Source organism: Oncorhynchus tshawytscha, linkage group LG11, assembly GCF_018296145.1.
Source record: "Oncorhynchus tshawytscha isolate Ot180627B linkage group LG11, Otsh_v2.0, whole genome shotgun sequence".
NCBI lineage: Eukaryota > Metazoa > Chordata > Actinopteri > Salmoniformes > Salmonidae > Oncorhynchus > Oncorhynchus tshawytscha.
This window is the reverse complement of record NC_056439.1, coordinates 48443990-48516078: the sequence shown is the minus strand read 5'-3', so window position 1 is coordinate 48516078 and position 72089 is coordinate 48443990. Positions and strand designations below refer to the sequence as shown.

Here is a 72089-nt window from a genome sequence, read left to right as displayed (position 1 = left end):
TCACACACACACACACACACACACACACACACACACACACACACAGCATGCACACACAACACACACATAGATACAATAACTCTCTCACACACACACACACACACACACACACACACACACACACACACACACACACACACACACACACACACACACACACACACACACACATATACAAGCACTTTCTCTCACACACACACACACACACACACACACACACTCCATTGCAGAGGCCCACACACTAGTATGCACACACAAAACACAAATATATACAAGCACACTCTCACACACACACACACACACACACACACACTAGAATGTCAGCACACTAATATGCATTTTGTTTGACTCAAAAAGAGCGATACAATTATCAATTTGTCATGGCCACTGAGGCCATCTTGAGGAAGGAAGGGTCTTGTGTACTGGTGTTGACAGAGAATATGTTGTGAACTGGTGTTGACAGAGAATATATTGTATACTGGTGTTGACAGAGAATATATTGTATACTGGTGTTGACAGAGAATATATTGTATACTGGTGTTGACAGAGAATATATTGTATACTGGTGTTGACAGAGAATATATTGTATACTGGTGTTGACAGAGAATATATTGTATACTGGTGTTGACAGAGAATATATTGTATACTGGTGTTGACAGAGAATATATTGTATACTGGTGTTGACAGAGAATATATTGTATACTGGTGTTGACAGAGAATATATTGTATACTGGTGTTGACAGAGAATATATTGTACTGGTGTTGACAGAGAATATATTGTACTGGTGTTGACAGAGAATATATTGTATACTGGTGTTGACAGAGAATATATTGTATACTGGTGTTGACAGAGAATATATTGTATACTGGTGTTGACAGAGAATATATTGTATACTGGTGTTGACAGAGAATATATTGTACTGGTGTTAAGCGAGAAGGGTCTTGTGTACTGGTGTTGAGAGAGAAAACAGTGATGCCACCCAAAGCTCAAAGCACCAACCTAACACTAATGTTGTTCCAGACTGTGTTTACAATGGTCTAGGCTTTCAATGGGGCCACAGACTTGTGCTTTTTAACTGCAGGAGACCTCACACCGCTTGTTGGTGGTTGCGGCACCTCCGACCTGCTTGCTATTTACATGATTTAATTATCACTGTCAGTTGAAAACGCTCCACTTTCTACTTCCGTCTTCTCCACTTCCTCTTTGCTTGTTGTTCAGAATGCAGTGCCAAAGAGTGGTTGTAGGGGTGTTACATTTCATCACTATTAAAACCAAGTAAAAACATACATTCTACGACTAAAATAAAAACATAATTCAAAACCAGAAATAAGAACAACACTCTGCATTTCATATTCACAATTAAGTCCAATTAAGTCCAATGAGGTTCTGTGCAGGAATGAGGGACAGTTTAGACACTGATATTTGGAGAGAAAAAATGTATATACAGGGTACATGATGACCCATCATGATTATTGCTATGTCCAACATCCTGATGGACGGAAGGAGATTCTAAATGAATTTGACCACATCCATGTCTGGACAAAGAGCCATGTGGAAACCCCAATCTGTTATTCATTTAACTAGGCAAGTCAGTTAAGAACAAATTCTTATTTACAATGACGGCCTACCCCCGGCCAAACCCGGACAACGCTGGGCCAATTGTGCGGCGACTATGGGACTCCCAATCACGCCCGGTTGTGATACAGCCTGGATTCAAACCAGGGACTGTAGTGACAATTTTTGCACTGAGATGCAGTGCCTTAGACTGCTGTGCCACTCAGGAGCCCTATTAAGAGTCATTTTCAAGAATATGACACAAAATTAAAGGCCTGAAAGTCATCCTAACCGATTGCTAAACAGATTATCAAATTGTTATTTGTAAAGCTAAATAAGAAAGGGAAAGGAAAGGAAGGGGGATACCTAGGGGGATACCTAGTCAGCTGTAAAGGGGGATACCTAGGGGGATACCTAGTCAGCTGTAAAGGGGGATACCTAGTCAGCTGGGATACCTAGTCAGCTGTAAAGGGGGGATACCTAGTCAGCTGTAAAGGGGGATACCTAGTCAGCTGTAAAGGGGGATACCTAGTCAGCTGTAAAGGGGGATACCTAGTCAGCTGTAAAGGGGGATACCTAGTCAGCTGTAAAGGGGGATACCTAGTCAGCTGTAAAGTCAGCTGGGGGATACCTAGTCAGCTGTAAAGGGGGATACCTAGTCAGCTGTAAAAGGGGGATACCTAGTCAGCTGTAAAGGGGGATACCTAGTCAGCTGTAAAGGGGGTCAGCTGTAAAGGGGGATACCTAGTCAGCTGTAAAGGGGGATACCTAGTCAGCTGTAAAGGGGGATACCTAGTCAGCTGTAAAGGGGGATACCTAGTCAGCTGTAAAGGGGGATACCTAGTCAGCTGTAAAGGGGGATACCTAGTCAGCTGTAAGTCAGCTGTAAGGGGGAGGGGGATACCTAGTCAGCTGTAAAGCTGGGGGATACCTAGTCAGCTGTAAAGGGGGATACCTAGTCAGCTGTAAAGGGGGATACCTAGTCAGCTGTAAAGGGGGATACCTAGTCAGCTGTAAAGGGGGATACCTAGTCAGCTGTAAAGGGGGATACCTAGTCAGCTGTAAAGGGGGATACCTAGTCAGCTGTAAAGGGGGATACCTAGTCAGCTGTAAAGGGGGATACCTAGTCAGCTGTAAAGGGGGATACCTAGTCAGCTGTAAAGGGGGATACCTAGTCAGCTGTAAAGGGGGATACCTAGTCAGCTGTAAAGGGGGATACCTAGTCAGCTGTAAAGGGGGATACCTAGTCAGCTGTAAGGGGGATACCTAGTCAGCTGTAAAGGGGGATACCTAGTCAGCTGTAAAGGGGGATACCTAGTCAGCTGTAAAGGGGATACCTAGTCAGCTGTAAAGGGGGATACCTAGTCAGCTGTAAAGGGGGATACCTAGTCAGCTGTAAAGGGGGATACCTAGTCAGCTGTAAAGGGGGATACCTAGTCAGCTGTACCTAGTCAGCTGTAAAGGGGGATACCTAGTCAGCTGTAAAGGGGGGATAAGTCAGCTGTAAAGGGGGATACCTAGTCAGCTGTAAAGGGGGATACCTAGTCAGCTGTAAAGGGGGATACCTAGTCAGCTGTAAAGGGGGATACCTAAGCTGTAAAGGGGGATACCTAGTCAGCTGTAAAGGGGGATACCTAGTCAGCTGTAAAGGGGGATACCTAGTCAGCTGTAAAGGGGGATACCTAGTCAGCTGTAAAGGGGGATACCTAGTCAGCTGTAAAGGGGGGATACCTAGTCAGCTGTAAAGGGGGAACCTAGTCAGGGGGATACCTAGTCAGCTGTAAAGGGGGATACCTAGTCAGCTGTAAAAGGGGGATACCTAGTCAGCTGTAAAGTCAGCTGTAAAGGGGGATACCTAGTCAGCTGTAAAGGGGGATACCTAGTCAGCTGGGGATAAGTCAGCTGGGGATACCTAGTCAGCTGTAAAGGGGGATACCTAGTCAGCTGTAAAGGGGGATACCTAGTCAGCTGTAAAGGGGGATACCTAGTCAGCTGTAAAGGGGGATACCTAGTCAGCTGTAAAGGGGGATACCTAGTCAGCTGTAAAGGGGGATACCTAGTCAGCTGTAAAGGGGGATACCTAGTCAGCTGTAAAGGGGGGGATACCTAGTCAGCTGTAAGTCAGCTGTAAAGGGGGATACCTAGTCAGCTGTAAAGGGGGATACCTAGTCAGCTGTAAAGGGGGATAGTCCTAGGGGGTCAGCTGTAAAGGGGGATACCTAGTCAGCTGTAAAGGGGGATACCTAGTCAGCTGTAAAGGGGGATACCTAGTCAGCTGTAAAGGGGGATACCTAGTCAGCTGTAAAGGGGGATACCTAGTCAGATACCTGTCAAAGGGGGATACCTAGTCAGCTGTAAAGGGGGATACCTAGTCAGCTGTAAAGGGGGATACCTAGTCAGCTGTAAAGGGGGATACCTAGTCAGCTGTAAAGGGGGATACCTAGTCAGCTGTAAAGGGGGATACCTAGTCTAGTCAGCTGTAAAGGGGGATACCTAGTCAGCTGATACCTAGTCAGCTGTAAAAGGGGATACCTAGTCAGCTGTAAAGGGGGATACCTAGTCAGCTGTAAAGGGGATACCTAGTCAGCTGTAAAGGGGGATACCTAGTCAGCTGTAAAGGGGGATACCTAGTCAGCTGTAAAGGGGGATACCTAGTCAGCTGTAAAGGGGGATACCTAGTCAGCTGTAAAGGGGGATACCTAGTCAGCTGTAAAGGGGGATACCTAGTCAGCTGTAAAGGGGGATACCTAGTCAGCTGTAAAGGGGGATACCTAGTCAGCTGTAAAGGGGGATACCTAGTCAGCTGTACCTAGTCAGCTGTAAAGGGGGATACCTAGTCAGCTGTAAAGGGGGATACCTAGTCAGCTGTAAAGGGGGATACCTAGTCAGCTGTAAAGGGGGATACCTAGTCAGCTGTAAAGGGGGATACCTAGTCAGCTGTAAAGGGGGATACCTAGTCAGCTGTAAAGGGGGATACCTAGTCAGCTGGGGATACCTAGTCAGCTGTGGGGAACCTAGTCAGCTGTAAAGGGGGATACCTAGTCAGCTGTAAAGGGGGATACCTAGTCAGCTGTAAAGGGGGATACCTAGTCAGCTGTAAAGGGGGATACTAGTCAGCTGTAGGGGGTCAGTCAGCTGTAAAGGGGGATACCTAGTCAGCTGTAAAGGGGGATACCTAGGGGATACCTAGTCAGCTGTAAAGGGGGATACCTAGTCAGCTGTAAAGGGGGATACCTAGTCAGCTGTAAAGGGGGATACCTAGTCAGCTGTAAAGGGGGATACCTAGTCAGCTGTAAAGGGGGATACCTAGTCAGCTGTAAAGGGGGATACCTAGTCAGCTGTAAAGGGGGATACCTAGTCAGCTGTAAAGGGGATACCTAGTCAGCTGTAAAGGGGGATACCTAGTCAGCTGTAAAGGGGGATACCTAGTCAGCTGTAAAGGGGGATACCTAGTCAGCTGTAAAGGGGGATACCTAGTCAGCTGTAAAGGGGGGGGATACCTAGTCAGCTGTAAAGGGGGATACCTAGTCAGCTGTAAAGGGGATACCTAGTCAGCTGTAAAGGGGGATACCTAGTCAGCTGTAAAGGGGGATACCTAGTCAGCTGTAAAGGGGATACCTAGTCAGCTGTAAAGGGGGATACCTAGTCAGCTGTAAAGGGGGATACCTAGTCAGCTGTAAAGGGGGATACCTAGTCAGCTGTAAAGGGGGGGGATACCTAGTCAGCTGTAAAGGGGGATACCTAGTCAGCTGTAAAGGGGGATACCTAGTCAGCTGTAAAGGGGGTCAGTCAGCTGTAAAGGGGGATACCTAGTCAGCTGTAAAGGGGGATACCTAGTCAGCTGTAAAGGGGGATACCTAGTCAGCTGTAAAGGGGGATACCTAGTCAGCTGTAAAGGGGGATACCTAGTCAGCTGTAAAGGGGGATACCTAGTCAGCTGATAAGTCAGCTGTAAAGGGGGATACCTAGTCAGCTGTAAAGGGGGATACCTAGTCAGCTGTAAAGGGGATACCTAGTCAGCTGTAAAGGGGGATACCTAGTCAGCTGTAAAGGGGGATACCTAGTCAGCTGTAAAGGGGGATACCTAGTCAGCTGTAAAGGGGGATACCTAGTCAGCTGTAAAGGGGGATACCTAGTCAGCTGTAAAGGGGGATACCTAGTCAGCTGTAAAGGGGATACCTCAGTCAGCTGTAAAGGGGGATACCTAGTCAGCTGTAAAGGGGGATACCTAGTCTAAAGGGGGATACCTAGTCAGCTGTAAAGGGGGATACCTAGTCAGCTGTAAAGGGGGATACCTAGTCAGCTGTAAAGGGGGATACCTAGTCAGCTGTAAAGGGGGATACCTAGTCAGCTGTAAAGGGGGATACCTAGTCAGCTGTAAAGGGGGATACCTAGCTCACCTAGTCAGCTGTAAAGGGGGATACCTAGTCAGCTGTAAAGGGGGATACCTAGTCAGCTGTAAAGGGGGATACCTAGTCAGCTGTAAAGGGGGATACCTAGTCAGCTGCTGTAAAGGGGGGATACCTAGTCAGCTGTAAAGGGGGATACCTAGTCAGCTGTAAAGGGGGATACCTAGTCAGCTGTAAAGGGGGATACCTAGTCAGCTGTAAAGGGGGATACCTAGGGGGATACCTAGTCAGCTGTAAAGGGGGATACCTAGTCAGCTGTAAAGGGGGATACCTAGTCAGCTGTAAAGGGGATACCTAGTCAGCTGTAAAGGGGGATACCTAGTCAGCTGTAAAGGGGGATACCTAGTCAGCTGTAAAGCTGGGGGGATACCTAGTCAGCTGTAAAGGGGGATACCTAGTCAGGGGGATACCTAGTCAGCTGTAAAGGGGGATACCTAGTCAGCTGTAAAGGGGGATACCTAGTCAGCTGTAAAGGGGGATACCTAGTCAGCTGTAAAGGGGGATACCTAGTCAGCTGTAAAGGGGGATACCTGTCAGCTGTAAAGGGGGATACCTAGTCAGCTGTAAAGGGGGATACCTAGTCAGCTGTAAAGGGGGATACCTAGTCAGCTGTAAAGGGGGATACCTAGTCAGCTGATACCTAGTCAGCTGGGGGATACCTAGTCAGCTGTAAAGGGGGATACCTAGTCAGCTGTAAAGGGGGATACCTAGTCAGCTGTAAAGGGGGATACCTAGTCAGCTGTAAAGGGGGATACCTAGTCAGCTGTAAAGGGGGATACCTAGTCAGCTGTAAAGGGGGATACCTAGTCAGCTGTAAAGGGGGATACCTAGTCAGCTGTAAAGGGGGATACCTAGTCAGCTGTAAAGGGGGATACCTAGTCAGCTGTAAAGGGGGATACCTCAGCTGTAAAGGGGATACCTAGTCAGCTGTAAAGGGGGGGATACCTAGTCAGCTGTAAAGGGGGATACCTAGTCAGCTGTAAAGGGGGATACCTAGTCAGCTGTAAAGGGGGATACCTAGTCAGCTGTAAAGGGGGATACCTAGTCAGCTGTAAAGGGGGATACCTAGTCAGCTGGGGATACCTAGTCAGCTGTAAAGGGGGATACCTAGTCAGCTGATACCTAGTCAGCTGTATCCTGGGGGATACCTAGTCAGCTGTAAAGGGGGATACCTAGTCAGCTGTAAAGGGGGATACCTAGTCAGCTGTAAAGGGGGGATACCTAGTCAGCTGTGTACCTAGTCAGCTGTAAAGGGGGATACCTAGTCAGCTGTAAAGGGGGATACCTAGTCAGCTGTAAAGGGGGATACCTAGTCAGCTGTAAAGGGGGATACCTAGTCAGCTGCCCTCTGAAGGGGGATAAGTCAGGGGGATACCTAGTCAGCTGTATGTATCCTGTTGTTCAGCTGTTAACCCAAGGGGGGATACCTAGTCAGCTGTAAAGTTAACCTAGCCCTCTGGGATACCTAGTCAGCTGTAAGGGGTTACCTAGTCAGCTGTAAGGGGGATACCTAGTCAGCTGATAAAGCTGTTAAAAGGGGGATACCTAGTCAGCTGTAATCCTGTTGTTCACCTGTTAACCCAAGGGGGATACCTAGTCAGCTGATAGCCCCTGATAGTCAGGGGGATACCTAGTCAGCTGTAAAGGGGGATACCTAGTCAGCTGTAAAGGGGGATACCTAGTCAGCTGTACCCAAGCCCTCTGATATGTACCTGTTGTTCACCAGTTAACCCAAGCCCTCTGGGGATACCTAGTCAATTGTACAATTGAATGCCTTCAACTGAAATGTGTCTTCTGCAATTAACCCAAGCCCTCTGATATGTATCCTGTTGTTCACCAGTTAACCCAAGCCCTCTGATATGTATCCTGTTGTTCACCAGTTAACCCAAGCCCTCTGATATGTGTCCTGTTGTTCACCAGTTAACCCAAGCCCTCTGATATGTATCCTGTTGTTCACCAGTTAACCCAAGCCCTCTGATATGTATCCTGTTGTTCACCAGTTAACCCAAGCCCTCTGATATGTATCCTGTTGTTCACCAGTTAACCCAAGCCATCTGATATGTATCCTGTTGTTCACCAGTTAACCCAAGCCCTCTGATATGTATCCTGTTGTTCACCAGTTAACCCAAGCCCTCTGATATGTATCCTGTTGTTCACCAGTTAACCCAAGCCCTCTGATATGTATCCTGTTGTTCACCAGTTAACCCAAGCCCTCTGATATGTATCCTGTTGTTCACCAATTAACCCAAGCCCTCTGATATGTATCCTGTTGTTCACCAGTTAACCCAAGCCCTCTGATATGTATCCTGTTGTTCACCAGCCCTCTTAATCCCCAAGCCCTCTGATATGTATCCTGTTGTTCACCAGTTAACCCAAGCCCTCTGATATGTATCCTGTTGTTCACCAGTTAACCCAAGCCCTCTGATATGTATCCTGTTGTTCACCAATTAACCCAAGCCCTCTGATATGTATCCTGTTGTTCACCAGTTAACCCAAGCCCTCTGATATGTATCCTGTTGTTCACCAGTTAACCCAAGCCCTCTGATATGTATCCTGTTGTTCACCAGTTAACCCAAGCCCTCTGATATGTATCCTGTTGTTCACCAGTTAACCCAAGCCCTCTGATATGTATCCTGTTGTTCACCAATTAACCCAAGCCCTCTGATATGTATCCTGTTGTTCAACCTGATATGTATCCTGTTGTTCACCAGTTAACCCAAGCCCTCTGATATGTATCCTGTTGTTCACCAGTTAACCCAAGCCCTCTGATATGTATCCTGTTGTTCACCAGTTAACCCAAGCCCTCTGATATGTATCCTGTTGTTCACCAGTTAACCCAAGCCCTCTGATATGTATCCTGTTGTTCACCAGTTAACCCAAGCCCTCTGATATGTATCCTGTTGTTCACCAGTTAACCCAAGCCCTCTGATATGTATCCTGTTGTTCACCAGTTAACCCAAGCCCTCTGATATGTATCCTGTTGTTCACCAGTTAACCCAAGCCCTCTGATATGTATCCTGTTGTTCACCAGTTAACCCAAGCCCTCTGATATGTATCCTGTTGTTCAGCCCCTGATATGTATCCTGTTGTTAACCCAAGCCCTCTGATATGTATCCTGTTGTTCACCAGTTAACCCAAGCCCTCTGATATGTATCCTGTTGTTCACCAGTTAACCCAAGCCCTCTGATATGTATCCTGTTGTTCACCAGTTAACCCAAGCCCTCTGATATGTATCCTGTTGTTCACCAGTTAACCCAAGCCCTCTGATATGTATCCTGTTGTTCACCAGTTAACCCAAGCCCTCTGATATGTATCCTGTTGTTCACCAGTTAACCCAAGCCCTCTGATATGTATCCTGTTGTTCACCAGTTAACCCAAGCCCTCTGATATGTATCCTGTTGTTCACCAGTTAACCCAAGCCCTGATATGTATCCTGTTGTTCACCAGTTAACCCAAGCCCTCTGATATCCTGTTGTTCACCAGTTAACCCAAGCCCTCTGATATGTATCCTGTTGTTCACCAGTTAACCCAAGCCCTCTGATATGTATCCTGTTGTTTAACCAAGCCCTCTTAACCTCTGATAATCCTGTTGTTCCCAGTTAACCCAAGCCCTCTGATATGTATCCTGTTGTTCACCAGTTAACCCAAGCCCTCTGATATGTATCCTGTTGTTCACCAGTTAACCCAAGCCCTCTGATATGTATCCTGTTGTTCACCAGTTAACCCAAGCCCTCTGATATGTATCCTGTTGTTCACCAGTTAACCCAAGCCCTCTGATATGTATCCTGTTGTTCACCAGTTAACCCAAGCCCTCTGATATGTAGCCCCTGTTGTTCACCAGTTAACCCAAGCCCTCTGATATGTATCCTGTTGTTCAGTTAACCAAGCCCTTAATCCTGTTGTTCCAAGCCCTCTGATATGTATCCTGTTGTTCACCAGTTAACCCAAGCCCTCTGATATGTATCCTGTTGTTCACCAGTTAACCCAAGCCCTCTGATATGTATCCTGTTGTTCACCAGTTAACCCAAGCCCTCTGATATGTATCCTGTTGTTCACCATCCTGTTGTTAACCCAAGCCCTCTGATATGTATCCTGTTGTTCACCAGTTAACCCAAGCCCTCTGATATGTATCCTGTTGTTCACCAGTTAACCCAAGCCCTCTGATATGTATCCTGTTGTTCACCAGTTAACCCAAGCCCTCTGATATGTATCCTGTTGTTCACCAATTAACCCAAGCCCTCTGATATGTATCCTGTTGTTCACCAATTAACCCAAGCCCTCTGATATGTATCCTGTTGTTCACCAGTTAACCCAAGCCCTCTGATATGTATCCTGTTGTTCACCAATTAACCCAAGCCCTCTGATATGTATCCTGTTGTTCCAAGCCCTCTGATATGTATCCAGTTAACCCAAGCCCTCTGATATGTATCCTGTTGTTCACCTGATATGTAACCCAAGCCCTCTGATATGTATCCTGTTGTTCACCAGTTAACCCAAGCCCTCTGATATGTATCCTGTTGTTCACCAGTTAACCCAAGCCCTCTGATATGTATCCTGTTGTTCACCAGTTAACCCAAGCCCTCTGATATGTATCCTGTTGTTCACCAGTTAACCCAAGCCCTCTGATATGTATCCTGTTGTTCACCAATTAACCCAAGCCCTCAGCAAGACCAGCCTTCTGAATGCTCCCACAGCAGCAAGACCAACCTCCTGAATGCTCCCACAGCAGCAAGACCAACCTCCTGAATGCTCCCACAGCAGCAAGACCAACCTCATGAATGCTCCCACAGCAGCAAGACCAACCTCCTGAATGCTCCCACAGCAGCAAGACCAACCTCATGAATGCTCGCACAGCAGTAAGACCAACCTTCTGAATGCTCCCACAGCAGCAAGACCAACCTCCTGAATGCTCCCACAGCAGCAAGACCAACTTCATGAATGCTCATGCTCCCACAGCAGCAAGACCAACCTCCTGAATTCTCCCACAGCAGCAAGACCAACCTCATGAATGCTCCCACAGCAGCAAGACCAACCTCCTGAATTATCCCACAGCAGTAAGACCAACCTCATGAATGCTCCCACAGCAGCAAGACCAACCTCCTGAATTCTCCCACAGCAGCAAGACCAACCTTCTGAATGCTCCCACAGCAGCAAGACCAACCTCATGAATGCTCCCACAGCAGCAAGACCAACCTCCTGAATGCTCGCACAGCAGCAAGACCAACCTCCTGAATTCTCCCACAGCAGCAAGACCAACCTCCTGAATGCTCCCAGAGCAGCAAGACCAACCTCATGAATGCTCCCACAGCAGCAAGACCAACCTCCTGAATGCTCCCACAGCATTGCAGGAATGTTTAGGTAGTTATGTAATTCTATGCTGCTGTTCTGATTTAAATGCCATGCTGCCCTCCCTAGATTATTGTTGCAAACTATAGAGTAGCATATTTAAATGATTAGATGTGAAGTATGAGATTTATTAATCCCGGAATGTTGTCTTATTGTCATGCGCGGTTCCACGTCAGTGACAACAGTGAACATTATGCAATATGGTTTCAAATGAATCAGCGCCATGGGCAAGGAATGTCTTGAGCTGTGGACTCACTCAGATAGCACATTTCATGGAGTCTATTTTTCATATCTTAAAGGATCCCAGATCGTAAAATAACACTGTACGGGCCAAATCCTAGCTTGAGGTCTGTGTACACGTTTAATTTGGACTTTCACGAAAATCAAAGGGGATCTGGAGTAAGGGTTCAGACCTGAGAGAGATCCTGCTATAAGTGCTCTTATGGGGATTTTAAAACAAATGTGGCTTCTGCTTTTAATGGTCTGTGAAGATATCCTGTGTGGCAGTAGGTGTGAAACTCTCAACAGCTGAATCATATTCAACCAATAAAAACAAACCAGACCTCTTCACAACAATGCTTAAGATCTACATTGTTGAATAAGACTCCGTAAAAATGCTTCATTACTTCATTGACGTACAGAGTATGCATGCCCTTGTTAATGGCTCTGGGGGAATTTCTTATGTTCTGACAGTTAACAATCTCTCCTAAGAGTTGTTGTCCATGAATTTACTCCAATTATGGGAGGGATGGCAGGGATAGTGGAAAATAATAAAGCACAATATATTAAAATAAAAATATATATTTGATATATATATATATATATATATATATATATATATATACGTCTCGTAATGGGGGATTCTAAAGGGATGCATACAATTACATTATTGGAAGCCACAATCTATCTGTAGTATTAAAGCTGATCTACCCCGTTACAAAAATCTTTTAAAAAAATATAGATTTTAAAAATCACTACAGGCTGGTGTTCAGTATGTGTGTTCTTATTGACCAAGGTCTTGTAGAGAAACCCCCCCCCCCTTTCAAAACCTTTCCAAATGTTTTTCATCGATTGAACAGGACCCAGGTCTCCAGCAGACCTGTCCGTTGGTTTTCCCACACTGTCACGTCCACACCCCTTTTACATCGCTGGGCAACCAGCCAGTTGGACACTTGTGATGCCAAGCAAACCTACGCAGGTCAATTCCAGCTATGGAGGTGAATCGAGCCTGGGGAATTGTAGAATTCTAAAGAAATAAATCACAGAGTATTTCTCTAACTGCGTTATTGAAATCAGATTTTTTTTTTTGCGCAGCCAGAGTTCTCTGGCCCAGGAAGCTGTGTTATACATAACATAGCTCATGGCCACACACCTTTTCACTTACTTTTCCTCCTATCCACTGTTTTCTCTCTCGCTCTCTGCGTCTTTTGACAGAGAACAGGCCGATCCAAGCTTTCAACAAGGTGGAGAGTTGGTGCAGGAGAAGAGGATCTAAACCCGGCAGTTTATTATCATTTGGTCATTAAATCTGAAGTAATTATTGTGTCATTCAAGCTGTTTAGCAAAGGAACACATGCGTACAGTATAGAGCACGTCTTGTCATCCCACTTTCGTAATCAATTCCATGTGGCTACAATCATACAGTGATATATGAGTGTACAAAACATGCTCTTTCCATGACAAAGACTGTGCAGGTGAATCGATGGTGAAAGCTATGATCCCTTATTGATGTCCCTTGTTAAATCCACTTCAATCAGTGTAGATGAAGGGGAGGAGACAAGTTAAAGAAGGACTTTTAAGTCTTGAGACAAGTGAGACATGGGTTGTGTATGTGTGCCATTCAGAGGGTGAACGGGCAAAACAAAATATTATAAGAACTTTTGAACGGGTTATGGCAGTAGGTGCCAGGCGCACCGGTTTGTGTCAAGAACTGCAACGCTGCTGGGTCTTTCACGCTCAACAGTTTCCCGTGTGTATCAAGGATTGTCCACCACCCATAGGAAATCAAGCCAACTTGATACAACTGTGGGATAGATTGTAGTCCACATGGGCCAGCATCCCTGTGGAACGCTTTTTACAACTTTTAGAGTCCATGGCCTGGCAAATTGAGGAGGGAAACTCAGTACTAGGAAGGTGTATCTAATGTATTTTAGCTTACCTGAGGATTTGTCTTGATGTATGCTTGTTGCCTACAACTTTGCCTTGAACCACAGTCCAAACCTACCGATAACCTTTGAAAGATTGATTCGTAGATACATATTATAAGGCATGTTGTAACGCAGCTTGAAGACATTATAAAGTCTTATACATGCGTGTAACAAGATATACCTGCAAGTCTTATAATTGGAAAAATATATATTTATGGTCCACGTTACAGCACTGATGAATCAACTACATTTTAACCTCAAAACAGTGGGGAGTCTTGGAATAATATGGCTGTCAAAGATCCTATCACGAGTTGACAAAGTGTCGTTAAGTCTTAGAAGGACGAGGGCAGGAGAGCGGAGCCACAAACATTGCCCTGACCGAACCGAAAGGACCTTGTTTACAGAGCCGTGTAGCAACCAAAACACACAAACACACCCTGCAGTGATTGGGGTCTCCCCCTGTTGGGGGTGGGGGGGGGGGCTTGCTCTAAAGTTGCAAAGAAGGGGCTTGACAGATCTTTATGTGTTTGAGTGAGGAGGGTATGGTGACGTGTCCCTTGGGATTGTGGCTTATGACAAAAGTGTTGGACCTTGACGAGGTGCAGGATTTCTGTGGGGCTTGTTTCTCTCATGAGCAGAGTGGAGAAAAACATCATGTCATCGATCAATTAACTATTTTGAGTAGCTGTGTAATGTACTTCTGATCAAACTATTACTATCATATGAAAAGAGTGTGTGTGTGTGTGTGGGGGGGGGGGGCATATGAGTTCATCTAAAAAGCAAGAAGGAGAGATTGTGAACAGACAATATAGACTAGGGCACTGTTTGGTGGGTCAATACAGAGAGCACAACATGATAAATACGTTGCTGCAGCAACAGTACTTTTCTAAATGTACTGCTGTTCCCCCCCTCCTTTAGTGACCTACATCTCACCAGTTCCCCAAGTGCCAAGTTTGTTTGCACGTGTAATGCAATAGATTTGTGAACCCTGATCTGTGTAGTTATATCCACTTTACAGAACAAGGAGACTTTTTAAATGCACCCGACTGTTCAGTCCTGAACTTACCGTACACAAGCAAAGTAGAATCCCAGATGTTCATTGACCAACATACACTATCGACAATGATGAGGAAGCATGTTCAATTTGGGAAAATTGCATCAACCTGTTCAGCCACCCTGTGCGATGACAGAATTAATTGTTTCAGGTTCCCATGTAGTTCACAGACATAAACGAGGGGCCTTTTAATCATGGCACGTGATGTCATGATACCAGGTCATGTTCGCCACCTCCTCGGCGTGTTTCTGTTCCTTGTATGTTACATGAAGGGAGCGATGTGCCACAAGGATCTGGATTCACATCAGGTTTAGTTTGCTCTACTCACACATGAACCATCAACAAGCGCAGACGTTGGGAGCATGTTGTGAAAGTTCATTATCAGAAGATTAGTTGCATTTGGGAGAAATATTTATTTGGTTGTAAGTCGGTTATTTTTTTACTTCCCTGCAGATATTCCTGGCATCGAGTAACTTCCTGTACTCTTAACATTATTAAACAAACATGTCTGCATTGCATTTGCCCCCATGCCAATTCTTAACCCTGCTGCTGGTCTGGTTTCATGCATTAAGTAGCCCCAGAGGATTTGAATAGCTTGTGGGGCTCAGTGGAAAGTCTTAAATATAACAATTTTGTGGGCAGTTTTTGCCTCACAATTGCAGCTGCACCTGTTTAAGGGGCTATAAACCAAATCAATAAGATATTGTCCATTTCCCTAACATTTGGATTGGAACCGAATGTGATGCATCTGTAGTGGTGCGTCAATTCAAAGCTGTTTGTTTCTCATACATATGTATTGATTGATTAAAGATGCCCTTTTGCTTTTGGCCTTGTGATCCAAAAAGGGTTCCCCGGGAATGAACTTATCACTATAAGAGAAACACCTCATCACGGCCCCCCAAAAACCTCAGGACGTTTGGTCAATTGGACCTTGTAAAAAAAACAAAAGATTTTGTGATTAAATTTTGTTTTATTTTACCAGGCAAGTCAGTTAAGAACAAATTCTTGTTTTCAATGACAGCCTAGGAACAGTGGGGTTAACTGCAAGTTCAGGGGGCAGAACGACAGATTTGTACCTTGTCAGCTCAGGGATTTGAACTTGCAACCTTTCGATTAATAGTCCAACGCTCTAACCACTAGGCTACCCTGCCGCCCCAAGATACAGATTTATATCATATATTACGCACATATGAACCATATAGTTAAAATCAGAGATTAATTTCTAGTTCACTATTAGAAACAAAAATACCACAATGTACCTTTACGATACCAGCTGTTCTTAAAGATAATGATCAAAGTCAGAGCCATAGACTGTATAATGAATAACTGGATGTAGTCAGAGATATAAATGAAAGATTCTTTAGCAAATTCAGAGGGTATCAACAACTGGGACTGGAACCTGGGTCCAGCGACTGACAACCAAACGCCTGAGCTGGTACACCAAGACATCTCTTGACAAGGTCGCTAGGGGTTGTGTGAAGGTCACTACACTACCCCCCCCCAGGGGGAATGTGTTCCCAAGCTTCTCTACACCAAGTCCCTCACGGGTATATGCGTCTCCAATGACCTCGAGGGTATACACGTCTCCAATGACCTCACGGGTATACGCGTCTCCAATGACCTCACGGGTATACACGTCTCCAATGACCTCACGGGTATACACGTCTCCAATGGCCTCACGGTATACGTCTCCAATGTCTCCAATGACCTCACGGGTATACGCGTCTCCAATGACCTCACGGGTATACACGTCTCCAATGACCTCACGGGTATACACGTCTCCAATGACCTCACGGGTATACGCGTCTCCAATGACCTCACGGGTATACACGTCTCCAATGACCTCACGGGTATACACGTCTCCAATGACCTCACGGGTATACACGTCTCCAATGACCTCACGGGTATACGCGTCTCCAATGACCTCACGGGTATACACGTCTCCAATGACCTCACGGTATACGCGTCTCCAATGGCCTCACGGGTATACACGTCTCCAATGACCTCACGGTATACGCGTCTCCAATGGCCTCACGGGTCAGAGTAGGTGGTCAGAGCAGACTTCTCATACCTTTACTACCAGTGTGATGTCATTTATGTGGTGTCAAATCCTGAAACTATCCAAAAATGCCTTTTGGATAACAATAACAGCAACGCCACTATCTGCAAACCACCACAGTGTTTAGTCTTGTATTGCCAGTCACTAATGCCAATTGCAAGCATAAGGTATGTGTTCCACCAAACACTTTGGGGTGTCAAAGGAACCAGAAGCTAGAAGACCATGGATGAGCGTATTCTTCAGTGTGTTCTGATTAGAAAGAAGTCTGGAACCTTCTTATCCTTGTAAAATGCTTGAATGCCTTCATTATTGTGCAACTCCTCTGATATATTTTGGCCCAGGATTTTACAACACCATATAGACTTCCTTTTTACATTAAAGGGCCAAAATACAAAACAGTTTTTGGGCAGCCAAGCCTATGTTAGAATTCCACATCAACGTGCCGAACACTCGATAGGCCTGGGAGGCCAATCGAGTGTTGTTTGTTTCCACAGATAATACCGAGAATTTTAGCATGTGGTTATGGACATGGTTGTGTACAATACAATTAACGCTTTGCGGATGTTTTGGAGGACAGTGGACACATTGAAACCAATGTTAAGTAGCCTATTTTGATACCTATTTTATTGTATTAGTTTATTTCACCTTTATTTAACCAGGTCGGACAGTTGAGAACACCTTTATTTAACCAGGTCGGCCAGTTGAGAACACCTTTATTTAACCAGGTCGGCCAGTTGAGAACACCTTTATTTAACCAGGTCGGCCAGTTGAGAACACCTTTATTTAACCAGGTCGGCCAGTTGAGAACACCTTTATTTAACCAGGTCGGCCAGTTGAGAACAAGTTCTCATTTACAACTGCGACCTGGCCAAGATAAAGCAAAGCAGTGTGACAAAAAAAACAACAACAACACAGTTACACATAAACAAACATACAGTCAATAACACATCTATGTACAGTGTTTGCACCCATCTCAAAATCACAAAATGGACGTACAGAGATCAGCCCTTGTAACTGTAGCCAAGCTTAATACCTTTCCCCAGAGTCTGAATAAATTCATCTCTAAGAAGTTGTTAAACATCACATACAGTTGATTTGTTTATCTGAGCAGTGGGTTGGGAAAAGATTAACCTTCATTTGATCTGGGTATTTACTACAGAGGGGAACAATATTGGAAAATAGATGAAATTCAACATTATTAGTTGTACTCGTTATCCAATAATGAAAATGAGCATGAACACAGGAGAATATTGTTTACTTTTTCTGTAAATAGGAGCCATCTCAAGGATCAAGGAATCAATGTTCATGTAGACTTGCATACCTCCTTGAGGGCCCGATGGAATGGAACCAGCCTTCTGATTAAGGTAATTGGCATTGCCCCCCTGTTAGCGTCATGCTAATGCGATACCAACCACAGAGCTTTTCTATTCGCTGTCACCACCATGTAACCCAATCATCTGTGACATCAAAACCACTGGCTAGAAGACAAGGCATTTGATTCAGACAGCTTTGTTTGTCTCCAGTAGAGGAGCTTCCCTCAACCTGGGAGAACTCATTTCACTTAAAAGAGGAGTGCACAGATTTTCCCGTGCAGCAACTGCTGTTTTCCCCTCAACCAAAATGGTCTGTTGGAGAGGGCACTATCTGTTGGAGAGGGCACTATTTGAAAAAACCAGAACCAATTTTTGATGAAAGGCCAACTTGGTTCTGTTTGGGTTGAGACTGGGGGGGATACACGTGGGGAATTATACAAACCACTAACATATGCTACCACATCCAAAACCCTGAGAAAGAGACATACTCAAATTAAAAAAGTCAAAATGCAAAACGTTTATTCCCATGAACAATCAAATTCTTCCTGCTCCTGATAAAGTCTTAATACTATAGGACTGGAGAAGTACTCCCAGAACCAATCTGCAGAAATCTATGGCAGCCAACACCACCAATGTGTTGTCCTTAATAAAATGACAATCAACAAAATAATACATAACAGTAATAAGGATATTACCAATAACCATGTTTGCCATAATTAATGGCAATAAGGGAGTATTTTGAGAGTGGACTTTTGCTCCAGAGGGTGAAGGCTACAAAATCTCTAGCACGCCTCATTAGCGTTGTGTTAGAAGTAGCCAACGGCCTCGGTTTACAGGCCCTAGTTTTTCTAACTTCTATTCCGGTTGCCAAACAGTAATGTGTGTTGCCAGCGCAGGCTGGGCTATAATGATTTGTTAGAGGTGGCGGACACCGGAGGGTCTTTCCAGAGGTTGGGGAACTGGCGAGATGTAGGGTACCAAGGGAGGGTGGGGAATCAGTCGAATCCATATTCAAAGGAGTCACACAAGGCTTTCTGGGTTCAGCGGAAAGAACCTGGAATAAATGACGGCACTTGACTGTGCCTTTTTATTTCACAACTGTAAAAAAAAAAAAAAAAAAAAAAAAAAAAAAAGCATTTATTCTCCAACAAATGATTTCAGGAACTACGACACATAATACCACACAGGCCGACTGTAACAGACAATAAATATGACTTCGGGTATCGAGTATTCTTCCACTGCGATTGAGAGTGACATTTTTCTCATTTTAATTTGTGTACCTTGTATTTATGAGTTAATTGTCAACACAGTGTGAGCCATGTGTTGAGAGGCTTTATTTTGAGGCCTGTTGCTCAAATGTCAAGTACTTAAATGTTTGTTTTTGGTTATGGCTTAATATTTATTCTTCAAAGCTTGCAGTGTATCATAGGGGAACAATATTATTGTACAGCAAACAATCTTAGCAGAAAGATTTTTACATTGGCAGTCCGTAATAAGCTACCACTAGAAAAATGCTGGGAAATATCACCCTTCGTCTTTCACTTTATCTCAACATTCCACGTAAGCTCTTTCCGTAGACCATAGAATAACATGTCAAATGTGCATATCAAATCATAGTGAGTATGGAGAGAGAGTTACAGTTTCAGAGGATCGTCTGTAGATACAACAGGAGCGTCTTTGCAGGGACGCCAGACAGCACTTTATCCACCAGTCTTTTTAATGTAACAGGGGAATTGCATAGCCTGAAAGGCATGGTGGCAAACTGCCATAACCCAGACGCTGTTCTAAAGATGGAGAACTGCCATAACCCAGACCCTGTTCTAAAGAGGGAGAACTGACATAACCCAGACGCTGTTCTAAAGAGGGAGAACTGCCATAACCCAGACCCTGTTCTAAAGAGGGAGAACTGCCATAACCCAGACCCTGTTCTAAAGATGGACAACTGCCATAACCCAGACCCTGTTCTAAAGAGGGAGAACTGCCATAACCCAGACCCTGTTCTAAAGAGGGAGAACTGCCATAACCCAGACCCTGTTCTAAAGAGGGAGAACTGACATAACCCAGACCCTGTCCTAAAGAGGGAGAACTGCCATAACCCAGACGCTGTTCTAAAGATGGAGAACTGCCATAACCCAGACGCTGTTCTAAAGATGGACAACTGCCATAACCCAGACGCTGTTCTAAAGAGGGAGAACTGCCATAACCCAGACCCTGTTCTAAAGATGGACAACTGCCATAACCCAGACCCTGTTCTAAAGATGGAGAACTGCCATAACCCAGACCCTGTTCTAAATAGGGAGAACTGACATAACCCAGACCCTGTTCTAAAGATGGACAACTGCCATAACCCAGACCCTGTTCTAAAGATGGAGAACTGCCATAACCCAGACGCTGTTCTAAAGATGGAGAACTGCCATAACCCAGACCCTGTTCTAAAGAGGTAGAACTGACATAACCCAGTCCCTGTTCTAAAGAGGGAGAACTGCCATAACCCAGACGCTGTTCTAAAGATGGACAACTGCCATAACCCAGACGCTGTTCTAAAGAGGGAGAACTGCCATAACCCAGACCCTGTTCTAAAGATGGACAACTGCCATAACCCAGACCCTGTTCTAAAGATGGAGAACTGCCATAACCCAGACCCTGTTCTAAAGATGGAGAACTGCCATAACCCAGACGCTGTTCTAAAGATGGAGAACTGCCATAACCCAGACGCTGTTCTAAAGATGGAGAACTGCCATAACCCAGACCCTGTTCTAAAGAGGGAGAACTGCCATAACCCAGACCCTGTTCTAAAGATGGACAACTGCCATAACCCAGACCCTGTTCTAAACAGGGAGAACTGCCATAACCCAGACCCTGTTCTAAAGAGGGAGAACTGACATAACCCAGACCCTGTTCTAAAGAGGGAGAACTGCCATAACCCAGACGCTGTTCTAAAGATTGAGAACTGCCATAACCCAGACGCTGTTCTAAAGATGGAGAACTGCCATAACCCAGACCCTGTTCTAAAGATGGACAACTGCCATAAAGACGCTGTTCTAAAGAGGGAGAACTGCCATAACCCAGACCCTGTTCTAAAGAAGGAGAACTGCCATAACCCAGACCCTGTTCTAAAGATGGACAACTGCCAGACCCTGTTCTAAAGATAACTGCCATAACCCAGACCCTGTTCTAAAGAGGGAGAACTGCCATAAAACGCTGTTCTAAAGAGGGAGAACTGCCATAACCCAGACCCTGTTCTAAAGAGGGAGAACTGACATAACCCAGACCCTGTTCTAAAGAGGGAGAACTGCCATAACCCAGATGCTGTTCTAAAGATGGAGAACTGCCATAACCCAGACCCTGTTCTAAAGATGGACAACTGCCATAACCCAGACCCTGTTCTAAAGATGGAGAACTGCCATAACCCAGACGCTGTTCTAAAGATGGAGAACTGCCATAACCCAGACCCTGTTCTAAAGAGGTAGAACTGACATAACCCAGACCCTGTTCTAAAGAGGAGAACTGCCATAACCCAGACCCTGTTCTAAAGATGGACAACTGCCATAACCCAGACCCTGTTCTAAAGATGGAACTGCCATAACCCAGACCCTGTTCTAAAGATGGACAACTGCCATAACCCAGACCCTGTTCTAAAGATGGAACTGCCATAACCCAGACCCTGTTCTAAAGATGGACAACTGCCATAACCCAGACCCTGTTCTAAAGATGGAGAACTGCCATAACCCAGACCCTGTTCTAAAGATGGACAACTTAACCCAGACCCTGTTCTAAAGAGGAGAACTGACATAACCCAGTCCCTGTTCTAAAGAGGGAGAACTGCCATAACCCAGACGCTGTTCTAAAGATGGACAACTGCCATAACCCAGACGCTGTTCTAAAGAGGGAGAACTGCCATAACCCAGACCCTGTTCTAAAGATGGAGAACTGTTCCATAACCCAGACCCTGTTCTAAAGATGGACAACTGCCATAACCCAGACCCTGTTCTAAAGATAACCCAGACCCTGTTCTAAAGAGGGAGAACTGCCATAACCCAGACGCTGTTCTAAAGATGGAGAACTGCCATAACCCAGACCCTGTTCTAAAGATGGAGAACTGCCATAACCCAGACCCTGTTCTAAAGAGGGAGAACTGCCATAACCCAGACCCTGTTCTAAAGATGGAGAACTGCCATAACCCAGACCCTGTTCTAAACAGGGAGAACTGCCATAACCCAGACCCTGTTCTAAAGATGGAGAACTGACATAACCCAGACCCTGTTCTAAAGATGGAGAACTGCCATAACCCAGACGCTGTTCTAAAGATGGAGAACTGCCATAACCCAGACCCTGTTCTAAAGAGGAGAACTGACATAACCCAGACCCTGTTCTAAAGAGGGAGAACTGCCATAACCCAGACCCTGTTCTAAAGATGGACAACTGCCATAACCCAGACCCTGTTCTAAAGATGGACAACTGCCATAACCCAGACCCTGTTCTAAAGATGGACAACTGCCATAACCCAGACCCTGTTCTAAAGATGGACAACTGCCATAACCCAGACCCTGTTCTAAAGATGGACAACTGCCATAACCCAGACCCTGTTCTAAAGATGGACAACTGCCATAACCCAGACCCTGTTCTAAAGATGGACAACTGCCATAACCCAGACCCTGTTCTAAAGATGCCTTACTTTAATTTTCAATGATATACAAGATTTGCATTGATGCATTTTTGTTAAAGTTACATCACAGAAGATTTGGCGGTGCTCTTGCGACAGACATTGTCCCCTCAACGGCCAGAAGAAATGTCCAGAAATGACCTCACTGGACAGAAAGCGACACTTCTCCCACGCCCATAAAAAAAATAAGCTTATATTGCAAAGTCAGCTTGTTAGCCTAAAACTAAGGTTGACTCCACGGTCAATACTCAAGAAAAAATGTGCAGTAAACAATTAGCAAATTAACTTCCAAAGTGAGCCTTTAACTTGAAATCTTGTATGTTCTTAAGATGATTTATGCATGTACAGTACAGCTCACTGAGAATAAGAATACATTTATTTCAGGCAAGAATCCAGCTATACCCGTGTGATTTAAAATGTGAAAACTCCAAACAAATTACATGCAGGGATTTTTCTCTCTTGCACAGTATTTGACCACTATCACCTATTAAAGTTGAAAGTATAATTGCTCTCCCACCCTTTGGCATCAGCCTGCATTTTTAGGGCCTTAGGCACATTGAAATTATCTTTGAATTATATTTTTTAGCTTGTTGCTTTCAATTACATCACGGAGTTGTTTAACGGCCATAAATGTGTATTTTACTAAATAAATCAGCATTTTGGGCATGGGAACAGTTTTGCTCTGGGCCTGTCAAAGCTTAAGTAATGGACTGATCTGGTAGAGGATCACGCTGATTCACTAAGTGTTAACTCAAGGCTAACTTTATGAGCTTTTTGGTGTTGTTGGATATCACTTGATGAGGCAGGCCCTATTGGGCACCCTTCCATACAGTCAGATCACAGTTACTTGTTACTGCCTTATTGTTTCAAATGGACGGATTGATTGTCAGGAGAAAATAAGAGAAGTAAATCGCTCCATCGGGATAGATAATCACTTCCCGTTATTTTTAGGGTCTAAAAAGTAGAATCCGGGCTGTGCTTAGATAATATGTACAATCCCACTTTCTCCTTCCACAATGTTTTATTTTTCTCTTTGTCCTTACTCTGACATTTTCCCATGGTCCTTTGTGAACAACAGCCATTGGTTTAGTCGACCATTAGATATAATTCTGACTTTGAACTCACCAAAAATTGCTCAATACGTTTTTTTTCTTTACCAGTGTCTTGTACAGTAGAGCTATTGAAGGTTTGATAGGTGAACCTTTATTCATCCTTAATTGTAATAGTGCATTAAAGTATGTTTTGTCATTCTTCCAAGGCCAAACCAAGTTTACTCCATGTTTATGCTCAAAATTGCTCAATTTCCTTTCCTCTCTCTCAATTCACTCAATTGCACATAGTCTCCTGGGACCCAGCAAAAAAACAAAAAAAATACATTTTGGGAATATAATTTTCTTTACATCGCAAACGTGTTTGTTTGTTTTTTCCCAAAAAATTGTTGAAAAAAAATATATTAAAACATTTGTAGTGTACGTGTACTGTAGTGGACATAAGGAATAAGGTTGATGATACAATACAGTGGACATGTATTTACAAGGTGATGTCCACTACAGAGGACATTTGTTAAACATCATGATGTCACTACAGAGGACATTTGTTAAGCATCATGATGTCCACTACAGAGGACATTTGTTAAACATCATGATGTCACTACAGAGGACATTTGTTAAGCATCATGATGTCCACTACAGAGGACATTTGTTAAACATCATGATGTCCACTACAGAGGACATTTGTTAAACATCATGATGTCACTACAGAGGACATGTGTTAAATGTCATGATGTCACTACAGAGGACATTTGTTAAACATCATGATGTCCACTACAGAGGACATTTGTTAAACATCATGATGTCCACTACAGAGGACATTTGTTAAACATCATGATGTCACTACAGAGGACATTTGTTAAATGTCATGATGTCACTACAGAGGACATTTGTTAAACATCATGATGTCCACTACAGAGGACATTTGTTAAACATCATGATGTCCACTACAGAGGACATGTGTTAAATGTCATGATGTCACTACAGAGGACATTTGTTAAACATCATGATGTCCACTACAGTGGACATTTGTTAAACATCATGATGTCCACTACAGAGGACATTTGTTAAATGTCATGATGTCCACTACAGAGGACATGTGGTAAATGTCATGATGTCACTACAGTGGATATGTATCATTTACTGTAGCTCCTACTTACTAGAGCCCCCGAGTGGTGCAGGGGTCTAAGGCACTACATCTCAGTGCTTAAAAGGTGTCACTACAGTCCCTGGTTTGAATCCAGACTGTATCACAGCCAGTCGTGTTTTGGAGTCTCATAGGGCCGCGCACAATTGGCCCAGTGTTGTCTGGGGTAAACCGTCATTGAAGATAAGAATATGTTCTTAACTGACTTGCCTAGTTAAATATTTAATGTGAAAAAAAGTACACTGCTCTGAAAACTTTTCCTGAGATACTTACTAAAAAGCCATTTTGAATATCAAACTCACAAAATGTATAATTAGGCAATTACACACACCTGATATTTTGTATTTGGCAGCCATTTAGAAAAAAAACAGGAAGTAAAAGTTATCAAGGTCATGTGGTATCATTGAATAGCCCATAATGTCCTCTCAAAGGTACAACAGGTCTTTTAACACAGTGGCACGTATGGCCTCAATGATACCGACCAAAAACCCATGTCCATTAGAGTGGACAAAATGAGTTCCTAGGTCTCAGGAGGATAATGGATTTTCAGGCAATAGTAAAGGGCTTACCTGTGTTACATATATATGAAAGACCTGTATATATATATATATATATATATAGATATATATATATATATATATATATATATATATATATACTGTATGTTACAGGAGAAGGTCAATTTGGGAAATGTATATGTTCCCCGTAATAAATTTGCAACAGGATTTTCGGGTAACACTTTTGATTTTGATGCTTTTGATTTGCATTGGAGTCCACCCTGTAAAGAGGGAGTTGACGCCTGGTAAACACAGGCAGTCACATGGCCTTTAACACACTAACGTTGAGCCCTAAACACTTGTAGTATTGCCCGTGTATAGGATTGTTTGAGTGCCCATTGTCTCGTAAGGCACGTAGCGAACCACACGTACTTTAACTTAACTCGCTGCCTTTTCCCAGACTAGTTATCGTAAATGAGAAATGGGCTCGCATTCTTACTCCTCTGTGAAATAAAAGGCTAATCAAATTCAGATTACTTGCTGAAAGAGAGCCAGAAAATGTTCACTTTTTTTGTGGGGCGCTTTGGGCGGTCAGAAAGGAGCGATATGAAATTTAAATCCGTCGTGAGTTTTACCACCTTTTTGTGGGGCTCATTTGAAAAATTCACAGCAAATGTGTCTCCATTGGACATGGGCATTTGGAAATGCTCTTAGTCATGTGACAGTGTTTACATGTATTCGGTCATACAGTTACACACGCATTCACCTTTAATTCACCCTTAAGCGAGCTATAGGCCTATGACTAACAACCTTAACATATATGGTCGAATGGGACCTAGTGCTATTGTGTGTCTCTCTCAAAAAGGTGAGGAGGCCACACACCAAGAGGAAGTGATTTTCATCGACACCCGCTTTCACCTTCCTGGCCTTTCCCCTTGTTATTTTCTATATTAGGGGAGCAGTTTTTTCTGTGTCACACTGGTTTCCCTTTTTCCTTGCAGGAGGAAGCGAGGGCGGACATGTCGCGGCTGAACTGTTCCCCCTCTGCCGCTGTGTCTGTCAGTCCCTCGTCCGCTCATCCTGCCACCCTCTACCTTACTCCCCGGCCCGGGGCATTAAACGTGTCATCACAAAGGGCCACCGTTTACTGGATGCAGCTGCCCATAACACTGACCTCAGAGAGGAAGAGGCAAAGCGAGATATTTAACTCCTCCCCCCCAAAAAAATCTGTACACGAAAATTAGGCTACGAAGTGAGGAATTTTATTATGGAGGTCAATGAGAGTGTGTTGAATTTGGTCAACAGTGAATGTCATTGCTAATTTGCTACGTGAGGCTTATTTGATCAAATAGTAGTTTCGTAATGGTTTGGTGTTATGAATACACTGGGTAGCCTAGTGGTTAGAGCGTTGGACTAATAACCGAAAGGTTTCATGTTCAAATCCCCGAGCTGACAAGGTACAAATCTGTTGTTCTGCCCCTGAACAGGCAGTTAACCCACTGTTCCTATGCTGTCATTGAAAATAAGAATTTCTTCTTAACTGACTTGCCTAGTAAAATAAATATAAGTGGATGCACGTGGTATTTTGGCAAACTGAGAAAAAAAACTACTTTATATCGGAGGTGTCCCTGTAGTTGTAAAGACAGATACAGGACTCATCATGGTATAACCCATTTTAGCATGGACATTGCCATTGAAGGGCATCCACAATTTTGAAGTAGTCAACTGGGTGAGGATTCCTATGAGTTGGGAGCAATCAGCGAATGAAGAAGAAGAACATTAACTATTTTAAAATGGAGATGGCTCTGCCTGTGCTGTCACAGATGCTATAGTGGCACAGATACAAAGACGAGTCCTCTATCTATCTCTATGGGCTGTTGTTCACTCGTGTATCTGCTCTCTCACTGGCTTGAATGGTACCACCTAGTCTCGCCTCCTCTCGTCTGCCCTCCATCTATGAGGACACGTATTTCCATTCTTAGAGCAGTCACTCGAATATCTTGTCAATATAATATACAATCTTTTCTGACACACACACACACACACACACACACACACACACACACACACACACACACACACACACACACATTGACCCCTTGCACAGTCTTCTGGGAGCCTACCCTAATCATTCTATTTGTACAGTAGTTGTGAATTACATCTCTGTCAGCCACAGAGGTAAAAGTGCTGTTAAGAGGCTATGGGAGTCAGCTATTGTCTGACAAAGGTCACATTTGATTCAAAAGCTTGGCAACCTTTTCATAATGTGGTAGATCCCTACACTCAAAGAGACTACCTTACCTTAATGTACCATTCCACCCTTTGCGTGGAGGGAGTAGGGCTTTGTTATGAAGGGCACCGGTGTCATCCTTGTCCTCTCAGCCACCTGCAATGGCAGGCCAGACTAGGGAAGTGTCATGTACACTGTCCCAAGGCTGCCGCTGCCTGCTTGTCTGCTTGTGTATGTGTGTGTGTGTGTGTGTGTGTGTGTGTGTGTGTGTGTGTGTGTGTGTGTGTGTGTGTGTGTGTGTGTGTGTGTGTGTGTGTGTGTGCGTGTGTGCGTGTGTGCGTGCGTGTGTGCGTGTGTGTGTGTGTGTGTGTGTGTGGACGGCAGTACAGTACAGAATGTGTCCCTGGCTTGTCACACCGGAGGGTCAGACAGTGAGAGGTTGACGGACTGATGAGTTCTTGGCTGCTGGAGGAGCGCTGAGCAACAGGGTGAATAACAGGGTAAACAACAGGGTGAATAAAAGGGTGAGCAACAGAGTGAATAACAGGGAGAATAACAGGGTGGGCAATAGATTGATCAACAGGGCGAATAACAGACGCAACAACAGTGTGAATAACAGGGTGAGCAACTGGGTAAACAAGAGGGTGAATAACAGGGTGAGCAACAGGGTTAACAACAGGGTGAATAGCAGGGTGAGCCAACTGGGTTAACTAAAGGCTGAGCAACAGGGTGAACAACAGGATACATATCAGAGGGGTTGGGTTAAATGTAAAAGACACATTTCAGTTGAATTCATTCCGTTGTACAACTGACTAGGTATGCCCCTATGTAAACCTGTATGGTTTCACATCTTTTTTTTTACTAGGCAAGTCAGTTAAGAACAAATTCTTATTTTCAATGACAGCCTAGGAACAGTGGGGTTAACTGCCTGTTCAGGGGTAGAACGACAGATTTGTACCTTGTCAGCTCAGGGTTTTGAACTTGCAACCTTTCAGTTACTAGTCAAACACTCTAACCACTAGGCTACCCTGCCACCCCAATAATGTTATTGTGTTGTAGTGTTGTAGTGAGAAACTGTACCGCCTGTTGCCATGAGAACTGCATTGGGTATATAAGCAAAAGCTATATATCAACCCCAAAGGCTTACGGTAGCTTGCTATACTAGTCCCCTACTGAGTTAGTGGAACGACCACAGACAAGGTCAGCTACAGAAACTGTCGTCTGGTGCCAGATATAGGAAAAGCTACAGTTTTTCAATACATGCATTTGTTGTTTGGATGATGAGCAGTACTGAAAAATATAATGAGTCAAGACAGATGTTATCCTACTTGTTTATACGGATAAAAAATCCTCACTTCAAGTTACTTGTTTGTAAGGATGAAAAAGCCTCACCCTAAACGACTTGCGCTGCCTGGGAGAAACGGAAAGAGCCCGGTAGCGCTGCAGTGTCCCCATTGACAGAAAAGGTGAACTTCAGGAAAAGGCTTCATACACAAGTAATGATGTAACAGATTTTTCCCATAGGGTAGTTTAATTTAGTTCCTTTTGACATACACACTACATGTCACGTGTGCTGTAATGCTTTAAACATGCTCTACGGAGCTGTTACGAATGTGCTGGTTGTGTCATGAATAATTTTAGTAAATAAAGTGCCCATTTTTGCCGATGTAGACATGAATACATGTGTTTAGAACATTTCCTAGGAATCTAAATCCTTGCACATTATAGTTCCCACCTTGAAATCCTACCACTTACACTGAACAACAATATAAACGCATCATGTAAAGTGTAAGTCTTATGTTTCATGAGCTGAAATAAAAGATCCCAGAAATGTTTCATATAACACAAAATGTTGTGCACAAATTTGTTTACATCCCTGTTAGTAATGATTTATCCTTTGCCAAAATAATCCATCCACCTGACAGGTGTAGCATATCAAGAAGCTGAACATCATGATCGTTACATAGGTGCACCTTGTGCTAGGGGACAATAAAAGGCCACTCTAAAATGTGCAGTTTTGTCACACAACACAATGCCACAAACGTCCCAAGTTTTGAGGGAGCGTGTAATTGGCACGTATGATAATTTCTCTACCATAATCCACTTCCAACGTCGTTTTAGAGAATTTGACAGTACGTCCAACAAGCCTCACAACACCAGACCTTGTGTAAGGCATCGTGTGGGAGAGCGTTTTACTAATGTCAACATTGTGAACAGATTACCCCACGGTGGGGGTGGAGTTAAGGTATGGGCAGGTTTAAACTACAATGAACACAATTGCATTTTATCAACGGCAATGTGAATGCACAGGGATACTATGATGCGTGCCGTGAGGTCTGTTGTGAGGCACATCGTTTTTTAAGGTATCTGTGACCAACAGATGAATATCTGTATTCCTAGTCATGTGAAATCCATAGACTGGGGCCTAATGATTTAATTTCAATTGACTGATATCCTTGTATGAACTGTAACTCAATACGAATCTTTGAAATTGTTGCATTTTGCATTTATATTTTTGTTTGTTATATTTACAGTCTTAGTATTGCACTGTTGTAGGGACAAAGAGACAGATATATTTGAAAGCTATTTGGATAGCTAGCATTTGTGTATGTAGTTTCCATGATTGTGTGTTTAAACAAAATGCTCTCTGAAATGTACACTATGATGTCATCGACTGCATTAGCCATAGAAGTTAAATATATCATCTCAGGGTTTGTAATAATTCAGGGGTGTAACACTCAACATACTTTTATATTGACGTATGTGTTGTGTATATATATATATACATGTACAGTGTGTGTGTGTTGCCTCTCCATCACTCACTTTTGCCTAGCCAGCGTTTAAATGGAACTGACGGAGCTTTTCATGTTGCTACACAATGCAATGTTAAGATGTAATACTGGAGCTCAGAACATTCCATATGGGTCGGGATACAGGGACAGACTGGGACCAGAAATCGGCCCGGGCATTTCCAACACACTGGCCCACCACTAGTCAAATAATTAACTTTTTTTTTTTTTGCACAAAAAAAACCTAATATTTAGATAGGCCCATTGGGCTGAAGATAGACCAGGCCATCTGGCATTTGCCCGATCTGCCCTGTGGTAGTTTCTTCAACAGTCATCAGGACCAATATAACAGTCAGAAAACACTTGTTGAAGACATTCCAATGGTCTTTAAAAATGCAGATTAGTGGACTCAATCTGTTAGTTTAATACTATTCATAAACGTAATTATCCAACACACTGTATGTGTTCACTGTACTCATTGCACTGTGATAATAGCATAATGTATTGCACTGCATAAGACAGATGTTAATGAGTGTTGTGCAATGTCATGTAAAGATTATGTGGGTGGGCATGTTCAGAATAACAAGGACTGAATTGATTGAAGTCAAAAGCTTCAATGCCACGGTTTTGAAATCGAACAAAGCAATTATGAGACACAGCAAAGTAGTGTGCTGAAAGCAAACTGAACTGATAGCAAACACTACAGTGTGCAATAATGAACACTGAATTGACACAAAGTTAACCAATAACCACAATTGTCTCTGGATTGGAATATTTTGAATTTCAAGAATCACAATGGTTCTATATGTGTGCACAGCATTAGGTGGTATGACTTCAAGGTGGGAACTATAATGTGCAAGGATTTAGATTCCTAGGAAATGCTCTAAACAAATGTATCTCTGTCTACATCGGCAAAAATGTACACTTTATTTACTAAAATTATTCATGACAGAACCAGCTCATCCGTAACAGCTTCCTAGAGCATGTTTAAAGAATTAAAGCACACTTGACATGTAGTGTTTATGTCAAATGAAACTGATTTAAACTACCCAATAGGAAAAATCTACACTGAACACAAATAAAACGCCAGATGCAACACAACAATTTCTAAGATTTTACTGAGTTACAGTAAATAAAGTACAAGAAAATCAGGAAATCAGTCAATTGAAATAAATTGATTAGGCCCTAGTCTATGCATTTCACATGTCTGGGAATAAAGATGTGCATCTGTTGGTCACAGATACCTTAAAAGAAAAAGGTAGTGCTGTCAACGATTGGGTGCAGAGTGAAAGCGGAGTCAGGCGCAGGACACAGGTATAGAGTAATCCAACTGAGTTTTACTCAAAGAATAAAGCAAAATTCCAAATAGGAACATACAACACAACTCTAAGACAAACACAACCACTAACGACATGAACAATCACAGACAGAACAGAAATGTCCAGATAGTTAAATAGGGAAGGTAATGAGGGAATGTAAAACAGGTGTGTTTGTAATACAGACAAAACAAAACAAAACAGAAACATGGATCGGTGGTGACTAGAAAGCCGGTGACGTCGACCGCCGAACACCACCCGAACAAGGAGAAGGGCCGACTTCGGCAGAAGTCGTGACAAGTGCCCGTCGATCAGAACACCAGAACACACTGACTGGTGTGACAACCATTTGCCTCATGCAGCGCAACACATCTCCTTCACATAAAGTAGATCATGCTGTTGATTGTGGCCTGTGGAATGCTGTTCCACTCCTCTTCAATGGCTGTGTGCGAATTTGCGGGATATTGGCGGGTACAGGAACACGCTGTCGTACACGTCTATCCAGAGCATCCCAAACATGCACAATGGGTGACATGTCTGGTGAGTATGCAGGCCATGGAAGAATTGGGACATTTTCAGCTTCCAAGAATTGTATACAGATCCTTGCGACATGGGACAGACCATTATCATGCTGAAACATGAGGTGATGGTGGTGGATGAATGGTACGACAAAGGTCCTCAGGATCTCATCACGGTCTCTCTGTGGATTCAAATTGCCATCAATAAAATGCAATTGTGTTCATAGTCCATAACTTATGCCTGCTCATATCATAACCACACTGCCACCATGGGGAACTCTGTTCACAACGTTGACATCAGCCAACCCGCTTGCCCATACAACGCCATTCCAGGGATTAATTTGTGAAGAGCACACTTCTCCAGTGTGCCATTGGCCATCAAAAGTGAGCATTTGCCCACTGAAGTCGGTCACGGCGCCGAACTGCAGTCAGGTCAAAACCCTGGTGAGGACGATGAGATGAGATGAGCTTCCCTGAGACGGTTTCTGACAGTTTGTGCAGAAATTCTTTGGTTGTGCAAATCCAGTTTCATCAGCTGTCTGGGTGGCTGGTCTCAGAAGATCCCACAGATGAAGAAGCCGGATATGGAGGTCCTGGGCTGGCGTGGTTACATGTGGTCTCCGGTTGTGAGCCCGGTTGGACGTACTGCCAATTTCTCTAAAATTACGTTGGAGGAGGCTTATGGTAGAGAAATTAACATCAAATTATCTGGCAACAGCTCTGTTGGACATGTCTGCAGTCAGCATGCCAATTGCACACTCCCTCAAAATGTAGACATCTGTGGCATTGTGTTGTGTGACAAAACTGCACATTTTAGAGTGGCCTTTTATTGTCCCCTGCACAAGGTGCACTTGTGTAATGTTCATACTGTTTAATCAGCTTCTTGATATTGTCACACCCTGACCAAAGTTATCTTTGTTTTCTTTATTGTTTTGGTTAGGTCAGGGGTGTGACAATGGTGGTTTGTTTAGTTTTTTATTGTTTAGGGGTTTTTGTATGTCTAGGGGTTTTTGTATGTCTAGGGGGTTTTGTATGTCTAGAGCTTTTTGTATGTCTAGGGGTTTATATGTCTATGGTTGCCTAGATTGGTTCTCAATCAGAGGCAGCTGTTTATCGTTGTCTCTGATTGGGGACCATATTTAGGTAGCCATATTCCTTGGGTATTTGGTGGGTTCTTATTCTATGTTTAGTTCCCTGTGCTGCACTAGCCATATTAGCAGCACGGTTTGTTTTTGTATAGTTTGTTCACTGTTCTTTCTTCATTAAAGAAGTATGTATGCTTACCACGCTGCGCCTTGGTCTCCTTCATATGACGACCATGACAGATATGCCACTCCTGTCAGGTGGACAGATTATCTTGGCAAAGGAGAAATGCTCACGAACAGAGATGTAAACAAATGTGTGCACAACATTTTTGAGAAATAAGCTTTTTTTTGTGTGCATATGGAACATTTCTGGGATCTTTTATTTCAGCTCATGAAACATGAGACTCTTTACATGTTGCGTTTGTTTTTTTGTTCAGTATAGCTAATTTGAGGAACAACATGCAACATTTTCTTTGTGCAGATCTTGTAACATTGTTCATTGCATTTCTGACATAATTGCACTATAAAATACAGGTAACTGCCAAAATAAAGGAAACACCGTGTCTCAACAGGGTGCTGGACCACCACAAGTCGCAAGAACAGCTTCAATGCACCTTGGCATAGATTATACAAGTGTCTGGAACTCTATTGAAGGTTTGTTACACCATTCTTCCACAAGAAATTCCATAATTTGGGTGTTTTGTTGATGGAGGTGGAAAATGCTCCAGAATATCCCAAAAGTGTTCAATTGGGTTGAGATCTGGTGACTGAGTGACACACACACACAAAACCCTTTCAAACCGCCTATGCTCCTTTGAGATCCCTCTTTCAAAGTCACTGAGATCTTTTAATGGGTAACTGAACATTTTTATACATGGCCCTAAGCATGATGGGATGTTAATTGCTTAATTAACTCAGGGACCACACCTGCGTGGAACAACCTGCTTTCAATATACTTTGTATCCCTCATTTACTCAAGTGTTTCCTTTATTTTGGCAGTTACCTGTACGTTGGAAATTACACGAAGCTTTGTAATGCTCGATATGTGTATTTTATGTTGATGTAACGTGTATTAATGGTGGCTTGGTGAACTACACTCGCGTTAGTAACCTTTCCTGAGAACTGAATATTCACCTTAGCTTCCAGCTACCTGACCAGTGACAGTTTTGGATGTGTTTTGTCTTAAGTGCTAAAGATTTTTTGCCCAAGAGTTATTCTAGTAGTGGCTGTATGATTGAAGGTACTTATTCTAGTTGTGGCTGTATGATTGAAGGTACTTATTCTAGTTGTGGCTGTATGATTGAAGGTACTTATTCTAGTTGTGGCTGTATGATTGAAGGTACTTATTCTAGTTGTGGCTGTATGATTGAAGGTACTTATTCTAGTTGTGGCTGTATGATTGAAGGTACTTATTCTAGCTGTGGCTGTATGATTGAAGGTACTTATTCTAGCTGTGGCTGTATGATTGAAGGTACTTATTCTAGTTGTGGCTGTGGTGAAGAGGGCGCGACAAAGCCTATTCCCACTCAGTAAACTAAAAAGATTTGGCATGGGTCCTGAGAACCTCAAAAGGTTCTACAGCTGCAACATCGAGAGCCTGACTGGTTGCATCACTGCCTAGTATGGAAATTGCTTGGCCTCCGACTGCAAGGCACTTCAGAGGGTAGTGCGTACCGCCCAGTACATCACTGGGGCAAAGCTGCCTACCATCCAGGACCTCTACACCAGGCGGTGTCAGAGGAAGGCCCTGAAAATTGTCAAAGACCCCAGCCACCCCAGTCATAGACTGTTCTCTCTACCACCGCATGGTAAACGGTACCGGAGTGCCAAGTCTAGGACAAAAAGGCTTCTCAACAGTTTTTACCCCCAAGCCATAAGACTCCTGACCAGATAACCAAATGGTTACCCGGACTATTTGCATTGTGTGCCCCCCCAACCCCACTTTTACGCTGCTGCTACTCTCTGTTTATCTTATATGCATAGTCACTTTAACTATACATTCGTGTACATACTACCTCAATTGGCCCGACCAACCAGTGCTCCCACACATTGGCTAACCGCATTGTCCCACCACCCGCCAACCCCTCTTTTTACGCTACTGCTACTCTCTGTTCTTCATATGTGCATAGTCACTTTAACCTATCCCACATGTGTATATACTACCTCAATAAGCCTGACTAACCGGTGTCTGTATATAGCCTTGCTACTCTTATTTTCAAATGTCTTTTTACTGTTGTTTTATTTCTTTACTTACCTACACACACACACACTTTTTTCTCTCTGTACTATTGGTTAGAGCCTGTAAGTAAGCATTTCACTGTAAGGTTTCACTGTACCTGTTGTATTTGGCGCACGTGACAAACTTTGATTTGATTTGAAGGTACTTCTTCTAGATGTGGCTCTATGATGGAAAGGTATATGGTTAGAACTGGGGTATGTTTAGATCTTCATAATGGCTTAAGTTTGAATCATCATTTTTCCTAATCAGTACTATCGGACCCAGCCGAAACGGGGTTCTTGGATAACTCCAACACAGCAGATTGAGAAGGTTCACTGCAGGCACGTTCCAAACAGTCCCAGTGTGTTGGGGATCATGTGACGACAGTGTGGCGGGTCAGTCAAGGAGGGGCGTCTAGGGCAGTGTCACAAATGAAGCACAACAGAACCCTGGTCAAAAGAAGTGCACTAAATAGGGAATAGGGTGCCAGCCCAGGTCAAAAGAAGTGCACTAAATAGGGAATAGGGTGCCAGCCCAGGTCAAAAGAAGTGCACTAAATAGGGAATAGGGTGCCAGCCCAGGTCAAAAGAAGTGCACTAAATAGGGAATAGGGTGCCAGCCCAGGTCAAAAGAAGTGCACAAAATAGGGAATAGGGTGCCAGCCCTGGTCAAAAGAAGTGCACTAAATAGGGAATAGGGTGCCAGCCCTGGTCAAAAGAAGTGCACCAAATAGGGAATAGGGTGCCAGCCCTGGTCAAAAGAAATGCACTAAATAGGGAATAGGGCTCCATGTGGGACATACATTAGAACAAACCAGTTGCAGGTTAGAATTCCCAACGGAACATCAGTGGTAGTGTAGGTCTCCAAGGAGGCACTGAGTAAAGCAATAAAGGTCTTAGCACGCATATGCGTGAGATACGCTTTAGCTTCAAATCCCCAAGAGGTAGCATACTGTACCGTTTCTAGGGATTTACGAGCTAGTGTTGAATTGTCTTATTGTTTCAGAAACAGGGGAATTTAGACATGATTTGCAGGTCAACTTCAATTGATTTCATACCACCAGATCATACTATTATCATAGGTTGCACCTTCTACCACTATAACTGTCTGGAGATACAACTCACCACTATAACTGTGTCTCTGTCTGGAGATACAACTCACCACTATAACTGTGTCTCTGTCTGGAGATACAACTCACCACTACAACTGTTCCTCTGTCTGGAGATACAACTCACCACTATAACTGTTCCTCTGTCTAGCCATTTGGTTTGCCTCCCTGTTGTGCTGTCTGTCTGTCTCAGCATCTTCTCTGCTGTCACTCTGCTTCTTCTTCTGTCTGTCTGCCTGTCCGTCTGCCTGCCTGTCCCTCTGCCTTCCTGTCTGTCTGCTTAAGTCTTATAGGTTATAATAGCCAAGCTAATGACATAGGCTATATTGAAAATGACTTCCTGTAATATGTGTTTCCCTGAATAAACACCTACCCTAAGTGTTCATTACTATTACAGGGTTCCAGACTAACATGTTCCCCTGAATAAATACCTACCCTGAGTGTTAATTACTATTACAGGGTTCCAGACTAACATGTTCCCCTAAATAAACACCCCCTCCCCCTAAGTGTTCATTACTATTACAGGGCTCCAGACTAACATGTTCCCTTAAATAAACACCCCCCCCTCCCCTAAGTGTTCATTACTATTACAGGGCTCCAGACTAACATGTTCCCCTGAATCATCACCCACCCTAAGTGTTCATTACTACAGCCTGGTAGGAGCCCATCCTGGTAGGGGTGCCAGCCTTTGCTCACTAATCCACCAAAGGCGGCAGGTGTGGTTAGAGTGTGGTTAGAGCGTTGGACTAGTAACTAGTCACTGAAAGGTTGCAAGATCAAATCCCCGAGCTGACAAAGTAAAAGTATGTCGTTCTGCTCCTGAACAAGTCAGTTAACCCACCGTTCTTAGGCCGCCATTGAAAATAAGAATGTGTTCTTTAACAGACTTGCCTAGTTAAATAAAGGTTAAAAAAAATGAAGATTAGTATAACAGAGGAATTCAATGTATTTTCCACATTGATTCAACGTAATTTAATTGAAAATTACATGGAAAGAATGTTGATTTACCCAGTGTGTGCCCAGTGGGATGGGCTGCCGGCTATGTCACCTTTTTCATTGCCTTATATATTTAAAAAAAATATTTTGTGTCTGTGTCAATTTCAACCAGCCCACCCAACTGAAAAAAAGAGTCCAGTCCATCTGGCATTTGCCAGAATTGCCAGATGGCCAATCCAACCCCTGGCCCCTAGACTGAAAGTAATATTTGGCTGCCTGCTGTCTGTACATGCCTTTCAACTTACAAAATGCTTGGACAGATCACTTTTCTGTCTAACCTGGAACAAGGAAACAATGTTTCAGAGGACAGTTGCTGTTCCCCAGAAACACTTCCGGTAGATGACAGGTTGTCTTCCTTCTCTAACATTGATAATCTGTTTTTTTTTGAAAACGATCTGAGAACATTCCTTTCAAGAATATGCCTGGAAAAATCCAGCAACCTTTTCAGCACTTTGATACTGATTTCATACTGTCTGAATATTTCTGGTAAAGTTCCATTACATTTGGGGGCATGTCTGTTAGCTGTGCTGTCATATCACATAGGGTCAATGGGTGTCATGCACTACATTTCTACAACAGGGGGAAATATTTTTGAGGAAGTAGATCATCTATTGAGATGTAATTAGTATCACGTGACTGATATTTGAGTGTTGTTCATTATATCTTTCACATAGTTGTAAGTTACAACTTGTGAGTTTCCAAAGGGATGAGAGGGTGCAGGGGCGGCAGGGTAGCCTGGGTTAACTGCCTGTTCAGTGGGTTAACTGCCTGTTCAGGGGCAGAACGACAGTACAAAATCTGTCGTTCTGCCCCTGAACAGGCAGTTAACCCACTGTTCCTAGGCTGTCATTGAAAATAAGAATTTGTTCTTAACTGACTTGCCTAGTAAAATAAAGGTAAAATAAATAAATAAAAATGCTAAAGTTTATCTTAATCTTGTACCTGTTCTTTCATGTTCACAATATACATGTCTGATGGTCCTGTTTACACCTAATGTTGACAGTGTTAGCTGTCAGCCACCAAGGTCACGTTGACAGGTGTTAAATCCACTTCTAAATGCTGTCATTCGGATGAGGACCAATGCAACACCTCACAATACACATGCATGCACACTGGAGCCCTCTCCATACTCTTTATGTAATGGTCCTATTAGGTGTTGTATTTCAAAGGGAATCTACTTTGGTAACAAGGAAAGCACAATAACAGAAGTCCTGTGTCAACTACAGGAAATGAGAAAACAAAACATTTTTTATATAGCTGATTTGCATTTCAAAACTTTAAAAGATGCTGAGGCAATTATTAAAAATGGGCAAAGTATTTGATAGTATTCCTCTCACAAGAAGCCGGAATCAACAATAGAATATAGATTTTGTTTAGAAAATTACTATTTATTTTCTCAAAATAAGTTTTAGGAATCCAGTGATATATGTAAATAATCAATAATCAGGTTAAAGTGCAAAAAATACTATTATACAAAAAAATAACATTGGAATGTAAGCTTTGGAAGTGGAATAACATTACGCTGACATGACTTTAACCAATTTAGTTGTTTTTTTGTTTGTTTTGTTTTTTAATAACAAAGACTGCTTTAGACTCGTAAATGTCCCTTAAAAAAAAAAAAATCATTTTGATCAAAAGCAAGAGTCTTTCGGAATGTCTGAGAGGTCAACTTTGTCAGAGAGGTCAAGATCACATTCCATACATCTATGATGTATGGTCCATTCGCCCCATTGGGCTTCATCATGGACAACCAATACACTGCCTCAAAGTCATTAAGCATAATTATCTCTTAACTAAATGTGGAAAAACAACTTAGATCTGGTACAAGGTGCTCCTGGATATTGTCTGGATACATCATAGAGATCCAGGATTTTCAAATCTCTCTGAAGAATCATTCCCCACAATGAGCACAACGGCTTCCTTCCTTGGCTGGTGAATTGTTGGTGAACATTTAACCTTTTCTATCACTTTTCTTCTGTTCAGAGAACTTCAGTTTGGTTCTAGTTCAGAGATGTTCTACTCATTCTATGTTCCAGGCACTTGAGCTCCACAATGTCCCCTGTCTTTGGTCAGCTCCACAATGTCCCCTGTCTTTGGTCAGCTCCACAAACTCCCCTGTCTTTGGTCAGCTCCACAAACTCCCCTGTCTTTGGTCAGCTCTACAATGTCCCCTCGTCTTTGGTCAGCTCCACAATGTCCCCTGTCTTTGGTCAGCTCTACAATGTCCCCTCGTCTTTGGTCAGCTCTACAATGTCCCCTCGTCTTTGGTCAGCTCCACAATGTCCCCTGTCTTTGGTCAGCTCTACAATGTCCCCTCGTCTTTGGTCAGCTCCACAATGTCCCCTCGTCTTTGGTCAGCTCCACAATGTCCCCTGTCTTTGGTCAGCTCCACAATGTCCCCTGTCTTTGGTCAGCTCCACAATGTCCCCTGTCTTTGGTCAGCTCCACAATGTCCCCTGTCTTTGGTCAGCTCCACAATGTCCCCTGTCTTTGGTCAGCTCCACAATGTCCCCCCGTCTTTGGTCATTTTGTCTTGTTCTCCTTTATAGTCTTCACCGTTATTGTTTCCAGTGTCCCCTAGTCTCTTTTTCATGTATTGACATCACTTAATCTTGGATGGCTTTAGTTCCTTCACCTGCATGTGCAGCGTTTTGTGGACAGCTAGAGTTCTGGACTGACAAAATCCCTTTCCACACTCCTGGCACTTGAAGGGCTTCTCTTTGGAATGGATGTACCTGCAGGGCAGAGCAGAACAAAAACAGAGTTCGGGTTGAGTAAGGAAACATAACAAACACACAAAGACAGGTATCAACCTATAGCTACAAATGAATAGGAGACGACAAAGAAATATTAAGGGAAGAGGGAGTTGAGAGGTTGACTGACCTGCTAAACCATCTCATATGAGAGGTATGGGGATACTGACTGACCTGCTAAACCATCTCATATGAGAGGTATGGGGATACTGACTGACCTGCTAAACCATCTCATATGAGAGGTATGGGGATACTGACTGACCTGCTAAACCATCTCATATGAGAGGTATGGGGATACTGACTGACCTGCTAAACCATCTCATATGAGAGGTATGGGGATACTGACTGACCTGCTAAACCATCTCATATGAGAGGTATGGTGATACTGACTGACCTGCTAAACCATCTCATATGAGAGGTATGGGGATACTGACTGACCTGCTAAACCATCTCATATGAGAGGTATGGGGATACTGACTGACCTGCTAAACCATCTCATATGAGAGGTATGGTGATACTGACTGACCTGCTAAACCATCTCATATGAGAGGTATGGGGATACTGACTGACCTGCTAAACCATCTCATATGAGAGGTATGGGGATACTGACTGACCTGCTAAACCATCTCATATGAGAGGTATGGGGATACTGACTGACCTGCTAAACCATCTCATATGAGAGGTATGGTGATACTGACTGACCTGCTAAACCATCTCATATGAGAGGTATGGGGATACTGACTGACCTGCTAAACCGTCTCATATGAGAGGTATGGTGATACTGACTGGCCCGCTAAACCATCTCAAATGAGAGGTATGGTGATACTGACTGGCCCGCTAAACCATCTCATATGATACTTTTTCCACATACTGATCCTGAATTCCGATTCAGCATCAAATATAATCGTGTTATCGTTACGTTTAATTGGTCTGTCGCTCTTGGGGAAATGACAAGTTTGATATTAGAAATTGAGTCAACATAACACATTCAAAAGCAATGCATAACAGGTTTGTGACCAATTACATTTGGGCCTGTTCCATTTCTTTGACTGGAATGAATTAAAATGGAACAGGCCTCAACCCTGATGCATGACACTGTCAGGGGGGCACAACAGGATTCATCAATAGCACATATGACCATTTAAGAAGCAGTTTTGTATTAATACCCCGTCCGTGCTGTTCTTATGTGGAGGCCTTATACAGCAGTGTAACTGAATGGGGTTCTGGGATTTTCTGTAGAAGGTTCTGTCGCCAATAAATAAAGTATGCAATAAAATATGATTAATTAATTTACAACATTTTGGCAGCAATCTATCTCCATTCTCCATGTTCATTAAATAGAGCTTCATCAAGAAAAAAAAAAAAAAAAGTACTGGTCTCACCTGTGGTCTCGGAGGTGGTCCTGCCTCCGGAAAGCCTTGTGGCAGATGTCACAGGTGTACGGCCTCTCGTCCGTGTGCGTCCGCTCGTGGATAAGCAGGTTGTAGGACTTGGTGAAATGGCGGCCGCAGAACTTGCACACAAACTCCTTCTTGGTCTTGGAGGGAAGGCGACCACGGCTAGGCTTGCGCTCGGGCGACGACAGCTTGGCTACATCTATGAGACAGCCTAGCCCGCCATGGCGAGGAGAAGTGGCGGCGGCTGCCCCTGCTATGCTCAGGTCCTCTGCCTTCAACGGGTCCTCCTGGGTGGCGGCGGTGGCCAGGTTGGCAAAGTCGAAGCGTGGCTGGGGCTTGTTCTTGGAGCCCTGAAGGAGATTCATGGCGGTAGCTGCTGTGGCGGCCGCAGTAGCCTGGTCCTTGTGCTGGACCAGGTGGGGGAAGATAGGGATGGAAGGCAAGCCGGGGAAGCGGCCGTCCATCAGGGCTGGGAGCTTGGAGAAAGTGCAGCGGGGGACACCAAAGGGAGGGTAGCCCAGGGTCCACTGGTGGAGGTGGATGGCGTGCAGTGCGCTGAAGCTATAGATGCCAGGGACCTGGTCCGTGGGCAGCTGGAAGCCATTGGAGGCCTGGAGGATGGAGTAGTTGGCCAGCTGCAGAGAGGGGTGGAGGGGAACCGGGGCTGGAAGAGTTTTACTGCCCATGATTGGTGTCACTACTGATCACTCGAATTGCAATGGGATTCCCTCTGGAAAAGCAACACATCAAAAAGATTAGGTCATATTGATAACACAACAGAACTGTACTCGTTTAATACTCGTATAAGTCATTATTTGTTATAAAAAGTTGTACAAACCCCTGATACCATGACAACAACTAAAACTACAACAACTAAAACTACAAATAATGACAATATTGATCATAATATTCCATAATGAAACGAGCATAATTGTGATATTTGCAAATGAATAAAAAAAAAATTCTAACTAAGTATTTCCTGCACTTCCAACCGACTTTGAGTCTACCCCCCTTGTTCTGGGTCACCCCCCCCACACACACACACAGCCCCTGTCCCCTCACACCCCAACACAACCGCCTCAATGCCAGGCCAATACACAAGCGATCCAGCTTGATTATTTAGTTGCTTTTCAAGAGGCCTCATTATCAGTGGATTAAGGTGATACATGTGAATGTCTCCTTTTTACCACTGAGACAAAAGGGATGTTTTTTTCTCTCTAGGGAGAGCCCCTTTGCCACCTTAGAGAGTGATAAAGAGCCCTGAACCAGACCTCCATGCCACAGGGACTACCAGCATAACATGTGGCCCAACATACACACACACACACACACACACACACACACACACACACACACACACACACCTTGAATCATGTATTGTCTGCAAGGCACACGACGAGTGATGAGAGCCTGTATGTGTGAGTGTGTATGTGTGTGTGTGGAACGTGCTTAGGATATATGTCAGAGAGGAGAAGGTGTAAGAAAACAAAACAATTTCCAGTGCTGACACACAGACACTGGGATGTGCTTGGTGTGGGTGTTTCCCGTTCCCAGAAAACATGCCCGGGCTGTTAAGACTCAGGTAAATAGAATGACACCATTCACTGAGGCGGGAATACCTCAGTGAGCTGTTTATTCAGGTTTAATATGAGGAAATAACAAAGGAATATAAAGCCTCTTTGTTTCTGAGCATATTTGATTGACAGGCTGTATGACACAGTTACCTTATGTCGTTTCTGTTTTAGTCTAAGTAGAGTTCCCAAGCCGCACCTTTCCATTGTGACATGACTTAGCGTTGCAGAGAGAAAGCATTACCCCCTAAGCCATGCCGTTTGCTTTGTTTGATTCTGTTAGTCATAGGGAATTGTGTGTAAATCCTCCAATTTGACCGTTCTGAAAATATGATTTACTCATTATTCTACTACTGGTTTACATTAGTTCATGTGGGATTAAGAATTCAAATGTAATCGTTAAACGTGGTCATGGGTTATGTCGTCATCACATAAGGAAACCCTACAATATGGCCAAAATCAAGATATATTGTAGATATTAATAGGCTATATATGGGTATAGATAGGCCTATTGGAGAAAATTACCCATTGATCATATTGGTGAATTAAAAGCCTACACTGTTAAAAAAAAGTGTGGATTGAGTGAAAGACATGGCTATTCGGCAGTTTATAAAAGTAAAATAGTGTTAATTAGAATGAAGCTCAAACGTCCCCCGGGGATTTTCTCCTTTCTGATCAGGACGCAGAAGTAATTTACTTTTACTTACGATGTCATTAGGGGCGATCAGCGGTTTCTCCCGAGTGGTCTCATATCCTTAAAAACCCTTTGATGTCTACATACCATCTCTAACGACTCAACAATCAAGCTAAACACTGCTAAATCCCGTTTCCCCGTTGGACGTGACTGGCCAACTGTTCCAATTCCACGCCTCGATCACACAGCAGACTTTGTATGAGATTTGAGATAAGATAACGCAAGGCATGATCGAATTATCATGTTCCCCCACACATATCACACCAGTATATGCTAAAGAATGTGCTTACTCTAACTCTAATACAGATTATAGGTAGGACATAAGGAAATCAAATAATGTTTTAACACAATATACAACATCCTATGGATTAAAAAGTGACCGGAGGTAAACCTTCATTACATTTTCCCAGTACATTGTTATATAATCAGGAGAACGTTACGTTGGTGTTGGTAAGAAAAGTAACACCAGCATTCACATTTAGGTCCCCACAAGCCAAAACCAATCAAAATCAGGGCAGCTTTTCCACAAGTTTATCTGAGCTGAGAAAAAAAATCGGATTACTTTGGATTTTTGGGCGCTCTTGTAGCCTCCAGACATGGGCCTACAACATTACATACATGTCATGATTTAGAGGGAGTTCACCTCTTTCAGGTTGTACATAAGCACAGATGCATGCATGCTGGCTGGACCTACTTCATTTGCAATTGAAAAGGCTACATCAAGCATGGCATTGTAATACATTGCATTGGTTTTGGGTTAAGGAGTACAGAATCGGACTCAATCTAATTAAATCCATATCCACAAACTCACTAGTCTACTGCGGCTATAGATTATCTTTCCTAAACCTGGACTTCATTTATTTAGTTTTCTTTTTCAAAGGGGGATTCAAGTACAAAACATCTATCTAATAAACATATATTGTTAAATAAATATACACTATATATATAATAAAGAGGAATGATGACCTTGTGTGTATTGGACAGCAACTTCAGAGTTTTTACGTTAATACAGATGCTTTGGTCAATGGTGCAGCAATTACCAGGGACACATGTTTTTAGCCGTGTTTTGATGCAGAACACGAGAGGATATGAGCGCAATAAAATACAGACGTGTGCACCCAAGCAAAGTGGGAAACAGTTCTCTGACAATCGCAAATAAAACATGTGTATGCCTAAGAATGATTTCAATTCAAGCCAATAGTTCCAGATCATGTCTGATACCATAAAACCATGCTTTTGTCCATAACAATTAGCACAATACGTTGTCCACTGTTTTAATTCCGATTATTGCAATTCCCGATCAAATAGTGTTTTCATGTAAAAAATAATCATAAAAAAATAAGTAAAGTAACCCCATCATAGGTCTAATCCATGTTTCTATGTAAAGTACACTAAAGCGTAGCCTGTCGTTATATTCCAGAACACTGGTTTAACTCTGAATATTTAACTATTGATTGAATGTAATTCACCTGCAACGAAGACCGTTAAATGTTAATCAATTATTAAATGTAGGCTATGTATTTTTGTTTTTTTTGGCGACCTAGTAAAATTCGTTTAAGTCATTTTATTATAAGAGACACTTAAAACGAATAATGATCATAACAATGATCCTTACCACTCCAGCTATATTGAATTTATTAAATCGACATTTAACAAATATTTCGAAGTATCTTTAATATGCCACAAAATACATTAAAAAAAATATATATAAACAACATAAAAGGGTATTGTTTCATTAAGGTACCAACGTTTGGATACATTCATTGGGGATACCCTGTAAAAGAAAAGTGCCTCCTCGTCAAACACGCACATCTTTCTCATGTTAACTCAAACCATGTAATGTAACATGCAATTCAACAAAATGTACGTTTTTGCATGGAATTATGTCGTTATTTTCACTTAGGTCCTTGTTGAATTTACTCCAACGTGCTGGAATGCGTTTACCTCTGAAAGATCCCACCTGTTTCACACTCTCTTCGCGCATCTAACTCAGAAGGCTCACAGTCGTGACTCTCTCTCTCTCTCTCTCTCTCTCTCTCTCGCTCTCTTTCTCTCTCATGCAAGCTCAAGACACTGTCGAATATGTTAACTTCTAGTTCCAGCATTAAACAGGTCAAAAATGCCTAAACTGAATATTGTTGCTAGGCTATTGTAATAACACATCTATTCACTGCGAATGGACCAGTTATGTTAAATAACTCAACTCTCAAATCAGTTGTGGTAAAGTTTACAACTTTGTGTATTGTGCCTCGCGTTGTCATTCCCCCGAAGAAGCCTGACCATAAATACATTTTACACGTCGTATTCTGACTGATGGCTCAGAGAAAAATCCCAGAGAAAATGTAATACGATGAAATAGTTACCAGCGCAGATGTACGGTCGGTCCTATGGATCCTGTGGTCCTGGAGTTGAAAACCTGCGGATGGTCCGATGCAAAACGTCTTGGATAAAAAACGTTCAAAGTTGAATGTAGTTCAGAGAAAGTTTTGGGCTTCGTAAGACAACTTTCCCGGCATGTTCACATCGAGTTTAGATTGTACGCGCGTGTAGTTCAACAGCTGTCCAAAATAGTTGTGTGTAGAACTTCTGTAGTGACTCTGGTGAAGACGCCTTCTGTTACTGTCCTGCGGTCTGCACTCAAACCGCCTCTTTATTGCAACCAAACCCTTTACTCGCACATGCGCGTCATTTAGCCAGCCCCCATACAAATTTGAGGGAGCTCCTTACTATAAACTCAAGTTTCTCTTTTTTTCATTATAAATTGAACATTCTAGTGATGGCCTGAACATAGTTGTAGCATAGTGTCAACTGTACTCTCTTGTTTCTTTTTAGAGAGGCTGCAATGCCTAATTCCAATAGGCTGTTTACAACTACTAAACACATACATTTGTCATTTTGCCCGGCCCATATTTGAAAATGCAGGACTATTTTTTGTTTTGCCTGTCTAGGCTTATACGACTATAAAAATAGGTATGTCATAAAAATCGAATTCAAATAGCTCATCCTTGCCAATATTGGGAAATAACTTGGCAGCTAAAATTCATAGGAGCATTTGATTTTTGTGATGCATTTTTTAAAATCAGTGGATGGTAATGCTGAGATGGCATATTGATTGCCTACAACATTGCATATAAGGGTAGAAGGGTAACATATCAAGGGTTAATGGATTTGGCAATGAAGCAATTCACGTTCTATGGATTTAATTGATGGCTTCAAACGCAACAAATTAAACTATCACCCACATTATTATTATTAGTTTTGTTGTTATCATCCTAGTATTAATATTAATGTTAATAAGTATTTTCATAAGGTTGGTATTATTAGTGGAATAAACAATGTAACCTCATGCAACCTCCCTCATAGGCCTAAAACCTACAATCCGTAATCCGAAGGGCAAAAATCCCCCCAAGCAAATTAATTCCATTATTATATTCATGGGATTAAAAACAAATTGCTCGTTTAAAAAGAGTGCGAGGTGGAACGACTAACGAATACATTTTCACTTTCTCCTAATTAAAGAAAATATACAACTGTCACTTTAACTTGAGATCTGGAGGGAAAGAAATGACACACGTGTATTTAACCTCCCTTAAAACCATTATTCAATTGGTCACCCTGCGCGGAAAAAGGAAGACGCATCCCAAGCCTTTAATTTAAATTGCACTAGAAAACACCTTTCTTTCTAAGGACAGAGGTGAGGTATTTCCAGTACATTGATATCATAAGTAAAATATCTGAAGTCATCTCAATCTCACATGAGGCAGGGCAGGGAACATGAAACACTCAAACCTCGGAATTATATCTATGATTTTGTTGAACAACCAGCTATTTGTTCAACTTTTTTTTTATGAATACATGAACCTAATAAGTGTGATTGATATAAAAAAAAAAAAACATGCGCCACAAATATGCAGCTCGCGCTACATCGTTATCGTTTCACTGACAAGGTACTCGTGCTCCTGTGGTCAAGATGTTTTTTTTTTCCTGCTCTTATATCCAGGGCACCTGAACCGTGATAGTTTAAGTGTCGATAAGCAACACCTTGCGGTGGTGCTATGGTGTACAAAAACCGCCACCTGCTGGACAAAACATTACATTGTTAGTTATTACTCCTGTGTTCCTCCGTTACAGACAAATACATGATGGGTAGGCCCAGAGCCATAACCTTATTGTCTAACATCAACCCAAATCAAGAACTTTTGTTGTTGGAATATTATCCATTTTAATTTCGGTAATATTGTGACAGAAAAGTTGCCGAATGTCAAAAAAAAGCTTGAAAAAAAAATGATATGCTAAGAAAATTATATGACATTGATATAATCATTTAAAATGGTAAGAGTAGCCACTAATAGATGCATTTTAGAATAGCGTAACATATAATGTTTTGTAAATATGTCATTCTATTGCAGGGATAGTTTCTAAAGACAAACTATTCAAAAGTCTATGCAATGTTGCAAAGACAGATTTCATTCTGCTATTGAAATCGTTTTTTTAGGCAAATACTGCATATTTTGATTGACAAAAATATTTCACAACTTAAAGGCAAAGATGCGATGTGGTGATTTAAACTGTTCATAAGTGTCATGAAAGAGTCTGAAATGTTTATTTTATGAGCACATTTTGTCAAGACTCACTGAGCCAAGTTCAAGAGTGGTGACCTCAAGAATTTATCATCAATGCTGCCACAGAAGCACATCGAATAGCCAAGTCTGTGTGTAATAAAAAACACGGGCGAGACATAATTGTAATTTTTTTCTAGGGTAGCGGTACTAGAGCCCTCTGAGTGGTACTAGGGGGATACCTAGTCAGTTGTACAACTGAATGCATTCAACTGAAATGTGTCCCTCTGAATCAGAGAGGTACAGGGGGCTACCTTAGATGACATCCAAGTCTTCGGCGCCCAGGGAACAGTGGGTTAACTGCCTTGCTCAGTTACTGGCCCAACGCTCGAACCACTAGGCTACCTACTAGCGCCCACTGAGTGGTACTAGATTCTGCTGGGTCGTACTAGAGAGTTTATTTTATTTTTTATTTTACCTTTATTTAACTAGGCAAGTCGGTTAAGAACAAATTCTTATTTTCAATAACAGCCTAGGAACAGTGGGTAACTGCCTGTTCAGGGGCAGAACGACAGATTTGTACCTTGTCAGCTCAGGGGTTTGAACTTGTAACCGCTCTAACCACTAGGCTACCCTGCCGTGGTATGGCTGAGTGGTAATAGAGCCCTCTGAATGGTACCAGAGCCCTCTGAGTGCTACCAGAGCCTGCTGAGTGGTACTAGAGCCTGCTGAGTGGTACTAGAGCCTGCTGAATGGTACCAGCGCCCTCTGAGTGGTACTAGAGCCCTCTGAATGGTACCAGAGCCCGCTGAGTGGTACCAGAGCACGCTGAGTGGTACCAGAGCCCGCTGAGTGGTACTAGAGCCCTCTTTGTGGTACTAGAGTCCTCTGAGTGGTACTAGTGCCCCTTAGAGTGGTACCGGAGCCCTCTGAATGGTACCAGAGCCAGCTGAGTGGTACTAGAGCCCGCTGAGTGGTACCAGAGCCCGCTGAGTGGTACCAGAGCCCACTGAGTGGTACTAGAGCCCTCTTTGTGGTACTAGAGTCTTCTGAGTGGTACTAGAGCCCGCTGAGTGGTTCTAGAGCCCTCTGAGTAGTACTAGAGCTCGTTGAGTGGTACTAGAGCCCACTGAGATGTAGTAGAGACCTCTGAGTGGTACTAGAGGCCTCTGATTGGTTCTAGTGCCTGCTGAGTGTTACTAGAGCCCTCTTAGTGGTACTAGAATCCTCTGAGTGGTACTAGAGCCCCTTAGAGTGGTACTAGAGCCTGTTGAGTGGTACTAGAGCCCTCTGAATGGTACCAGAGCCCGCTGAGTGGTACTAGAGCCCGCTGAGTGGTACCAGAGCCCGCTGAGTGGTACCAGAGCCCTTTGACTGGTACTAGAGCCCTCTGAGTGGTACTAGAGCCCGCTGAGTGGTACCTAATCCCGATGACTGGTACTAGAGCTCTCTAAGTGGTACCAGAGCCCTCTGAGTGGTACTAGAGCCCTCTGAGTTGCAGTAGAGCCCTCTGAGTGGTACTAGAGCTCCCTGAGTGGTACTAGAGCCCGCTGAGTGGTACTAGAGCCCGCTGAGTGATACCAGAGCCCTCTGAATGGTACCAGAGCCAGCTGAGTGGTACTAGAGCCATCTGAGTGGTACTAGAGCCCTCTGAGTGGAACCAGAGCCCGCTGAGTGGTACTAGAGCCCGCTGAGTGGTACCAAAGCCCGATGACTGGTACTAGAGCTCTCTAAGTGGTAGCAGAGCCGACTGTGTGGTACTAGAGCCCACTGAGTGGTACTAGAGCCCTCTGAGTGGTACTAGAGCCCTCTGAGTTGCAGTAGAGCCCTCTGAGTGGTACTAGAGCCCGCTGAGTAGTACTAGAGCTCATTGAGTGGTACTAGAGCCCGCTGAGATGTAGTAGAGACCTTTGAGAGTGGTACTAGAGGCCTCTGAGTGGTTCTATAGCCTGCTGAGTGTTACTAGAGCCCTCTTTGTGGTACTCGAGTCCTCTGAGTGGTACTAGAGCCCCTTAGAGTGGTACTAGAGCCTGCTGAGTGGTTCTAGAGCCCTCTGAGTAGTACTAGAGCTCGTTGAGTGGTACTAGAGCCCACTGAGATGTAGTAGAGACATGTGAGTGGTTCTAGAGCCTGCTGAGTGTTACTAGAGCCCTCTTAGTGGTACTAGAGTCCTCTGAGTGGTACTAGAGCCCCTTAGAGTGGTACTAGAACCCTCTGAATTGCATTTGAGCCCTCTGAGTGATACTAGAGCTCCCTGAGTGGTACTAGAGCTATCTGAGTGGTACTAGAGCCCCCTGGGTTGTAGTAGAGCCCTCTGAGTGGTACTGGAGCCCGTTGAGTGGTACTAGAGCCTGCTGAGTTGTAGTATAGCCCGCTGAGTGGTACTAGAGCCCTATGAGTTGTAGTAGAGACCTCTGAGTGATACTAGAGCCTGCTGAGTGTTACTAGTGGTACTCCCTCAGAAATTATGTTTACAGATCACTTGCATATTTTATTCCAACTATTTACAAACATTTAAGGCAAAGGAATTGTGGTCTCCATGTCAGCTGAGTCCAATCCAGACATCTTACTACATGAGTGAGTCATAGTAGAGTGTATCGGAAGGCTTTTGTGGGAAGTAACAATGTTTGTGACCTTTGGATCATTGGATCAGTACAGGCACAATGACTGGAGCCTAGCTGGGAAATTTAAGGTGAACATGACATACCATATCCATGCTTCATATGCAGCCTATTAATAATCAATGCTCAAGTGACGTGTTTTCCCATGCATATAGCTAGCTAGGCGTACACTCTTCTACAGGGGGGAAATAGAAGATTATATTGACAACATCTGCAGATCTGTTCCTATTAGACATATAAAGGGCTTTAGAAAAAAATCTATAGGCCTAAAATCTATGCAAGATGTCAGCTGTCCTCCAATGAATCTTAAGTCCATCGGCCTTTCATAGAATTCAAACGTGTTTCTCCCTGATAGGCTGCATGCAGGTGGAGAGGATGTCTTTGTTTACAGAAGCTGGAGGATGGAGACATTAGCCACAGACTGACTCCCATGGTATGTTGGGGGCAGCTGCAATTTCATTAAACACAGTTCACGGCTGGAGAAGTGCATTTAGTCATGTGTGTCCAGTGCACACAAGATGTTGTGTTATTGTAACATGTTGCATCAGGGAAATATGTTTTTACCCAATTTAAGGAGAGGGGAATTCCACTCCCCTTGTTGTTTTATTTAGATTATAAGGGAAAGGGGGATACCTAGTCAGCTGTAAAGGGGGATACCTAGTCAGCTGTAAAGGGGATACCTAGTCAGCTGTAAAGGGGGATACCTAGTCAGCTGTAAAGGGGGATACCTAGTCAGTTGTAAAGGGGGATACCTAGTCAGCTGTAAAGGGGGATACCTAGTCAGCTGTAAAGGGGGATACCTAGTCAGCTGTAAAGGGGGATACCTAGTCAGCTGTAAAGGGGGATACCTAGTCAGCTGTAAAGGGGGATACCTAGTCAGCTGTACAACTGAATACCTTCAACTGAAATGTGTCTTTCGCATTTAACACAACCCTTCTGAATCAGAGAGGTACAGGGGGCTGCCTTAATCGACATCCACAGCACCCGGGGAACAGTGGGTTAACTGCCTTGCTCAGGGGTAGAATGACAGATCTTTACCTTGTCAGCTCAGGGATTCGATCCAGCAACCTTTCAGTAACTGGCCCAATGCTCTAACCACTAGTCTACCTGTCATATATAGATGAAGTGAGATGGGAAGACAGATGCAGTGTTTAGAGTTGAAGAGGTCGACACCCCGGTCTCTCACCGGGCATACCGTAGTCCACAATTGGCTGCGTTATACTGCTAGACCAAACTCCTGCACCAGGGTTTTGAACTCTAAGGTCCGGTCTTGTCTATACTCCATCTCCATGTGGTAATGGTTAGTTTTACATCATTCCCTTTCTGACTGACAACATGAATAATGGCGAGCCACAAGGAGGCTGAGTACATGATCTTCAGTGTGATCGAAGCCAGGTCTCTATGCCAAGCGAAAGAGCGCATGTGTAGATATTATTTAGCCAGCAGCCAGCCATGTGTAGATAGCATTTAGCTAGTAGCCAGCCAAGTGTACTGTAGATAGCATTTAGCTAGCAGCCAGCCATGTGTAGATAGCATTTAGCCATCAGCCCAGCTACTTGCAGCTTGTCTTGAGAACGAGTTTAACTAAACAAAATAACTAATTTGTATTTCCAACGTAAAACATTCCACCAGTGCCTGAATCCAAACAGAGAGATTAACTATGTTTTGTCTGAGCTGTTGCTGTTGTGTCATCTGTCAAAACCTTTCTTAACTTTAAATGCAGGCTTTACAAGCAGCTTTAATTGTTCCTTATTCGATATTGTTCTATGGGCCGCTCTGCCTCGAGCACAGAAATTAATGTAATTGGTTAAGTTAAAGGGGAATTCAGCAGATGCTACATCTATTGTTTGAGTTAATGATATATACCCATTGATTCTTAAAGAATATAACTTAGAAATGCCCGCTCAGTTCAACTGTCACACTCCATGAGAACCTAAAATATAAGGTTGTTTAACTCTAGTGTCTGTAAACAAAGTACATGTCAACATACACTATATGGCCTCAAAACATGGTTAAAACGTACGTTTTGATACCATGGAGGGTCAGTACTTGCATCCACAGTTCTGTGTATACATTTGAGAGTGGTTCCATTTCTCCAGCCCCATTCCTCAGCTTGTTACTGAAACAGGGGCAAGGAAAACACTATGTTATCGTTTCTACTGCTGATTGGTGCTTTAAAGCAAGCAATGTGATTGGTAGTTTAGGTTTTGTTTAGGTATGTAATTCCAATTGGTTAGGGTTAGGGTTGGAGGTTTAGTTAAGTTTAGGTAAGAATTGTGATTATTTAAGTTTAGGGTTGAGTTATAAGTTTAGAAAACTAAAGAAACACATTGAGGGACCTTGGAAATGATTCAGTGGAATTGACATTTGCCAATATCCACCCCTACAGTTTACAAACAAGTGCAAAATGAACTAATTGTTCCTTTCTAATTGGCTACAGGAATGTCTTTAGAAATGTTCTGCCTTACTTTGCTTCTGCTTTGTTCTATTGTTATTAAATATATGCTCCCCATTTATGAAAATAAGTCATGTTTGTGATCAATCATCCAATGAAGTGTATGTTGTATTTGTATGTGTATTTATTATGGTTCCTGCCAAGGCAGCAGCTACTCTTCCTGGGGTTTATTATGGATCCCCGTTAGTTCCTGCCAAGGCAGCAGCTACTCTTCCTGGGGTTTATTATGGATCCCCGTTAGTTCCTGCCAAGGCAGCAGCTACTCTTCCTGGGGTTTATTATGGATCCCCGTTAGTTCCTGCCAAGGCAGCAGCTACTCTTCCTGGGGTTTATTATGGATCCCCGTTAGTTCCTGCCAAGGCAGCAGCTACTCTTCCTGGGGTTTATTTGGATCCCGTTAGTTCCTGCCAAGGCAGCAGCTACTCTTCCTGGGGTTTATTATGGTTAGTTCCTGCCAAGGCAGCAGCTACTCTTCCTGGGGTTTATTATGGATCCCCGTTAGTTCCTGCCAAGGCAGCAGCTACTCTTCCTGGGGTTTATTATGGATCCCCGTTAGTTCCTGCCAAGGCAGCAGCTACTCTTCCTGGGGTTTATTATGGATCCCCGTTAGTTCCTGCCAAGGCAGCAGCTACTCTTCCTGGGGTTTATTATGGATCCCCGTTAGTTCCTGCCAAGGCAGCAGCTACTCTTCCTGGGGTTTATTATGGATCCCCGTTAGTTCCTGCCAAGGCAGCAGCTACTCTTCCTGGGGTTTATTATGGATCCCCGTTAGTTCCTGCCAAGGCAGCAGCTACTCTTCCTGGGGTTTATTATGGATCCCCGTTAGTTCCTGCCAAGGCAGCAGCTACTCTTCCTGGGGTTTATTATGGATCCCCGTTAGTTCCTGCCAAGGCAGCAGCTACTCTTCCTGGGGTTTATTATGGATCCCCGTTAGTTCCTGCCAAGGCAGCAGCTACTCTTCCTGGGGTTTATTATGGGAGTTCCTGCCAAGGCAGCAGCTACTCTTCCTGGGGTTTATTATGGATCCCGTTAGTTCCTGCCAAGGCAGCAGCTACACTTCCTGGGGTTTATTATGGATCCCCGTTAGTTCCTGCCAAGGCAGCAGCTACTCTTCCTGGGGTTTATTATGGATCCCCGTTAGTTCCTGCCAAGGCAGCAGCTACTCTTCCTGGGGTTTATTATGGATCCCTGTTAGTTCCTGCCAAGGCAGCAGCTACTCTTCCTGGGGTTTATTATGGATCCCGTTAGTTCCTGCCAAGGCAGCAGCTACTCTTCCTGGGGTTTATTATGGATCCCCGTTAGTTCCTGCCAAGCAGCAGCTACTCTTCCTGGGGTTTATTATGGATCCCCGTTAGTTCCTGCCAAGGCAGCAGCTACTCTTCCTGGGGTTTATTATGGATCCCCGTTAGTTCCTGCCAAGGCAGCAGCTACTCTTCCTGGGGTTTATTATGGATCCCCGTTAGTTCCTGCCAAGGCAGCAGCTACTCTTCCTGGGGTTTATTATGGATCCCCGTTAGTTCCTGCCAAGGCAGCAGCTACTCTTCCTGGGGTTTATTATGGATCCCCGTTATTACTCTTCCTGGGGTTTATTATGGATCCCCATTAGTTCCTGCCAAGGCAGCAGCTACTCTTCCTGGGGTTTATTATGGATCCCCGTTGGTTCCTGCCAAGGCAGCAGCTACTCTTCCTGGGGTTTATTATGGATCCTCGTTAGTTCCTGCCAAGGCAGCAGCTACTCTTCCTGGGGTTTATTATGGATCCCTGTTAGTTCCTGCCAAGGCAGCAGCTACTCTTCCTGGGGTTTATTATGGATCCCTGTTAGTTCCTGCCAAGTCAGCAGATACTCTTCCTGGGGTTTATTATGAATCCTCATTAGTTCCTACCAAGGCAGCAGCTACTCTTCCTGGGGTTTATTATGGATCCCTGTTAGTTCCTGCCAAGGCAGCAGCTACTCTTCCTGGGGTTTATTATGGATCCCCGTTAGTTCCTGCCAAGGCAGCAGCTACTCTTCCTGGGGTTTATTATGGATCCCCATTAGTTCCTGCCAAGGCAGCAGCTACTCTTCCTGGGGTTTATTATGGATCCCCGTTAGTTCCTGCCAAGGCAGCAGCTACTCTTCCTGGGGTTTATTATGGATCCCCGTTAGTTCCTGCCAAGGCAGCAGCTACTCTTCCTGGGGTTTATTATGGATCCCGTTAGTTCCTGCCAAGGCAGCAGCTACTCTTCCTGGGGTTTATTATGGATCCCCGTTAGTTCCTGCCAAGGCAGCAGCTACTCTTCCTGGGGTTTATTATGGATCCCCGTTAGTTCCTGCCAAGGCAGCAGCTACTCTTCCTGGGGTTTATTATGGATCCCCGTTAGTTCCTGCCAAGGCAGCAGCTACTCTTCCTGGGGTTTATTATGGATCCCCGTTAGTTCCTGCCAAAGCAGCAGCTACACTTCCTGGGGTTTATTATGGATCCCCGTTAGTTCCTGCCAAGGCAGCAGCTACTCTTCCTGGGGTTTATTATGGATCCCCGTTAGTTCCTGCCAAGGCAGCAGCTACTCTTCCTGGGGTTTATTATGGATCCCTGTTAGTTCCTGCCAAGGCAGCAGCTACTCTTCCTGAGGTTTATTATGGATCCCCGTTAGTTCCTGCCAAGGCAGCAGCTACTCTTCCTGGGGTTTATTATGGATCCCCGTTGGTTCCTGCCAAGGCAGCAGCTACTCTTCCTGGGGTCCACAATTTTTTTAAACACTACATTACATTTCACAATAGATTTCACAACACATTAAGTGTGTGCCCTCAGGCCACTACTCTACTACCATATATCTATGTTATTGTGTGTGTGTGTGTGTGTGTGTGTGTGTATGTGTCTGTATGTGTGTCTTTTCTGTTTTTTCAATTACATTTTACTGCTCGCATGAGTTACTTCATGTGGAATAGAGTTCCATGAGTAGTCATGGATCTATGTATAGGGAGCTTATCAATCAGGCAGTTGCCATGCAACGGATATGTTTAAAAGCCTGTGCTATTTTCCCAGCACCCAAATGAGTCAGGTGCACGAGGAAATAGGAACCTATGATTGGTCCAGATGATTATTGCTATGTTTCCTTCCTTGGCCGCCCATTAGAACCATCCTTAAGGTTAGAGAAACAACGTTGTGTTCGGAGCTAACGATATCTTCTGAGATACCCCCCACCTTTCATTGAGGTTGAATTATTCCCCCTCTAATTCTCTTACATTGTTACATCCAATAACTCAAAACACAAGATGAAAGTGATCTCGAATCAGCGTACATTCAAATGTGTATTCCCATTTTAATAAAACCAATTACATTTGGTCATATATCTGCTGGAGGTTCATTATAAGGCAAGAACAAAAAGGGTGGATCAGTCACGGCTCGTTGATGTCATCGAGGTATACTCAAAGTTAAGGGAGCCCTTATGGACTTCAATGTTGCCCTTTAAGGTCACTCGTTCATATTACAAAAATAATAGACCTGTAATAACTAATAAATGTGGTTGGGAAGTGGTCGTTTCTCCTACTACCAACCAATATGTGGTGCCAGATGATGAACTCATGGCTACTATGGGGCGTTTCAGGCTATTAACATTAATGTTATTGTTGGTGTTTAGATTAATGATTGTGATGTATGTTTCTCTGTGAGTGTTGCAATTTACAAAGAAGGTAATAAATTGTGATTCCAAGAACTTTTGATTGGCCCGGGGTGTTTTTTAAATGTTTTTATATCGTTGAGGAGACGATATTATATGACACAATCGTCCAGAGCAGCCGCAGATTCAAAATGGTGGCCAGTGTTTATTGCCTTTGTTATACGTGGCTATTCTTTGAATTCTCAGACTGCAAGGATGTCTGATGATTAAGGATGTATCATTGGTAATTTGTCACCTAAGAGTGTATTGACGCACCTGTGAACACCCCTGGTCAACAACGATGAACACCCCTGGTCAACCACGATGAACACCCCTGGTCAACCACGATGAACACCCCTGGTCAACCACGATGAACACCCCTGGTCAACCACGATGAACACCCCTGGTCAACCACGATGAACACCCCTGGTCAACCACGATGAACACCCCTGGTCAACAATGATGAACACCCCTGGTCAACGATGAACCCCTGGTCAACGATGAACACCCCTGGTCAACAATGATGAACACCCCTGGTCAACACCCCTGGTCAACCATGATGAACACCTCTGGTCAACACCCCTGGTCAACCACGATGAACACCCCTGGTCAACACCCCTGGTCAACCACGATGAACACCCCTGGTCAACCACGATGAACACCCCTGGTCAACCATGATGAACACCCCTGGTCAACCACGATGAACACCCCTGGTCAACAATGATGAACACCCCTGGTCAACAACGATGAACACCCCTGGTCAACGCCCCTGGTCAACGCCCTGGTCAACCACGAAGAACACCCCTGGTCAACGCCCTGGTCAACAACGATGAACACCCCTGGTCAACCACGATGAACACCCCTGATCAACACCCCTGGTCAACACCCCTGGTCAACCACGATGAACACCCCTGGTCAACCATGATGAACACCCCTGGTCAACACCCCTGGTCAACACCCCTGGTCAACCACGATGAACACCCCTGGTCAATCACGATGAACACCCCTGGTCAACCACGATGAACACCCCTGGTCGATGAACACCCCTGGTCAACCACGATGAACACCCTGGTCAACCACGATGAACACCCCTGGTCAACGCCCCTGGTCAACACCCCTGGTCAACACCCCTGGTCAACGCCCTGGTCCACGATGAACACCCCTGGTCAACACCCCTGGTCAACCACGATGAACACCCTGGTCAACCACGATGAACACCCCTGATCAACACCCCTGGTCAACCACGATGAACACCCCTGGTCAACACCCCTGATCAACACCCCTGGTCAACCACGATGAACACCCCTGGTCAACACCCCTGATCAACACCCCTGGTCAACCACGATGAACACCCCTGGTCAACACCCCTGGTCAACCACGATGAACATCTTAGAAAGCAAGCTGGACAAGGATTAGTCTATGTTTATAACCGAATAACCCTAATCTTGGCCTGATACAATTAAATTAACAAGCAATTCAAATATGATTCAAGTAAAACATTTTTTTTCATAAAAATGGTTCAATTGTAGGCCTGTGCATGTATCCCATGGTGCTCCAGTGTAACGCAATCCAACATATCCTTTATGGTGTAGCATTCTTTGACCCCCCCCAAAAGTTCATGATTAGATTATAGGAGGACTTGATCATGACTGCGGACTATAAACTAATTAGCTCTGAAGCAGGCTCTTGGAGGGGAGAAGTGTTATTTTAGCTCCCTGGCACTTATAAGTCAGATTCACTGTCAATTTCTCCACAAGAACAGTGTCATGAAACAAATATGTGAATGTGTTGGCGTTGCTATTTTGCAGAAGTGGTGTTGGTGTGGTGTATATATATATATATATGTGTGTGTGTGTGTGTGTGAGAGAGAGAGAGAGAGAGAGAGAGAGAGAGAGAGAGAGAGAGAGAGAGAGAGAGAGAGAGAGAGAGAGAGAGAGAGAGAGAGAGAGAGAGAGAGAGAGAGAGAGAGAGAGAGAGAGAGAGAGAGAGAGAGAGAGAGAGAGAGAGAGAGAGAGAGAGAGAGAGAGAAGAGAGAGAGAGAGAGAGAGAGAGAGAGAGAGAGAGAGAGAGAGAGAGAGAGAGAGAGAGAGAGAGAGAGAGAGAGAGAGAGAGAGAGAGAGAGAGAGAGAGAGAGAGAGAGAGAGAGAGAGAGAGAGAGAGAGAGAGAGAGAGAGAGAGAGAGAGAGAGAGAGAGAGAGAGAGAGAGAGAGAGAGAGAGAGAGAGAGAGAGAGAGAGAGAGAGAGAGAGAGAGAGAGAGGTAGAGAGAGAGAGAGAGAGAGAGAGAGAGAGAGAGAGAGAGAGAGAGAGAGAGAGAGAGAGACAGAGAGAGAGAGAGAAAGAGAGAGAGAGAGAGAGAGAGAGAGAGAGAGGTAGAGAGAGAGAGAGAGAGAGAGAGAGAGAGAGAGAGAGAGAGAGAGAGACACTGTGCTACAACAGCAAAGAAATGAGAAAAAAATAACTGTAACACCTTAAATTTAAACTTAACCATCAAGTTCGGACATTCCAGTAATTTAAAACTTAACCCCCCATGGACAAATGTTGAATACTGAAGTGAGACTGTGAGATCTTGTTGAACAAAACTCAACCACTCTGGGTCATTGATGAGTATTTCAGCTCTGTGTGTGTCTGTGTGTGTGTGTGTGTGTGTGTGTGTGTGTGTGTGTGTGTGTGTGTGTGTGTGTGTGTGTGTGTGTGTGTGTGTGTGTGTGTGTGTGTGTGTGTGTGTGTATCATGTCGTGGAAAGGGGGCTTTCTGAACATTTTCAATGTGTGAACATTATAAAACCAGAACCCTTTGTGATGTGAACTAGCATGTGCACTAATGGTTTTGTAAGTGGGAACAAAGAGCCTTTCTATGTTGACATTATCACTCCTGAATATACCTGGATATATATCCATACTACCATGATTATATTTGAGGTACAAAATCAATTAAAATGATTGATAAAATTAGCTGAGATAGAATTACCTTATCGTTTTTACGGGACCGAAATAAATTGGTTTGTAAATTGCTTTGGCTTGTTAACTAAAACTGAAACGATTGTACTGGGCTGGGTTGTACTGGCCTGGGCTGTGCTATGCTGTACTGTGCTAGGCTGGGCTGGGCTTTGCTGGGCTCGTCTGTGCTGGACCGTGCTGGGCCGTGCAGGGCTTTGCTGGGCTGTACAAGTACAGTTGATGTCGGAAGTTTACAAACACCTTAGCCAAATACATTTAAATTCAGTATTTCACAATTCCTGACATTTAATCCTAGAAAAATTCCCTGTCTTAGGTCAGTTAGGATCACCACTTTATTTTAAGAATGTGAAATGTCAGAATAATGGTAGAGAGAATTATTTATTTCAGCTTTTATTTCTTTCATCAAATTCCCAGTGGGTCAGAAGTTTACATACACTCAGTTAGTATTTGGTAGCGTTGCTTTTAAATTGTTTAACTTGGTCAAACGTTTCGGGTAGCCTTCCACAAGCTTCCCACAATAAGTTTGGTGAATTTTGGTCCATTCCTCCTGACAGAGCTGGTGTAACTGAATCAGGTTTGTAGGCCTCCTTGCTCGCACACAGTATTTCAGTTCTGCCCACAAATTTTTCTATAGGATTGAGGTCAGGGCTTTGTGATGGCCACTCCAATACCTTGACTTTGTTGTACTTAAGCCATTTTGCCACAACTTTGGAAGTATGCTTGGGGTTATTGTCCATTTGGAAGACCCATTTGCGACCAAGCTTTAACTTCCTGACTGATGTCTGGAGATGTTGCTTCAATATATCCACATAATTATCCACATAATTTTCCTCCCTCATGATGCCATCTATTTTGTGAAGTGCACCAGTCCCTCCTGCAGCAAAGCACCCCCACAACATGATGCTGCCAACCCCATACTTCATGGTTGGGATGGTGTTCTTCGGCTTGCAAGCCTCCCCCTTTTTCCTCCAAACATAATGATGGTCATTATGACCAACAGTTCTATTTTTGTTTCATCAGACCAGAGGACATTTCTCCAAAAAGTACAATCTTTGTGCAGTTGCAAACCGTAGTCTGGCTTTTTTATGGCAGTTTTGGAGCAGTGGCTTCTGCCTTGCTGGGCGGTCTTTCAGGTTATGTCGATTTAGGACTCGTTTTTACTGTGGATATAGATAATGTTGTACCTGTATCCTCCAGCATCTTCACAAGGTCCTTTGCTATTTGTTCTGGGATTGATTTGCACTTTTCACACCAAAGTACATTCTTCTCTAGGAGACAGAATGCATCTCCTACCTGAGTGGTATGACGGCTGCGTGGTCCCATGGTGTTTATTCTTGCGTACTATTGTTTGTACAGATGAACGTCGTACCTTCCAGTGTTTGGAAATTGCTCCGAAGGATGAACCAGACTTGTGTCTACAATTTTTTTACTGAGGACTTGGCTGATTTCTTTTGACTTTCCCATCATGTCAAGCAAAGAGGCACTGAGTTTGAAGGTTTGAAGGTAGGCCTTGAAATACATCCACAGGTACACCTCCAATTGACTCAAATGATGACAATTAGCCTATCAGAAGCTTCTAAAGCCACAACATTTTCTGGAATATTCCAAGCTGTTTAAAGACACAGTCAACTTAGTGTATGTAAACTTCTGACCCACTGGAATTGTAATACAGTGAACTATAAGTGAAATAGTCTGTCTGTAAACAATTGTTGGAAAAATTACTTGTGTCATGCACAAAGTAGATATCCTAACCGACTTGCCCAAACTATAGTTTGTTAACAAGACATTTGTGGAGTGGTTGAAAAATGAGTTTTAATGACTCCAACCTAAGTGTATGTAAACTTCCGACTTCAACTGTATATGTGCAGATAGTACTATTGAGTTGTATTGGCTTCAGAAGTTATGACCCACCAGCTACTACTACCAACATCCTTTTCAATGTTTCCAGCAGATGCAGCTGTCTTATGTATCATTATTTCATAGGAGGTCTTTCTGTGAACATTTGGAGGGGGAAAGGGAAAAGCATTATAACTGTTTACTCTTGTCTATTTTTTTTTTTCAGGAAAAAGGAATGAACAGAATGAATATTAAAGGATCATGTCCACATTTAAACATCTCAGAACCTATTAGCTTCGACAGAGAACTTGTTTCAAATTTTTAAAAAAAGGTTCAAAGAAGGAATTTGGAGAATACTCTGATGCATTGTTGAAAGTATTTATCTTTAATTCAATGTCTTACATGCAGGAGCACACAGGGTGGTGGTGGGGGGGGGCATTGAAGCTAGAGTGTACACTTTACAGCATGGTTTTCAGAGTCTTCCAGAGAGTGCTCGTTTTGTCCCATAGGCAATTATTCACTGAAACCAGAGATTCCGACGGTTCTAAATTTAAGTTTTATTAAAACGGTCTATCGCAGCAGGCTTTTAAGGGCCTTGACTCCTTGTGAAATTTCAAGGAAGATTTCTCTGGAGTGTGTCTACACGGGAGATTGCATTATATCATAAAGGCTCATTACAAAGAAACATGTTAGAATGAAGGGTGGCGCAGGGACGCAGTATAAATAAGATTCAATAAAGCTATCATTCAATCAAAATTATCAGACATGGGAGAGCATCCAAGAATAGCATGTCATGACCACCTAACAGCCGTCTTTTCCCCCTAAATGTTTAAGCTCTCAGGAACTGTTCTAAAAGATGTAGGATGATGAGGTTCAAGCAGGTTTTTTTCAAGGAAGGATTTTGAGAAAAATGAGAGGAACCTTCTGCCTCATTATATTCTTAATTACATTCTTAATATATTTTTTCTATGTTAGTTTTAACAGTCTGTTCCTGAGACGTCCGTAATCCATAAGGTTAAGGTAGTGTATCTCTAGCCAGTCTGTAGAGTGAGGTTAAGGTAGTGTATCTCTATCCAGTCTGTAGAGAGAGGTTAAGGTAGTGTATCTCTATCCAGTCTGTAGAGAGAGGTTAAGGTAGTGTATCTCTATCCAGTCTGTAGAGTGAGGTTAAGGTAAGTGGGCCAAAGGAAAGGAAGCCACTTAGGCATGTAACCTATAACAGGAGAAGCAACACCTGCAGACAAAAGAGGCCCGTATGGGCATGTAATGATAGGTTGAAAAAACAACAAAAAGAAGTTGGTTAAGATGATCAATGATATGACACGTGGCTTTGATTATGGGCCTTCTGATTCGTGGCCGTGTGATTGGACTGTTCGACTGTTTGTTTGATTAACCAAAATATTATTACAAAATCTTGGTTCCTTTGAGTGATTTGGTCTCTTGAGGTCCTACTAATTCCTAATTAATTCCTTCCCAAGCCACGCCGCATTTCATATACTGTTTATAAGCCTATTTAAAACCACTGTGATGATGTTGAGCAGTATCTGTCAACAGTTCACACAATGGCCCCAGATGGACGTCCGATTGACGCGTACCCTCTCTCATTGAGTGTCTCTTGTCTCCCTCTTTGACCTAACGGCCCTCTTTTTCATGAGGGGATACTTGGACTCCTTGACCTCACTGCCCTCTCTTTCATGAGGGGATACTTGGACTCCTTGACCTCACTGCCCTCTTTTTCATGAGGGGATATTTGGACTCCTTGACCTCACTGCCCTCTCTTTCATGAGGGGATACTTGGACTCTTTGACCTCACTGCCCTCTCTTTCATGAGGGGATACTTGGACTCTTTGACCTCACTGCCCTCTTTTTCATGAGGGGATACTTGGACTCCTTGACCTCACTGCCCTCTTTTTCATGAGGGGATACTTGGACTCCTTGACCTCACTGCCCTCTTTTTCATGAGGGGATATTTGGACTCTTTGACCTCACTGCCCTCTTTTTTTTTGAGGACTTGCCTAGAAGCATTCCAGTGTTCTCTGATGGAATGTGTCGTTTTCTGGCAGTATGTATGAGAGGCATAGAAGGTGTTTGGCTGTAGAGTGGCATGTTGTAGACTTCTATGTTGTAGACTGCCATGTTGTAGACACACAGAAGAGGGATTTTGCTGGTTCTGATTAGGGTGCATATAGTAGTAGATGCTGGTACGCTGGCACACACACACACACACACACACACACACACACACACACACGCACGCACGCACGCACGCACGCACGCGCACGCACGCACGCACGCACGCACGCACGCACACGCACACACGCACACACACACACACACACACACACACACACACACACACACACACACACACACACACACACCTCCAGTAAAAACCACCACTGTGACCAAGTACAGCCTGTTTACGGAACAGTGGGAACCAAAATGGCATGTGGCTTTTTCACCATCACTTTATGACTGCATCACTTATGACTGGGTCTCATGGATCTGACAAGAAGTGCGTGGACATATTGCAAGCTTTGTGCAACATTTGCAAGCTCTGTCAGTTCATATGTGATCTGTGGAACTGATCTGCTTTTTATATCACTCGTTACTTTCTATCACAATAAAAGAAGAGGCACATCTCAATCTATCAGACTCATGTTTGACATAACTTGCACATAGTGATCATCTGTAGCTCAGTTGGCAGAGCTTGGCACTTGCAACGCCAGGATAGTGGGTTCGATTCAACCCATACGTAAAATGTATGCACACGTGACTACTGTAAGTCACTATGGATAAAAGCTTCTGCTAAATGGCATATATACAGTGCCTTTGGAAGGTATTCAGACGCCTTGACTTTTTCCACATTTTGTTACGTTACAGACTTATTCTAAAATGGATTAAATAGTTTTTTTCACTCATCGACGTACACACAATACCCCATAATGACAAAGGAAAAAACAATTTTTAGAATACAAAACTGGAATTTTACATTTACATACATTACCAGTCAAAGTTTGGACACACCTAGTGATTCAAGGTTTTTTTTTTGGTTTTTTACTAATTTCTATATTGTAGAATAATAGTGAAGACCTCAAAACTACGAAATAACACATATGGAATCATGTAGTAAACAAAAAAGTCTTACAGTAAACAGATCAAAATATCTTTGTGATTTTACATTCTTCAAAATAGCCACCCTTTGCCTTGATGACAGCTTTCTTTACACACTCTTGACTTTCTCTCAACCAGCTTCCCCTGGAATGCTTTTCCAACAGTCTTAAAGGAGTTCTCACATATTCTGAGCACTTGTTGGCTGATTTTCTTTCACTCTGCGGTCTAACTCATCCCAAACCATCTCAATTGGGTTGAGGTCGGGTGATTGTGGAGGCCAGGTCATCTGATGCAGCACACAATCCTTTTTGGACAAAGCCCTTACACAGCCTGGAGGTGTGTTGGGTCATTGTCCTGTTGAAAAACAAATGATAATCCCGCTAAGGGCAAACCAGACGGGATGACATATCGCTGCAGAATGCTGTGGTAGCCATTCTGGTTAACACTTTTTTGGTTACTATAGGATTCCATATGTGTTATTTCAGAGTTTTGATGTCTTCAATATTATTCTACAATGTATAAAATAGTAAAAAATAAAGAAAAACCCTTGATTGAATAGGTGTGTCCACACTTTTGACTGGTACTGTAAGTATTCAGACCCTTTACTCAGTACATTGTTGAAACACCTTTGGCAGCCATCACAGCATCAATTCTTCTTGGGTATGACAATACATGCTTGGCACACCGGTATTTGGAGAGTTTATCCCATTCTTCTCTGCAGGTCCTCTCAAGGTCTGTCAGGGGAGCGTTGCTGCAACACTATTTTCAGGTCTCTCCAGAGATGTTCAAATCCAGGCTCTGGCTGGGCCACTCAAGGACATTTAGAGACATGTCCCGAAGCCACTCCTGTGGTGTCTTGGCTGTGTGCTTCCTGATGGAAGGTGAACCTTTGCCCTAGTCTGAGGACCTGATAGCTCTGGAACAGGTTTTCATCAAGGTTCTCTCTGTACTTTGATCCGTTCATCTTTGCCTCGCTCCTGACTAGTCTCCCATCCCGGCCACTGAACATCCCCACAGCATGATGCTGCCACCACCAATCTTTACCGTAGGGATGGTGCCAGGTTTCCTCCAGACATGACATTTGGCATTCAGGCCACAAAGTTCAATCTTGGTTTCATCAGACCAGAGAATCTTGTTTCTCATGGTCTGAGAGTCTTTAGGTGCCTTTTGGCAAACTCCAAGCGGACTGTCATGTGCCTTTTACTGAGGAGTGGCTTTCGTCTGGCCACTCCTCATAAAGGCCTGAGGGGTGGAGTGCTGCAGAGATGGTTGTTCTTCTGGAATGTTCTCCCATCTCCACAGAGCAACTCTAGAATTCTGTCAGGGTGACCATCGGGTTCTTGGTCACCTCCCTGACCAAGCCCCTTCTCCCCTGATTGCTCAGTTTGGCCGGGTGGCCAGCTCTAGGAAGAGTCTTGGTGGTTCCAATGTTCTTCAACATTTTTTGTACCCTTCCGCAGATCTGTACCTCGACACAATGCTGTCTCAGAGTTCTACGGACAATTCCTTCGACCACATGGCTTTGTTTTTGCTCTGACATGCACTGTCAACTATGGAACCTTGTATAGACAAGTGTGTGCCTTTCCAAATCATGTCCAATCAATTGAATTTACCACAGGCGGACTCCAATCATGTTGTAGAAACATCTCAAAGATGATCAATGGAAACCGGATGAACCTGAGCTCAATTTCGAATCTCATATCAAACGGTCTGAATACTTAAGTAAATAAGTTATTTATGTTATTTTATTTTTGCTTTGTCATTTTGGGTTATTTTGTGTAGATTGCTGAGGATTTCTATTTATTTAATAAATTTTAGAATAAGGCTGTAACGTAACAAAATGTGGAAAAGGCAATGGGTCTGAATACTTCCCGAAGGCACTGTACATATTATGATCTCTATTGCGGCAAACGTTTCCGCTGACCTGCTTTAACTCAGTTGGATGTTCTTCCCAACTTCTGTAAACAATATATATATATATTTTTAACCGTCTTGGTGATTGGCTACAGCTAAGTTAAGTAGAGTGAGTTGTGGACGTCACAAACGGCTGAGTATCTCAAACCATTCAGGAGTTTTCTCAGCTCCTGCTAACCCACAGTGCAATATATTTTAGTTCTAACCCAGCACTTGATTAAACTAATCATGATGTCATGTGATCCCCAGACCTACTACTGTTTAGGTGCAGTATACTGTACTGTATGTCTCCTGCAGACATTTAGGAGAAACGCTGCCTGGCCACACTAGAAAGCACTATGTGGATATTTCTCCGGCTACGTGGTTGAAAGTCCAAACACGGAGTTTACCGTTCAAAGCTGTAAAAAACCTTGAGAGTAATACCTTAAGATGTATATCATAAGATTAATCAGACGCCGACGTTTTGTGCGAAAGCGTCTTGGCACACGGGGAATATAATAAATTATTAGTGTTTGGCTTTAGCAGGTATTATAAATCAAAGGGATTGACTGCAATGCGTCTCGTTACCAGAAGAAAAAGATTAAAATATCGGGTTCAGTGATATAAGGTCTGGTCTTCAATCTTCAATTGTCCTCCTCCTATTCTATCCAGCCCCTGTACCCCCAACCCTACTGCTTTGCCTTGCATGGGGAGCCCTGAGTGTAATTGACCAGACAGAAGCTTTGGGTTGTGATGGAGAACGTGTAATGCCTTTGTATCCCTGTAATATTTTGCCCAGGCTGGTAATGAAATACACATGGAGAGGTCTACGGCGGCGGCGGTAGCCAGGCTTGTGTCACAACGCTTAAAGGGATACTTCGGGATTTTGGAAATGAGGCCCTTTTATCTACATCCCCAGAGTCAGATGAACTTGTGGATACTATTTTTGTGGTTACTATTTTTCTGTCTCTGTGTCCAGTATGAATGAAGCTAGAGGTTGTATTGTGAGCCAATGCTAACTAGCGTTACCCAGAGACTTTCAGTCATTGCACTATCTGCAAGCAATTGCGCTACTTAGCAACTTCCTTCAGACTGCATGCAGAGACATAAAAATGGTATCCACAAGTCCATCTGACTCTGGGGAGGTAAATAAAGGGTCTCATTGCCAACATCCTGAAGTATCCCTTTAACTCCAAGCATGAGAGACTCATTTGTGTGTGTGTGTGTGTGTGTCTGCGTGCATTTTGTTCGCACATGTGTTTGTCCACATGTGTGTGTATAGGTAGGAGAAACTTTGTAGGGGACAGGGGGATGTGTGTGGTGTGTGTGTGTGTGTGTGTGTGTGTGTGTGTGTGTGTGTGTGTGTGTGTGTGTGTGTGTGTGTGTGTGTGTGTGTGTGTGTGTGTGTGTGTGTGTGAGCATGGGCTTGTTATTTGTAAGTCAAAGTTAGGGCATATGGAACATGTACAGACAAGGTATTTAAATATGTATCCAGACTATTTACAACATGAGTTAACTTTCCATTTTAGAGAATAGTAATGACCGTGGTGGAGTAACATACAGTATGTTTGATATTTGCAGTTTTGCATGCCAACATGCAGAAAATTGACTTGAATATTGCCGCAAATTAAGACTAAACCAATCCAAATGTTCAAACCCAAATGTGATTCTTTGTAACACTACAGTATAGACATTAATATGCTTGTGGTATATTATGACATTTTCCAATGTTGGATCAACTGAAAGGTGATAGAGTACCACAGTAACCTATTACTGACTCTACTCTCTCTGATCTAGAGCCCTGCATGGGCATGAGGCCTACCCATGCCCAAGTCATTCAGGCCTTACCCTACCCAGGCCTCATTGCTTCTGACAAATTTAAAGCCCGGCCCTGCCCAAAACCCGAAATTACTTTCACCGTTAGTAAATCCATAAACTGCTCCTCTCTGTCTGTCAGTCACTCCCTGCGTGCAGCTCACTCTGCATGCAGTCTGCTCATGGCGGCTCTGTGAGTAACCATAGCAATGGCTCCGCTTGAGACATGAGAGAGACATGAGAGAGAGCAGTTAGCTGTTAGTTACTTTTAGTCACTAAATTCCCGACAAAACTCAAGGAACATTATTATTTTATGTTAAATAATCTCTCCTGCCTTATATTTGATGAGTTTGAAGCACTTTTGACACCATTTTATAATTTTAGTCAGATATGACTGTACTGCAGCAGCAGAGCACATGCAAAATGTTTGTGATCAATTTAGTGATACCTCAGCCCTTCTCCTTCCCTAGTTACTGATGAGAAAACAGGCCCTACCTGTTTTAGTGATACCTCAGCCCTTCTCCTTCCCTAGTTACTGATGAGAAAACAGGCCCTACCTGTTTTAGTGATACCTCAGCCCTTCTCCTTCCCTAGTTACTGATGAGAAAACAGGCCCTACCTGTTTTAGTGACACCTCAGCCCTTCTCCTTCCCTAGTTACTGATGAGAAAAAAGGCCCTACCTGTTTTAGTGATACCTCAGCCCTTCTCCTTCCCTAGTTACTGATGAGAAAACAGGCCCTACCTGTTTTAGTGACACCTCAGCCCTTCTCCTTCCCTAGTTACTGATGAGAAAACAGGCCCTTCTCCTTCCCTAGTTACTGATGAGGAAACAGGCCCTACCTGTTTTAGTGATACCTCAGCCCTTCTCCTTCCCTAGTTACTGATGAGAAAACAGGCCCTACCTGTTTTAGTGATACCTCAGCCCTTCTCCTTCCCTAGTTACTGATGAGAAAACAGGCCCTACCTGTTTTAGTGATACCTCAGCCCTTCTCCTTCCCTAGTTATTGATGAGAAAACAGGCCCTACCTGTTTTAGTGATACCTCAACCCTTCTCCTTCCCTAGTTACTGATGAGAAAACAGGCCCTACCTGTTTTAGTGATACCTCAGCCCTTCTCCTTCCCTAGTTATTGATGAGAAAACAGGCCCTACCTGTTTTAGTGATACCTCAGCCCTTCTCCTTCCCTAGTTACTGATGAGAAAACAGGCCCTACCTGTTTTAGTGATACCTCAGCCCTTCTCCTTCCCTAGTTACTGATGAGAAAACAGGCCCTTCTCCTTCCCTAGTTACTGATGAGGAAACAGGCCCTTCTCCTTCCCTAGTTATTGATGAGAAAACAGGCCCTACCTGTTTGTGATACCTCAGCCCTTCTCCTTCCCTAGTTACTGATGAGAAAACAGGCCCTACCTGTTTTAGTGATACCTCAGCCCTTCTCCTTCCCTAGTTACTGATGAGAAAACAGGCCCTACCTGTACACTAGTTATTGATGAGAAAACAGGCCCCACCTGTACACTAGTTATTGATTAGAACACAGGCCCTAACTGTACTCTAGATATTGATGAGAAAACAGGCCCTACCTGTACTCTAGTTATTGATTAGAAAACAGGCCCCACCTGTACACTAGTTATTGATGAGAACACAGGCCCCACCTGTACACTAGTTATTGATGAGAACACAGGCCCCACCTGTACTCTAGATATTGATGAGAAAACAGGCCCTACCTGTACTCTAGTTATTGATTAGAAAACAAATCAAATCAAATCAAATTTTATTTGTCACATACACATGGTTAGCAGATGTTAATGCGAGTGTAGCGAAATGCTTGTGCTTCTAGTTCCGACAATGCAGTAATAACGAGCAAGTAATCTAACTAACAATTCCAAAAAAAACTACTGTCATACACAGTGTAAGGGGATAAAGAATATGTACATAAGGATATATGAATGAGTGATGGTACAGAGCAGCATAGGCAAGATACAGTAGATGATATCGAGTACAGTATATACATATGAGATAAGTATGTAAACCAAGTGGCATAGTTAAAGTGGCTAGTGATACATGTATTACATAAGGATGCAGTCGATGATATAGAGTACAGTATCAACGTATGCATATGAGATGAACAATGTAGGGTAAGTAACATTATATAAGGTAGCATTGTTTAAAGTGGCTAGTGATATATTTACATCATTTCCCATCAATTCCCATGATTAAAGTGGCTGGAGTAGAGTCAGTGTCATTGACAGTGTGTTGGCAGTAGCCACTCAATGTTAGTGGTGGCTGTTTAACAGTCTGATGGCCTTGAGATAGAAGCTGTTTTTCAGTCTCTCGGTCCCAGCTTTGATGCACCTGTACTGACCTCGCCTTCTGGATGGCAGCGGGGTGAACAGGCAGTGGCTCGGGTGGTTGATGTCCTTGATGATCTTTATGGCCTTCCTGTAGCATCGGGTGGTGTAGGTGTCCTGGAGGGCAGGTAGTTTGCCCCCGGTGATGCGTTGTGCAGACCTCACTACCCTCTGGAGAGCCTTACGGTTGAGGGCGGTGCAGTTGCCATACCAGGCGGTGATACAGCCCGCCAGGATGCTCTCGATTGTGCATCTGTAGAAGTTTGTGAGTGCTTTTGGTGACAAGCCGAATTTCTTCAGCCTCCTGAGGTTGAAGAGGCGCTGCTGCGCCTTCCTCACGATGCTGTCTGTGTGAGTGGACCAATTCAGTTTGTCTGTGATGTGTATGCCGAGGAACTTAAAACTTGCTACCCTCTCCACTACTGTTCCATCGATGTGGATGGGGGTGTTCCCTCTGGTGTTTCCTGAAGTCCACAATCATCTCCTTAGTTTTGTTGACGTTGAGTGTGAGGTTATTTTCCTGACACCACACTCCGAGGGCCCTCACCTCCTCCCTGTAGGCCGTCTCGTCGTTGTTGGTGATCAAGCCTACCACTGTTGTGTCGTCCGCAAACTTGATGATTGAGTTGGAGGCGTGCATGGCCACGCAGTCGTGGGTGAACAGGGAGTACAGGAGAGGGCTCAGAACGCACCCTTGTGGGGCCCCAGTGTTGAGGATCAGCGGGGAGGAGATGTTGTTGCCTACCCTCACCACCTGGGGCGGCCCGTCAGGAAGTCCAGTACCCAGTTGCACATCGAGACCCAGGGTCTCGAGCTTGATGACGAGCTTGGAGGGTACTATGGTGTTGAATGCCGAGCTGTAGTCGATGAACAGCATTCTCACATAGGTATTCCTCTTGTCCAGATGGGTTAGGGCAGTGTGCAGTGTGGTTGAGATTGCATC

General features: G+C 43.6%; 1 protein-coding gene across 1 annotated transcript; it reads right to left on the bottom strand.

Moving 5' to 3' along the window:
* Positions 1–38862: 38862 nt before the first annotated feature.
* LOC112262122 (protein odd-skipped-related 1-like) lies at positions 38863–46565 on the bottom strand. The gene is made up of 3 exons (XM_042330215.1): positions 46278–46565; positions 41635–42379; positions 38863–40234 (listed from the first exon to the last, which is right to left on the bottom strand). Exons 2-3 carry the CDS (start codon positions 42333–42335, stop codon positions 40102–40104), a joined length of 834 nt encoding a protein of 277 aa, XP_042186149.1. The 5' UTR covers positions 42336–42379; positions 46278–46565; the 3' UTR covers positions 38863–40101.
* Positions 46566–72089: the final 25524 nt, after the last annotated feature.

Bases quoted from the DNA above. Each gene is read 5' to 3' on its own strand.
- LOC112262122 (XM_042330215.1), bottom strand. From the start codon at position 42,335: ATGGGCAGTAAAACTCTTCCAGCCCCGGTTCCCCTCCACCCCTCTCTG. The intron at 40,235-41,634 runs GTGAGACCAGTA...TCTGCCCTGCAG, and splicing joins GACCACCTCCGAGACCACAG to GTACATCCATTCCAAAGAGA.